This window comes from Protopterus annectens, chromosome 3.part0 (genome assembly GCF_019279795.1).
Source record: "Protopterus annectens isolate FY-2018-M chromosome 3.part0, PAN1.0, whole genome shotgun sequence".
NCBI lineage: Eukaryota > Metazoa > Chordata > Ceratodontiformes > Protopteridae > Protopterus > Protopterus annectens.
Window position 1 is genome coordinate 913,160,539 of NC_056731.1, and position 72,089 is coordinate 913,232,627.

The following is a 72,089-nucleotide window of genomic DNA, read 5'->3' on the forward strand; positions in this document are numbered from 1 at the left end:
TGCCAAAAACTGCAGTGTCATCCCCTTTGGCAAAAACTCTGTACCCATGAGCTACCACATAGGCAGCAATCTACTTAACACCGAATGCGTGATAAGAGACCTTGAGACCCAGGTGGACAGTAGCCTCTCCTTTGATAGTCACATTGCCACAGTAGTCAGGAAGTCCTTCTACGTGGCACACCTCATCATAAAAGGGTTCTCATCTAGGAAAAAAGAGGTCATCGTTCCTCTCTACTCGACACTCATTAGACCCATTATAGAGTACAACGCCCCTTTTGGAATGTACCTCACAAGACGTCTGTAGCAGCTGGAAAGGCCACAGAAGTACCAAACAAAGAGGATTACTAGACTCAAACAAATGCCCCACACTGACTGCCTCAAAAAACTCCAGCTTTACTCCGTAGCATATCGCCTACTCCGAGGTGATCTCTGCCTAACATATAAAGCTGTGTCAAACCCAGAGCTGTTGGACATGCTACATCTAAAGAAATCCCAATCCCTCCGAGCTACATGCTCTAGGGACCTAAACCTTGTTCCCACAATAAATAGGACATGCTGGACGGATAGATTCCTATCCCAGAGACTTCCCATACTCTGGAACAGACTACCGATCTATGTCAACCAAAGTTCTTCATTAGCACTCCAAGAAAAATCTTGATGAGTTGATGGAAAATAGGAACTACACCCTGGGGATCACTTCTGTGTCTCTGCTCAACAGTGGCACAGGAAAATAACTTTCTTGGGTGGCGTAAGCCAGGGAACCTTGTTGGCTAGGCTTACGTAGGCCCTTGGGCTGATAGCCTAGTATCTACCTATGAGCCTATGAACTCGAGGCACTCCTTAAAATGGAGAACATCGATATCTGTGCAGTGACTGAGACCTGGTTCAAGGCTCCAGAGAGCACCCCTGCACTACCAGGCTATAACTCATACCACACTTTTTTGCCATGTAACCTGGACCGAAACACCAAAGGCGGAGGTGTGTCCATATTCATTAAGGATATCCACGCCTCTAGGCTAGTTGCTCAGCATAATGCAGCCGAGGTTATCCAAGTGCAACTAACTCTGGGCAAAACTGCAATCCAAATTGTAGCTTGCTACAGATCCCCCACCATGCCCCAGGATTCCCACTCCTCTTTTCTTGATGTACTGGAAAATATTAGGGTTCAACCAAACATCCTAATAATGGGCAACTTCAACTACCCCACCATTAACTGGGAAAACTACTCGTGTACTAACTCCTTTGCTCAACGCTTTCTGGAATTCATAAACTCTAATGCCCTAGATCAACTTATCCACACCCCCACTAGGGGCAACAATATCCTAGACCTAGTCATTACCAACATGATTGACCGGTGTTCCACACCTGAAGTCAAATCCTCGTTGGTCCGATCCGACCATAAGCTTATCACCCTTGATATCCACATCTCACCCCCACCCCCCATTAAGGAAACCACAGTAAAAAATATCTCCAAAGCTAACTTCATGCTTCTTAAGACAGAAGTGGTGAACTTCATGACACCCATGCAGATGGATAATACAGTTACAACTGCTGAATCCTACACAAGTGCACTCTATAAGCACTTACATGAGTGCATGGATTGTGCTATCCCAAACAGAACCTAGATGCTATCCTCCAAAAAAAGGAAGCCAATCTGGTGGTCCCCTGCCATAAACAAACTGTACAATAGAAGGAAGAAACTGTTGCAAAAGAGAGTAAAATCCCATGAGTGGAGGAGCTCGCTGGTCAGCCTCAGTAAGAAGCTGAGATCCTTATAAAATCCTCCAAAGCTAGCTACAAAAACAAAATCGCTACTAAATCCAAGGACAACCACAAAGCATTCTATAGCTATGTCAAAAATCTAGAAGGCAACACCCAGATCTGCTCTGAGTTACAGCACAAAGGCACGAAAATTACAGAACCAACTGATATTGCCAACATCCTGGCAGATCGGTTCAGTGCTAACTTTATCCCCCTCTCACCCCCTAAAGGGCCCATATCTATACAGGAAGAGTGCAGAGTCCCTGTAATCACAACTGCGCGGGTAAAAGCTGCACTCTCTAAAGCCAAAAACACAGCATCCATGGGACCGGACAACATCCCAGGCTGCATTTTACAAGAACTTCAGAACAAACTGGCAACCCACTTAAGCACCATGTTCAATAATAGCCTTGCATCAGGCTTTGTGCCCACTGAATGGCGCACAGCAACAGTTATCTCACTCCACAAAGGGGGAGCCACCACTGATCTCGAGAACTATCGACCTATTAGCCTGACTAGCCTGGTCTGCAAGGCCATGTAACATATCATCATGGAACTCATAAACAAAGACAGTGGTAACCTCCAAACTCTGGATCCCATCCAGTTCGGGTTTGTGAAAGGCAGATCATGCCTCCTGAACCTGATCGACTTCTTTGAGGCAGTCACCAAAGCCGTGGATGAGGGTAAGGTGGTTCACACAGCCTATCTTGACCTCGCCAAGGCTTTCAACACCATCCCCCATTCTGGAATTGTAGCTAAACTCACTAAACTAGGTATAAATCCCTACATCACAAGATGGGTTGCCAACTGGCTCACTGACAGAACCCACACTGTAAAAGTTGCAGACTCCAAATCTGATCTCAAAGGAGTGACAAGTGGACTACCACAGGGTTCTGTCCTGGGACCTCTCCTGTTTGGTATCTACTTCTCTGAAGTACAGGCTAACAAAGAAGGCCTCTGGCTAACACAGTTCACAGATGGCTGCAAACTAAGAGCCATAGTCAAGTCCCCAAATGATGTGGACATCCTACAGAAGGGCCTCACTGAGACAGATGCCTGGTGTCAGAGCCATGGCCTCTAGCTCAATGCCAAAAAGTGCAGTGTCATCCCCTTTGGTAAAAACTCTGTACTCATGAACTACCACATAGGCAGCAATCTACTTAATACTGAATGCGTGATAAGAGACCTTGAGACCCAGGTGAACAATAGTCTCTCCTTTGATAGTCACATCGCCACAGTAGTCAGGAAGTCCTTCTGCGTGGCACACCTCATTATAAAAGGGTTCTCATCCAGGAAAAAAGAGATCATTGTTCCCCTCTACTTGACACTCATTAGACCCATTATAGAGTACAACGCCCCTTTTGGAATGTACCTCACAAGACATCTGCAGCAGCTGGAAAGGCCACAGAAGTACCTCACAAAGAGGATTACAGGCCTCAAAGAAATGTCCTACACAGACCGCCTCAAAAAACTCCAGTTTTACTCAATAGCATATCGCCTACTCCGAGGTGATCTCTGCCTAACATATAAAGCTATGTCAAACCAAGAGCTGTTGGGACATGCTACACCTAAAGAAATCCCAATCCCCCCAAGCTACATGCTCTAGGGACCTAAACCTTGTCACCACAATAAACAGGACACGCTGGAGGGATAGATTCCTGTCCCAGAGACTCCCTATACTCTGGAACAAGCTACCCATCTATGTCAAGCAAAGTTCTTCATTAGCACTCTTCAAGAAAAATCCTGATGAGTGGATGGGAAATAGGAAATACACCCTGGGGATCACTTCTGTGTCTCTGCTTGACAGTGACATAGGAAAATAACTTTCTTGGGTGGCATAAGCCATGGAACCTTGCTGGCTAGGCTTATGTAGGCCCTTGGGCCGATAGCCTAGTACCTACCTATGAACCTATGTATTCACCACAGGCATGCCCATCCTTTTTGAGTAATCCATTACCATCTGACTTCTGCATTCCTCTCCTTAACACCATACCTACCCATCACTTCCTCATCCCCTCTGTTCCCTTCACCAACATACCAAACATTAGAGACAATCAAGTGCCGCAACAGTCCAACCTTGTAAAAAGCACACCAGAGCACTTCCGAAGGCATCCAGCAACAATTTGAGCTATGAAATATTTATTTAAAACCAAAACAGAGATAAAAAATAAAAAATCCACACCTTAATCTGTTCACAGTGTTTTCATCTGCACTAGGACTTCAGATGTATGCATACCTCTTCAGTATCATCTCATTTAAATATTGTCATCAATTAAAAACAATCTATCAAAACCTTATACTAATATTTCAATAAAACATATTGACATCATGTAAGTGACGTAAAAGCTCATAAATATCACATCTATTCATAAAAATTAATGTAATTTATACAACAAATGTGCTTAAAATTCATACTCATCATTTAAACCTCAAAACATTTAAAAATATATGTATATATTAATAAATTAAAAATCTTTCATTATACAAGTTATATAATTTCTCATTTTATTCTTTAGTTCCATCTGGTGGCCACTAGCCTATTTCACAGTTTTGCTGCTCTAACTTTCAATACAGGGGCTAGGGAGACAGCATCATTAAGACCAGGCAGTTTTGTGGCTTATAATATTATTTGCCAGTATAACTCTCTGTATTCTAGCCTAGTCTCCCATAGCCTCCCACTCTCTGTTCTTTTGGTACTACTTCCAAAACAAAAAAACTGAAAACTAGTTATGTGGTGTGACATTAATGCTTGTACAGTGCATTATTTTCATTGTTGTTTTTGATGTCGTACCTGTGTTCATATATTCGTGTTTTTTAGTTTCTTTTCAGTTTTCCCTATGTAGAATGATGTACATTTTTCACACAGTGCTAAGTAGACCACCCCACATGTATTACAATTAACAAAACATTTACTATTTATTGTCTTGTTCCAACTGTCCAGATGTAAGCTGTCGCCGTTCTTCACAAAAGGGCATTGTGGACATCTCCCACATTTATAGGTCCCTACTTTTCTATCGTTTAAAATTGATTTTCTATTAATTCTTTCCAGAATGTTTTTACTGTTAGTATCTTTTCTGTAGGTAAATTTCAAAGGTTTATTGAAAATAACCTCTAAGTCAGAAATCTCTTTAAATATGCCCCATTCCTTTTCAATAATGCCTCTGATTATGCCTGCATCTCCATTATAATCATTATAAATGCTTCTTCATAATCATTTTGACATCATCTATACTACCTGTAACTCTATCTATTGGGGTACTCGGGTCCCCTAATATAGGTGCAAATCTTGTTTTTCTTCCTTCCTTAACTTGATTTTCTACTTCACGTATTAAAGTGTCAGGGTACCCTCTTTGAACATTCTGGTTAGGAAGGAAGGCACTTCCTTCTAAAAAGTCAATATCATTTGAAGTTATTCGGCTACCTCTTACGAACTGTCCTTTCACAAGACCTATCTTCTGGTAGAAAGGATGGGCACTTGTATAATGCAAATAGGAATTCGAATATGTCTCCTTCCTATAAACCTTTGATACAAAACTTCCTTTATCTTTTTTAATTGTAATGTCTAACTAGTTCATATAATCATATTCAATATTGTAAGTAAACTTTAAAAATGAGGTTGTCCCTGATATGTAATTCCAACTTCTAAAAATGTATCTTCCCTCTCATTCCAATACAAGCAGATGTCATCAAGTTATTGTTTGTAAAGAATCCAACAAATTGCAAATTCCGAATTAAGCACATATTTTTTCTCCCACCAAGATAGAATAATATTGGCAAACGTTGGGATGCATCTTGCCCCCATTGCCACGCCCTTTAACTGCTGATAAAACTCCCCCTCATAGAAAATGTAATTATTTCTTAATACTACATCCATCATAGGGAAAACTGAAAGGAAACTAAAAAGGCAAATATATGAACATGGGTTGTTCTTCTTTCAGCTTTTCCTGGTTAGGGGTCGCCACAGTGGAACTCTGGTCTGCTAATGATTGGCAGTAGATTTTTACAGTGCCAGCTCGATGCCCATCCTTCAGCAAAGGCACACCCATTCATGTCTTTCGAATGCCACTCGACCGAGGGGAGGACATGCGGACTCCACAAAGAAGGCACTCCAGCCAAGAATCGAACGGGCGAACCTCTTGCTGTGAGGCGACAATGCTACCGCTGCACCACCGTGGCTTATGAATATATGAACATGGGTACGACATCAAAAACAACAATGAAAATAATGCATTCTTCAAGCATTACATGTCATGCCACATAACTAGTTTTCAGTGTTTTTGTTTTGGAAGTAGTACCAAAAGAACAGAGAGTGGGAGGCTATGGGAGACTAGGCTAGAATACAGAGAGTTATACTGGCAAATAATATTATAAGCCACAAAACTGCCTGGTCTTAATGATGCTGTCTCCCTAGCCCCTGTAATCAAACTTAGAGCAGCAAAACTGTGAAATAGGCTAGTGGCCACCAGATGGAACCAAAGAATAAAATGAGAAATTATATAACTTGTATAATGAAAGATTTTTAATTTATTAATATATACATATATTTTTAAATGTTTTGACATTTAAATGATGATTATGAATTTTAAGTACATTTGCTATATAAATTACATTCATTTTTATGAACAGATGTGATACTTATGCGTTTTTATGTCACTTACACAATGTCAATATGTTTTATTGAAATATTAGTACAAGGTTTTGATAGGTTGTTTTTAATTGATGACAATATTTAAATGAGATATATTGAAGGGGTATGCATACATCTGAAGAAGTCCTAGTGCAGGCAAAAATGCAGCGAACACGCTAAGCGTTCATGTGTGAATTTTTTCTTTTTTATCGTTGTTTTAGTTTTAAATAAATATTTTCTAGCTCAAATTGTTGCTGGCTCCCTTCACCACCATGCCCTTTGAAATTCGCTCCAATCACCACTGTCTGACCTTTGGGGTACACTCACCACCACTTCATTATTCAGTGCCCGTTAAGACTGTCACCATGTCATGGCCTATGCAGCCCTATCCTTTTGTGTGGTAAGATCATCATGGCTCTTAACATTCTGAAAGGTACACATTTTCCTCTAAGGTTGAAGTAGAGAGAGTGCTAGATTGTGGTTTGTTTATGAACATTTATTGTTTGTAGGATCACAGTGGTGTAACGAAATATACAACCTTTTTTGTTGCACATTTTCTAAAGTATTAAGGATGCTTGATTTTCAATTGATTTATTAACTGGACAAAACCCATTTTTAGTGGAGGATTGGAAAGAAAAGCTCTACGATCAAAAATAAATTTAGACCTACACACTATTCTAAATCAAAATCCAAACAGACAGCACAGTAGCTGAGTAGTAAGATCTCTGCTTCATGAGTCTGGTGTTCACTCCTGACTTCCATTTATTGTCTGCATGGAGTATGCATGTTCTCATTGTACCTATATGAGTCTTCTTTAGTTACTCCGGTTTCTTCTCAATAACACGCTGCCTGTTTGCATACACAAACTTTTTTCATATACATTTCTGTTGTAATTTTCCTTGTCCTTTTGTCCTGAATCATGACTAAAAAAGGTAGTATGGTGGTTTATTGGAAAACCCTCGGCCTCATAGATCCATGGCCCAGAATTCAGTTATCATGCTCTCAGTGTGTGTAGTTTGCATGTTCATCCCTTGACTGCGTGGGTTTTCTGTGGGTACTCCTGTTTCCTCAAAAAGCATGCTGCTTGACTAGCCACACAAAATGGTCCATATATTTTTAAACACTGTAGTTACCTTTGTCCGTGTCATGGCTGTAAAGGTTTTATGAACCAGCCCAAATACCCAGTTAACAGATGTTAAATAAAGAACGGTCCACAGATCAGCCCATCTATCCAGTTAATCTGTAACAAAAATGAAATATATATAATATAGTTAAAGCAGCCAAACTAATAATGAGAAGTTCATGAATGTTAACATATGCACACATACATTTAACTAGGATAAAAATAAAGAGAACAATAGACAAAGTAAACAAAATGAAGACACTGAAATCAGGTAACAACCTGACTGCAGCTGTGGGACAGATGGAATGTAAAAAAAAATGGCAAACTGGCTTTCCTGAATTAAATCTTAAGAGGAATAAAGTGTAAGGTATAAGAAAGGCTGTTTCAGAGTTTAGAGATAGAGAACATAGTGTGTGGTATTCACAGACAGCTTGTGTAGTACACAAAGTCACACGAGTTACTTTGCATACTGGGCAAGGCTATCCTGATTCAGTCCCCCTCACTACTCAGTAATGCAGCTACTGCTACTGTAAGCAGGGAGTTTGGTGCTGCATGTAAATTTTGTAGTCCATGCTGGAGCCTATGTTTATTTGGTTTATTAGCATCTTGGTGGAGTGGACTGATCTGAAATATACATTGCATGGTACAACAATTCACAGATGTCTGTCTTAGGCAGCATCCATGAATAGCAGTGCACAAAATGTGCAAATGTGTGCAATTATTTTTTGCATACACCTAAATCAATGGCCAGTCCAGGTAAGCAGTACTGTAGTGTTGTGAAGTGAAGTGTATGCATGCATGTATTTGTGTCCGTGTATGTTTTTATATGTAGGGACAATGTGTAAATGGATTCTGTGAGTAAGGCAAGGCTTCCAAATCAGTGATATTCACTACACAGATTTAATACAGAATTCACTGTATTGTTAAGATGAAAAGCATACCTTTTGTTATAGTTAGAGAAAAATTGTGGATAGTTGTAATCAATTTTTATCATAGCCTGGAGTATTTAGTTCATCACTGAGAGGTGTAGTGAGGAAAAAGAGTCATCAGAATATTGGAATTATCTGGTATATCTGCAGTTTTCATCCATATCATCCATAAAAATAGTGAAGGTGATCCTGGGGAGTTGGAGAAATCCTGAAGAGGAGCGGGCCAAGACCTGACCCTTGGGTCACTGTTGCAAAGATGGAAGGACATGAAGTGGAATGAGCCCATCTCACACTCAGGTTCTTGTTACTCAAATTACTAGAAAACCATTGTGAGATAGAATCAAGAAGCAAAACGCAGCAAAGTATTCAAGAAGAGTTAAGTGACTGACCACATCAAATGCCTTGTATAAATCTAAAACTAAGGCGCATATGAGCTCTACTAAGTTGAGCTGATAGTATTACACTGGTTCTCTAGTAATTTGAATAATAAGAACCTGAGTACGAGATGGGTTCATTCCACTTTATGTCCTCCTTCCATCTCTGCTACTGTGTCTCGAGGGTCACGTCTTGGCCCTCTTCTCTTCATAAATTCCCCAACATCCCAGGATCACCTTCTTCAGTATTTTTATGTATGATATGGATGAAAATGAGGAAATAAAAAAGAGGCTGTTTCACTACTGATTTCTATACAGAAGCCAAACTGAGATTCAGAAGTTGTATGTATTTATTTATCTTTGTTTACTGGAAAAGTTTGACTGAGATAACAACCCTTTCAAGTAGTTGAGCAGAGGCCTGAGGAGAAAAGCTTCACAATTATCACAAGTTTTGACATATACATAAAATGTAGTTACATGATATCAGAAGAAATACAAAATATAAATAAGTGTACATACATGAAAGAAAGCTTTACAATAGCCTGTGTAAACATAATTTAGAAACAGAGCATGTACATAGCATGCTTAGATATATAGAATGTTGAACATTCATTAGAAATAGACACAGTCTTGTATATAGCAAAGAGAGAGATAAAGTTGTAAAATATGCTGTAATATTACCTTCAATTTCTAGCAATTAAAATAATGAAAAGAAGAGGCAGCTTAACTATAAAAATATTAGAAAGGGAGAAGGTGCTTGGTAATGAAATATAGTGTGTGTTAGTAGCAGTGCAACTGTGAAAGGATCGTTACATTTAGGACTGAGTAGTAAAGTAATTAGGAGAGTGAGAATGGTTGGGGCGACTTGGACTGTTGTGAGGAGTATTAGTTTTGGATAGATGAGAGAGAGTGGTGAAGCTATGGCAGTGGGGGATAGTGAGAGAGTGGGTGATCTGGTTAGAGAGAAGAAGAGATTGAAAGGATGCAGTAATCTGACAGGTGTTGGAAACATTTGTGCATGGCTACGTTTCTCAAGGACAAGATAGCACCTGGGTAAAAATTATTTAGTTCACAGAATGAGCCTCCTTTATGCAAAGGAAAAAATAATGGCTGTTTTCCAGAGAGAGATGAAATAATGTTCTTAAATTGAGTGATTTATGTTGAATGCAACAATATCTGCAGCCAGTCTGAGATATTTTTGCCGGCAACAAGTAAAACTCAGAAGAAGAGGGCTTTAACTGCTGAAGAAGTTTCCAAACAAGTTGTACATTGACAGTAGGTGTAGAGCACTATCCCCCCTTCAGTTCACTCAAGGTTGGACATTCCTAGCTTGACTGACATATGGAAATACATTATGGTTTGCATAAATTAACATTGATTTACATGTCATCTGCTTGAAAAAATGGATTAGCACATGTTGGGGAAGTAGTTACTTATGTATATTTATTAACTCCATTACCTAATATTTATATTCCTAAAACAAGACTCATGGTTGAAACACTGATTGCAGTATTATGATATTTACAAATTGTGCCTGATTCAGGGTCTTTGCTTTTCCTCATTATTTTTGGCTGCATCCAGAATTCTTGTGGGGAAAAAAGTTAAGTTGTATATTCAGAATGCATGCCTGGTGCAGACACAGTAGCTCACTATAGCCAAACAACATACAGCATTTCATAAAGGAACCTGATGTTAAATGAATGATTTATAGTAAAAAATCCAATACAGACAATGTCACAGCATGATGAAACAATGAGTCCCCAGATTAAGGAGAAACAGGCAGAGCGGGAGACATCTGAAGACTTACCACATGAAGATGCTCAGGAGATTCCTGTAGGAAACTGGTACAAAACTTCATTTGAAGTTGCACAGCATGAAAGACGCAGGAAACAGTGACAACTCTGACACAGGCAATGTTGTGGAGTGATGGGCCAATGAGTTCCCATATGAAGGAATGGCAGATGATGCAGAATGCATCTGAAGAGGATTTACCACAGGAAGATGTTCTGGAACTTTCAGTAGAATGCCAACAGGAAATATAGGGAAAAGAATGTGCTCCCAGGTTAAAAGAAAATTATATAATGGTAGAGCTGCTTGATTTAAGGGTGGCCACGGTGGTGCAGCAGGTAGCATTGCCACCTCACAGCAAGAGACTCTCTGGTTCAATCCTCAGCTGGTTTGCCTTCTGTGCGGAGTCTGTAAGTCTTCCCTGTGGTTGCGTTGGTTTCCTCTGGGTGCTCTGGTTTCCTCCCACATCCCAAAGACATGCCATAGGTGGAGTGGACACTCTAAATTGGCCCTAGGCGTGAGTGTGTGCGTGTGTGTGTGCCTTCTGTGGAAGGTTGGGCACCTGGCTGGCAACTTGACACCGTAAAAACTCTACTGCCAATTATGATCAGACAGGTGATCCACTGTGGTGATCCCTAACCAGGAAACAGCTGAAAGAGGAAGAAGAAGAGCTGCTTAGTTTAATAGAGATGAATAGCCATGTGACGATTGGGAAGAGATGGGCAAAGGCTGCCAGCCTAGTCAAATAGAATTTGATATATAATTCTGGCATTTGTAAATAAATATAAACTACAGGCATGTTTCTTTGAGTGTAAAAGAATACTGTGAAATGAGGAACTGCAAAATATGTGACAACATTGCGCTCTACTGGCCCAGTGAAGCATGTTGTGACCCTTTCATGTTAGAATTCGGCTCCAGTGAGTCTGGATGAAGGTTTCATGCCCATTGTTTTAAGGCTAAAGTTTATGACCAGAATTTACATGTGGATGGTGGTGTTTTACTGCTCTTGTTTCTGTTAGAGTATACATGTGAAATGTCTTTTATTGTAAGTTTCTGAGCAGGTGTTAGATTGCTAAATAATGCAGTTTGTTTGCCTGGGAAAACCTAAGTGTCAACATGATGTAATTTGGGAGGGACCCAGCAGACATGTTTGTTAGTAATGTTTAAATACTGTTTTCTCACAAGAGATGTGGAGCATTTTGATCTTGGATATCTAACTCAGCACTCAGCCTAAGCTCACATGTAAGTTTGTAGCACTGTTATTTCTTGTAGGAATAGTTAAAGCTAGTAAAGATTAATTAGGTATTTTTCTTTGAAATCAGACCTGTCCTATTGTATTATTTTAAGTTTCTGTGTGATCTCTGAACTCTTAGCTATGTCTGTGGTGTAGTAGTTTTGTCTTGTGTTTTAATTATTTATTATTAAATATTTTAAAGCCTTCTACCTGTGGCTGGTTTATGTAGAAATAATTATGCTTTGGAGTACATTATATATTTATAGAGTTTACTGTCTAAGCCCTTCCAATAAGCCTAGACTGAATAGTCACATTACCATTGGATAATAATATTGCACAGTAATAACTGGAAACCCTTTTAAGGGCCTTTTAGTAGCTGATATTATTAGCTGGGTGGTGGCAGGGATTACTACTGTATGGTCTGGGTAAATGGGCACAGCTGGAGAATCTGTGCCAGCCTTTCCCAGGAGTGTCTGTGAAGTTGTATAAATACTTATCTCAAAGTGTGTGTGTGTGTTGTGTCAGTTACTTGGGCTGGGACATGAAGCACTGGTTGGACAGAGAGGGTACTAGAGGTTTTAGCTTGCCCAGCTAGGCTGAGACCTGGAACCTATAGCTGTGCCATAGGGGAGTCTTATTGAGGACCTGGTGAGCAAAGGAGCAACCAGCCCCAGACTGACTGTAATCTTTGATTGCACTTAAGGGAAATTGTACTTTACTGTGTGCATTAGTTATCCTTTTCTCTAAAGTGAGATGACCTCCCTGGTGTTAGTGGTGAGGATTGAGGCTCTTTGATTGCTGGGCCAGGGCACGGTCATCACAAGCCATATTAAGACTGATGAAAGAAATAGATTACGGAAAGTAAATAAGATCCATAATGTCAGAAGTTTGATAAAACAGATGGATACAGTAATCAAGACTATTAAGAGAAATTCATGTGATATAAAAGAAGTAAATAGGGTACATTACTGTGCAGCTAAATTAATAACAGATAAAGTTTTACCACAAAAATATAGAGCAGTAAGGGAAAGGAAGGATAAAAAAAAAATGGCACCATGGACACAATGGGTAGAGAAAACCATGAAGCAATTAAGACAAAAAGTGTCATGGTAGAGGGATGAGATAAAAAAAATACTTAGAAAGATTGACATGGTAAAAGCAATGCACAGTGTCAAAATGACCAGGATCTATCATACACTATTGCAAATAATAAACTAAAGATATCAGTACAGACAGGAACACTCAGAATATATGCAGATAAATATAAAGGAAAAGTACAAAATAAGCAATTCATTGATGACCCAAAAACATTTTATAGAGAACTTGGAAATAAAGGAAAAACAATAGAAACACCACCAAAAAAGAAGAAATAGACACATTTTGGATAAATGTTTATGAAGACCCTGTTGAACATAACAAAGATGCTGAGTTGATAGAAACATTAAAAGATACAGTAAGGAGTTCAAATGTAGAAGATGTGAAATGGGATGAAGTAATGACCAGAGAATTTGAAACACTTTTTAAGAAAAGCTCCTAATAGGAAAACCTCAGGCCCAAATATAGTACTTAACTTCTAGCAAAAAGTATTAACATCTTTATACAAAAATTTAGCCATGAGTAACAGGCACCAGCCTGGTAACCAGGAAAACAAAACTCCTCCTTAAGAGTGAACCTGTAAGACATCCTATAAAATATAGACCTATAGCTTGCCTTTCAACAATGTACAAACAATATACTAGAATTGATGCAGACATAGTGTATACTCATTTGGGAAAAAAAAAACTCAGTCATAGCAACAGAACAAAAGAGTAACAAAAGAAAGTCATGTGGAACAAAAGATCAAGTGTTGCTAAATAAAGCCATAGTACAGAATTGTAAAAAGGGGAAAAAATTTATTTTGGCATAGCTAGATTACAAAACAGCATTTGACAACCTCCCACATTCATTGATAATGGAATGCTTGCAGATGTACAGGATATATTCTGCACTGATCAGTTACAGTACAGTAACCATGAAAGACCGTCAAACCACTTTTCAGTTAATCCATGGCAAACTGCAAATTATTATCTCAGGGATAAAAATTCAGAGGGGATATTTCAGGGTGATTCTTTGTCATCAGTGCTGTTTTGTCTTGCCCTTAACCCATTAAGCTGTTTACTTAACATATTGCATCATGGTTACAATCTGGCTCCCAGAAAACAACCTTGCTTAAAGACTTATCTATTTTTGTAGGCGAGTTAAAACTGTATAGTTCATCAGATGTGGAGTTGAACGCACAACTGCAAGTGGTTAAAACTTTCTCAGATGATATAAGAATATCATTTCATCTTGATAAATATGCGGAAGCATTGTTAAAATCAGGAAAGTTGCAGTAATAAGAAAATATCAGTCTGGTACAGGAATGTGATATAAAGGAACTTGAGCAGAAAGGAGTGTATAAATATTTGGGAGTAGATGAAGGATCAGCAATAAAACATGAATAAATAAGAATAAAACTCAGTAAGGAATACACCAGAAGACTAAAACTTTGAAGCAAAATCAACCTGGAAAACCCAGCTAAACCAGTAATAAGAACTATTCTTAGGCAAACTATATCCTATTAAGTGAGAGTTTGTCAAAATGTAAGATTTCCCCAACCCAGAGAAGAGAATTACATATATAGAAGGGAACTAAGCCCAAAACAAACACTAAAAACAACCCCCACCTGTGGAATCTTCACTTAAACAGGATATATAATAAAAGAAGAAAACTCATGGCCCAAATCAGAAAGAGCAACTGCCTTAAAGACAAGTGTTTTTTTCTTATACAACTAAACAGGAAACTAAGAAGTCTAATTCCAACAAGGCTAAGTTCGGGGTCAGTTAGCCTTGCAGGCTAAGGACAATCACAAGAACTTTGGCTATGTATGGAACCTTAAAGATAACACACAGCAGTATGCTATACTGGAGGCGAACGGTACCACCTTCACCGATCAGGGTGACACAGCAAGTCTTCTGGCTGATAAATTCAGCTCAGAATTCACCCTTCCCCACTCCCTCTCAGTTCCACTAGGTAAAATTTCCTCCAATATACTTCTCCTAACAGACTGGCAGTACTCACTAAAGACAAGAGCACAGCCTCTATGGATCCTGACAACAGCCCAGTTGCCTTCTGAACAGTTTAAAACACAATCTGTCAGGCAAATCCAATCGCTAGGAACAGTACACAATATAAAACAATTCGCACGCCAGTTCCTAAGGGCAAAATGCGCCCAGCACAGCACAAAATCAGTACTCAGTCGTCAGGATAAAACTGAAGAAATTTATTGTAAAACACAATAAAAATGTTAAGCGCTTTCATCACTCTGTGACTTCATCAGAACAATTGTACTTACATTCACAACCCATTTATATACACTTCACATCACATGACACACAGTTGATGAACCACTTGACATAATTATTTGCAATTAAAAAATTAAAAGTGCTGAACGCTATTTTCAAAAACCATCATTCTCACTCCCCCAGAGATTTCCAACACATTTGTCTATGAACAACATGCTAAATATGCATTTAGATATGCAGTACATATTGAAACTCCTTGAATGTTACACGGATTAGTAGTGTACATGTCCTAAGTTCATGTCTTATTAATAAACATACACTTATCATAACAGACTCAAATACATTATGTGTTAATTACATAAAACCTTTAATTACCCAGAATTGTCCAATATGGGTTTGATGGAAATATGGTCGTTTATTCCCGGGTACACAGAGGCATTAAGTCTAATTTGCCACCTGACTTCCTTGTCACTAACCACCTTTTTAATATCACACCCTCTCACGTTGTCCTTGACCAGTTCCAATATACCAAATTTGAATGTCGAACAGTCCTTACTATTTTTCAGGTGCTTCCAAAGGGCATTATTCTCATCATTTTTCCTGATACTATAGTAATGGTCATAGATTCTGTTACGCAAACACCTTATTGTTTTGCCTACATAATAGCAGGGACAGTGTGTACATATAGCCAGATATACTAGATTTTTTGTCCTACAATTCCCCTTACAAAAAACAATTTTAGCTTTGTTGTAATTTTGTAAAGTAATAGTTGTACTATCAAAGATGTATTGACATTGTTGGCAAGTGCCACATTTTTTAGTTCCAACACAATCACTACCTTTGTTTATATCATACTTCCTTTCCAACAATAGTTTCATGTTAGAACCATTCTTGTAAACAAAGTTAGGCTCTTTCCCCACAACTCTCAATACATCACTGTCTGCCTTTAAAACTGTCCAGTTTCTCTGAACAATATCTTTAATGTCCCTACTATATGATGAGTGCTGTATAACACATGCCTTCTTAAATTTGGTAATATCAGCATCAGTGTTAGTTATGGCAATATCCGGTCCCTTGTCTAAGCCAAACCCTGATCCTAATAGGGGCTTGTACTTAATTCCCCCTTCCTTCCTCACATACTCACTAACATCAACTATCATATCCATGGAGTACCCCCTCTCAATGAAAAATGTTTTACCTTCCTCAATTCCAACTCCAGGTCATTGGCATTGGATGTCATCCGGGCCACCCGGATACATTGCCCTTTTATAATATTCCTTTTCTGGGCCCAAGGATGGTTACTGGAAAAATGCAAATAGGAATTACTAAAAGTATTTTTCCTATATATGTTTGACTTAAATTTCCCATCCTGTATAGTAATTCTCACATCCAGATAGGGAATAGTTACCTTGTCCTTATTGAAGGTGAATTTAAAATTCTCACTGCAAGAGTTTAGGTAGCCACAAAACTTATCTAACTCCTCACTATTATCCTTCCAAAGTAAAAAAATGTCGTCCAAAAAATGAAGGTAGCAGGTAACATGCTTGTACCATTCGGATTTAAAAATGTACTCCTTTTCCCAATCAAAAACCACCAAGTTAGCATATATGGGGGCACAAGCTGCCCCCATCGCTACTCCCTTTATCTGTTGGTGGTATTCTTCTTCATAATATATGTAATTGTGTGCCAAAACAGTCTCCATAAACTCCAAAATCAATATATTTTTGTCTCCGGGTATCATTCCAAGACTATAAATGCTCTCATGAAATCTAGCCAAACCTTCCTCTTTGGGTATGTTGGAAAATAAATCAATGACATCAATAGTCACCAGCCATTCAACCCCTTCGGCCAACCCTGGTTGCAAGCTACCAAGGAAGTCCCAAGAGTCGCATACCAAGTGGGGGATTTTTCTTAGTGTGGGTTTGAGCCATTTGTCAATAACCCTTCCGAAAGGAAAGGTCTTAGCCTGACTCCCCGAAATGATGGGCCTGAACGGTGGATCATTAATGTCCTTATGGACTTTTGGAATACCAACAATTGTTCCTATGATGGGGTTCTCAACTTTCAGAAACTTATATAAATCAATTCCGATTCTTTCTTCCAATAGTAGGTCCTCTAACAGCAAGTCCACCTTATGATACCCTATGTGGACTTCATTCCTAGAAGAAATCACATATTTTCCAGAGTTTAACAACAAACCCATAATTTTGTTTTTGTAATCACTAGCTGGGTATAGCACTACCCCGCCACCCTTGTCCGGTTTCATAATACGGATCTTTTGGTCCTCCTGTAATTCTTTCAGTATACCCTGTTCTTCCTTAGTTAAATTAAACCTCATACTGGTCTTACTCCATTTGCTGTACTTATATAAATCACTTATGACCAGTTTCTCGAAAGTATCCAACAAACTGTTGAGAGGTGGCGTGTATGTGCTGTTGGTCCCAAACTCTTTGTGTGCATTATATATACCATCATATTTCACACTAAGATTGAGTTTTCTTACATATTTCTTTATATCGACTATACTATCTACCAAATTGAATGTCCCATGGGGTATAAACTTCATCCCCTTAGACAAAAGTGTAAAATGTTCTTTTTTAAGTTCCACATCGGTGTAATTGTATATATAAAAGTTGTCATAAGAGCTAATGATTTCATTAACCTTAACAATCTCAGGAGAAGGGTCCATTAGGACAGGCTTGGGTATAATATTTACCCTCTCCCCGTTTTCCCCACATAGCCTTCCCTTCCTTGATGGTACCTCATTTGGTCCCCCTCCCGATCCTGTTCTCTCTCTAAAAAATCCTGATTGTATGGTTGATTTTCATAGTTGTTAAACTCATTGTAATTTCCCCTATATTGATTATACGACCTAAATCTCTGGTTGTTACTAGAATATCCCCTAAATTTCCCCTTCCCTTTAGATGTTTTGTACTTGTCATATTGATTATTGTTATGACTCTTCTCCCACCTATATACATCACCCTTTTTGTACTGCTCCAAATCACGGTTCAACTTATTGCATTTGCGTTCAAATTGCTTGTCTATAACTCCAGCTACCCAATTGAACTGTGATTCATAATACATTTCATATTCATCATATAATAAATCATGTACAATGTTATTGTTAAGTTCATCCAATTCAGTCAACAACATACATATGCGTTGGTCATTACACTCAATAATAAATTTCATAAAAGAAAAACCGAAACCATCAAATAATTTGCAACATTCTTTTTTACTATTTTCATCCAGTATAACACCCATAGGGATCTTGAAGAACCTGAGCCCCATGGGTACAACACCTTTGTCAAGACATTTCTTTAAATAATTATTATCCAATTGAAGGCTTTTTAGAATCTTAAGCTTTTTGCCAAACAGAAAAATAGTATCTTTCAAACTCTGTTCACCATATTCACCTTCGTTGCTATTATTTCTGACTGCACACCTCCCAGTATCCCCAAACTCGTGTTGACCCTCCAAAAAAGTGTTATAATTGAAACGCCTCTCCCTATGAGTGGGGTTAATAGGTGGCTGTTTGACAGTACCTTTATCTTTTCCATATGCTGCAAATGCATATGTTTTCTTCGGAACAGTTCTTTTTGGCCTCGCTCCAGATAGATTTAATTCCCCTTCCGATCCGTTCCTACTGGCACCCAAAGGATTTTTTGCCTGTCCAATATCCAATGAACGCGACCTATTAGAAGCTGGTTTATCTGTCGCATTACCATCCGAGCGAGCACCATGTTGCTCCTCACAGCCCTCTCGTCGACTCCCTCCACGTGTTGACGTCACAGGTTTGGCGTTCTCTACAGTCGAGTTTGGTTGAGACATCATCTCAAGCAGTCTCGTCAGCTCACCACGCATAATGGCCATTTCAGACTGCAATCCCCTTATCTCGTCTCGTCTAGGGGAGAAAATCGAAGGTAATTCATCAAGCGAGTCCATACTCGCTCCACCACTAGGTAAATCCAATCGGTAGGAACAGTCCACAATATAAAACAATTCGCACGCCAGTTCCTAAGGGAAAAATGCGCCCAGCACAGCACAAAATCAGTACTCAGTCGTCAGGATAAAACTGAAGAAATTTATTGTAAAACACAATAAAAATGTTAAGCGCTTTCATCACTCTGTGACTTCATCAGAACAATTGTACTTACATTCGCAACCCATTTATATACACTTCACATCACATGACACACAGTTGATGAACCACCTGACATAATTATTTGCAATTAAAAAATTAAAAGTGCTGAACGCTATTTTCAAAAACCATCATTCTCACTCCCCCAGAGATTTCCAACACATTTGTCTATGAACAACATGCTAAATATGCATTTAGATATGCAGTACATATTGAAACTCCTTGAATGTTACATGGATTAGTAGTGTACATGTCCTAAGTTCATGTCTTATTAATAAACATACACTTATCATAACAGACTCGAATACATTATGTGTTAATTACATAAAACCTTTAATTACCCAGAATTGTCCAATATGGGTTTGATGGAAATATGGTCGTTTATTCCCGGGTACACAGAGGCATTAAGTCTAATTTGCCACCTGACTTCCTTGTCACTAACCACCTTTTTAATATCACACCCTCTCACGTTGTCCTTGACCAGTTCCAATATACCAAATTTGAATGTCGAACAGTCCTTACTATTTTTCAGGTGCTTCCAAAGGGCATTATTCTCATCATTTTTCCTGATACTATAGTAATGGTCATAGATTCTGTTACGCAAACACCTTATTGTTTTGCCTACATAATAGCAGGGACAGTGTGTACATATAGCCAGATATACTAGATTTTTTTGTCCTACAATTCCCCTTACAAAAAACAATTTTAGCTTTGTTGTAATTTTGTAAAGTAATAGTTGTACCATCAAAGATGTATTGACATTGCTGGCAAGTGCCACATATTTTATAGTTCCAACACAATCACTACCTTTGTTTATATCATACTTCCTTTCCAACAATAGTTTCATGTTAGAACCATTCTTGTAAACAAAGTTAGGCTCTTTCCCCACAACTCTCAATATGTTACTGTCTCCCTTTAAAACTGTCCAGTTTCTCTGAACAATATCTTTAATGTCCCTACTATGTGATGAGTGCTGTATAACACATGCCTTCTTAAATTTGCTAATATCAGCATCAGTGTTAGTTATGGCAATATCCGGTCCTTTGTCTAAGCCAAACCCTGATCCTAATAGGGGCTTGTACTTAATTCCCCATTCCTTCCTCACATACTTACTAACATCAACTATCATATCCATGGGGTACCCCCTCTCAATGAAAAAATGTTTTACCTTCCTCAATTCCAACTCCAGGTCATTGGCATTGGATGTCATCCGGGCCACCCGGATACATTGCCCTTTTATAATATTCCTTTTCTGGGCCCAAGGATGGTTACTGGAAAAATGCAAATAGGAATTACTAAAAGTATTTTTCCTATATATGTTTGACTTAAATTTCCCATCCTGTATAGTAATTCTCACATCCAGATAGGGAATAGTTACCTTGTCCTTATTGAAGGTGAATAATTACAATCTGTCAGGCCTTAAAACAGGCTATATGCCAAGTGAATGGAAGAATGCAACAGTCATTCTTCTCCACAAGAGTGGACCATCAAAGGACACAGGAAGCTAATGACCCCAGGAAGCTAGAGAACCATCAGCCATGTTAGACTGATGGCTCTCTAGCTTCCTGGGACCATCAAAGGACCCTGGAAGCTAGAGACCCATCAGTCAAACAAGTCTGATATGCAAATCCATGGAATGAATTATCATGGAAATGATAAGGACATTGACAACCTGCAGACACTAGATCCATCCCAATTTGGCTTTCTTAAGGGTAGGTCATGCCTACTTAACCTGGTAGATTTCTTTGAGAGGGTCACCAAGGCAATGGATGCGGGTAAAATAGTGAATACTGCATATCTTGTCCTAGCTAAGGCATTTGATACAATACCCAACTCAGGCTCTGAGCTAGGCTTAAACCCTTACACAAATCACTAGATTGTTGGCTGGCTCTCAGACAGGACCCAAGAAGTCAGGATTGGTGAAACCTTCTCCACCAAGAGGCTGGTCACTAGTGGAGTTCCCCAGGGCTATGTGCTGGGCCCACTCCTGTTTGGCATCTACTTCTCAGAAGTCAAGGCTAACTTGAAAGGCCTCTGGCTCACCAAGTTCACAGAGGACTGTAAATTGGGAGCTATTATAGCTTTCCCCCTAGTCGCAAACATCTTGTAAGTTTGTTTAACACAGACAGGTAACTGGTGCCAAAGCCTTGGTCTAAAACCCAATACCAAAAAATGCATTATTATGCCCTTTGGGAAACTATCAACACAAGTTAATTACTCCATCGATAAAATGCCCCTAAACATTGACACAGTAATAAAGCATCTGGTAACATATGCAGACAGCAATCTGGCCTTTGACCAACATGTAGCTAAGATAATAAGAAAATGATTCAATGTTGCCCAACTTACAGATAGGGATATGGCATCCAGCTCCAAGGAAGTTGTAGTACCACTCTACTCAGCCCTTATATGACCTGTCATTGAATAAAATGCCCCCCTTTGGCATGTATCTAACCAGACACTTGTAACAGTCAGAACGCCCATAAAGGCTTCTCACCAGGAGAAGTCAGGATATAAATACCCTGTCCTACACTGATCGCATAAGGCTGTGTCTCTGTATTCAGTCTTCTACAGGCTGCTGAGAGGGGATCTTTGCCTAGGTTACAGGGCTTTGTCAGACACAGCCCTCATGGATTTGAAGCTCGTGGGCAAAACCAACAGCACCAGAAACACTAGATCCAATGATATGAACTTTGCTTGTGACATAAACAGAACGTTCTGGAGAAACAGCTATGTATCCCAAATGATCCTTTCACTATGGAATAGGTTCCACATCCATGTAAAACAGAGTTCATTCATGACCATATTCAAACAAAAGTGCTTTCATCCTCCCATTGGACTTCAGATCAACTTTTCCTGTTTTTAGTGTATGATTTATTTTATGTATGCTCAGTTTTAACAGTGATCTGATGAAGTCCTATGATTGAAAGTGCTTTTCTTTTTTGTTTGTTTTTAATGCACTTATGATTACAATTTTTATTTTGATTGTATTTTTATCTGTGATGTTTCTTTATATCACATCTTTTCCAAGGTTACTATACTGGGTGCTGTTTTATTGATTCTTGTGCCTGTTGTCTCACACACACACACACACACACACACACACACACACACACACACACACACACACACACACACACACAGGCTAGAAGTTAATAACTAGTTCTGCACTGCTCTTAAGTTTATTTGGACTTTGTTTTATTAGTACTCTTTCTGTTTGTTATTTAATTTTGATTGTAAAATGGTCTGTGCTACATCAGGCTAGCTTTTAGTTGTAGGCTTGGCTCATTATTATGTACGAAGTTGTCAACCATGATTTATGATACTTTAACCTTTTCATGTATATATTAGTTTCCCATGGATTAAAGCTGTTATTGAAAAGTTAACCTGATGAAATCCAGCTGATGGATAAATGTGCTTATCATAAATTTAAGCTAAATTATTCCGGTGACTAACTGTTTGAGTTTGTCTCTTAAATACCTTCATAGAAGAAGAATTTACATCTAAAGTTTTGGACCGTTTATTACTGTTGCTTAATATGGTAACATTTAAGTGTTTTTATTTTTCATTTTTTTACAAGTAACAAGGAAGTGAAGTCAGTCATGTACCTTAATGCTGGGGACAGCTATCCCCTCGCATCTCTGTTGTGGTTTTTGTGCTAATTCATAAGGTGGATATCAATAGTCAGAGTGAAGCTTTTCTTCAGTAGTTTCTCACCATTTCAAGAAGAAGCTTACATTGGAGTTCATAGGAGCAGCAATCAACTAAGCTTCATTACTGGCAGATCAGAAATTATTACCCTTTTATAAAAATAGCATCTTATCTATTTTTTTGACTAATGCAGTATTTTCCTTTAAGAAACCTTGCATTTTTTCTCAGTGTCGGAAGTTTCCAGTCAGGGATTTCTATTTTAACCTTAGAGTGTTTATTAAGGTATTTGGGGTTAATTTTGTGAAAAATTGTGTACTGATTTTGTAAACTTGGAATTTTGTGGAATAAGAAAGTTTATGGACCTGGGTATCAGTGTAATATTTATCCTCACTTTGTGATAACCTGTCTGCCATTTTCATCCTGTCAGTGAGCATGCCAGTGTTTGAAAAGTACTGAGAGTGGAATTTTGTTAAAAATTTGTACTTCTTGTGCAAACTTTCAATTTTGTGGAACAGGAAAGTTTATGGAGAAACAGGTTACTCAGTGTAATGCTTATGCTCACTTTGTGGCATCCTACCTGTCATTTTCATTCTGTCACTGTGTGTGTGCAGGTGTTTGAAAATTACTGACAGTGGAATTTACATTTTATAATCTAAGGGATTTGGGAAGGTATTATGAATGTAAGTATGCTGTTTGTGAACACTCAGAGACAGCTTGTCTTTTGACTGACTCATTTCAGCTACACTTAGCACTTTTGGTGCTTCTTCCCTGGTTACAGCATGGGTCTTTATTTTGGTCTGGCTGGCTTGCCTCCAGCAGTGCCTAGAAAGAAAAAAAATCAGTTACCAAGGAGTCCTTGCTGTTGCTGTGGACTCCGTCTGTGCCTCAGCTGATAGTGAGTGAACATGCAGTGGCCATTGGTTGTTTCTCAGATTGCTCACTTACTTCTCCAGCTTCCTCTTTTGTAGTTCTTTTGGTTAACATAAATAAGAGGTCAGATACCTCCTCTTCAGCTATTCCAGAACTTGATATGGGTATGGGAGAACAATTTTCTCTCGGTCTATGAGACACTTTGGGGTAACCAGGGCAAGAAACCATTAGACCAGGCAAACATCCCACCTTTCAGTCCATCCTCTTATGCTGGAACTCCTACTTAAAAAAAATAAACATTGTTCTTGTAATTAATTATTACTATTAAAAAAGATGAGTTCCTTACCTGGGCTTGACAAGCATTACAGGCAGTAAATCCTGGTATTCAGCATTTTTTACAGATGAGCATTCTCTGTAAAATTATTCCTGAGGAAACTGGGTCTGATGATTCTGTCTTTAACAGTTAGAGCTTCTTTTGCTGTAGATTCCCAAGCCCAACTCTTTGATTGGGAAGAAAACTTTAATTTATATCCTCATGTGCAAGATTTTATTTTAATTGACTTTCGCCAGGATAAATGAGCTATTTTTATGGGAACAAATAGATGTTCCCCCAGAACTAAAGAGATAGAATGATATGTTACAAATGGATGTACCTCATTCCTCTCCTATCCATCCTATATTGCCAGTCTTGGGGGATGTGTTGAATGTTGCCTGTACTTATCCTAATGCATAGCCATTAGTCCCCAAAAAAGAGGCAAGCTGTTGTGTCTTTTGGCTTTTCCCGGTTAGGGGTCGCCACAGCGGAACTCCGGTCTGCTAATGATTCACAGTTGATTGATTTTTACGTGCCGAGTTGCCAGCCCTGACGCACAACCTTCAACGAAGATACGCCCATTCACGCATGTTTCCACACAGAAGACGGTCTAGCTGAGAATCGAACCGGACAGCGTCTTACTGTGAGGTGACAACGTACTGCAGCACCACCACCACAGTAGTAGTGGCTCTAGACACAGTATGTGCACAATTATACACACTCTTCAAAGCATGTTTAGATACCTGAGAATGGGTAGAAACAGTTTGGTTAAAAAAGAGCTTTCTTCTGTAGAAAGAGTGGAAGCCAGTTCCCTCAGGCTGTCCATATGACAGAGCATATACTTCCACATATATGCTTACGGTATCTTATACAGCTTATACAGACCATTCCTTGTTGAACTGACTAGATTTGTGAATTATTTGAACAATACAACATCGTTTTTAGAGTTCGAGTTACATTGGTCCAACAGAGAGATAGATTTCTTGGATATGACCCTAATGATTAAATGTGAAGGTGACTTTATTACTAAGGTAAATAGGAAATATTGCTGGAAGAATAGTTATCTACATCGTTCCAGCATGCATCCTAAGCATATACATATTCACAAGTTATCAAAGGACAGTTACTGAGAACTTCTACACTTTGCACTGATGACAGAGTGGAAGAGGAGGATGAAGCTAGTGCTTTGTTGAACCATCTCCAAGCCCATGGTTACAGTGACAATGAGACACATAAAGGCTACTTGGAGACTAGGAATATGAGAGCTAAAGAAGGTAGACCACATTTTTCAGAGAGAAAAGAACATGAGACAACACATGGGAAAGAGAGAATGGATTTCGTGAACAACTAAGATGTACTTTAACTTTTAGAAATGATACATCACAGATTTGTGAGATAATAAAAAGGAACTGGAAAATATTAATGGTAGATGATAAGTTGAAGAACATTGTAGGTGAAAATCTGAAATTTGCTTTTAAGAACAAACAGAATTTGAAAAGACTGTTATGCTATAAGGATGTAAAAGTGCCTGATGATGCTCTCCCTAAGGAAGGAACATTTCCGTGTAGAAGATGTAAAGCATGCCCATACATTAATAAGAGTGTTTTAAACACCCATCTACCAGTAGAACCTATAAAATAAGGAAATATGCAGACTGCAACACTATGAATGTTGTTTATGTAGCAACTTGCATTCGCTGCTTAGGGTTCTATGTTGGTAAAACCAATAGACATTTTAAAGAAAGGTTTCTTTGTTATTTTGGAGACATACAAAATAAGAACATTGCAAATGCTTTATATCATGTGCAGAACAATGAGGGGCATAGCTTTTTATTTTCAGTCCTGGAAGTTGCTTCTGGTTCAGTGAGAGGTGATGATTCACACAGCAGGACTGAAATAGCTGAGCCGAAATGGATAGCTGATCTACACGCTGATAAACCACCAGTATTGAATGGGTTAATCCCTCTCAAATCTAAATTAAAGGGGCGGAGGCTCAGGAAATGATTCCTGACTGGATGTATGTGTTTTTAAAAAAGAATGACTGACTTGAGTATTTCAGGATCTGAGGAAGGTCTAGGGCCAAAAGCACGTATCCTGTTTGTTTTTAATAGTTTTCAACAGTTTTTATGGTGTGTCAGCATTTATTAAACCTTTGTCTATGCTAGCAGCATATTTCTTACTGTTTTACTTGGATATTTTTCTCTGATTGAGCTGTTTTTAGTGAACAGGGGACTGCTTTTTGCCTTGTTTTGATTTTAGCCTTCTACTCGCACATGGCCAAAGGTATCACAGGAGACATGATTGAAGAAAGTTATATGGGAGGTAACTTAAAAACTTTGCGAAACACAATAAAAGCAACTCTGTAAATGATGCAGGACACAGACACTTGTTTTAGGGCTTTCATCCACTTTAATTACGTGAACTTCCTCAGAAACTGTTCAGCTTACCCTACTACACCTTTATATAACATTAATTAATCACATGACATTCATAACATCATGATGTGAAAATTTTGAAATAAATGCAACAATTACATTAAATAATAAAATAATAAGTTGTATCCTGTTCTTATTTATACATTAGAAAACATTTTAGATTAATAATTTCATTCAAACCTGGTGCATGATCTATACCAAGGTAAATTTGCCAAAAAGCCTGTTTGCGTTCCAATGTGTTGTTGTTATCCCCACCAAAGCATACATTGTCTACCTTATCCAAAACAAAAATTTGACATTTCTTAACATTATTACAATTAACAGCATGTTGAGCTAAAGAATTTGATAACTCTTTCTTTTTAATTGCCAACTGATGTTCGTAAATCCTACGTTTCAAACATCTGATAGTCTTGCCTATGTAATAACTTGGGCAAGATAAACAAGTCATACCACATACTCACTAGTACATGTAAAATTATGGTTAGCCCAAAAAGTTCTATTAATGTGATTCAGTGTGACAAAGGATGAATTACTTATAAATCTACATTGTCTGCATCTCTTACAAGCATAAGTACCCATAACTTTCCATTATTCAAATCATTTTTATCACTTTTGTGCCCATATTCAAGCATACTTTTAATGTTTACTACTTTTTTGTATGTGAATTTAGGTTTAGTTCCTGTGTAAGTTACTAAATCTTTGTTTCCTAACAGAATTTTCCAGTTGTTTATAATGATGTTTTTAATGTGCCACATTTCATTGACTATCGGCAGTGGAAAAGCACTAACATATTGTTTCACATTATTTTCAATGTGTGATAGAGAAACTAAATGACCTACTGTTGAGACCTTATATTTTAAAATAGGGGAAGCAACTCCATTTCTAAGGCCCACAACTTGTTGTTCTATTTGCTTCAACCATTGTTCACTGTAACCTCTAAATATGAACAAGGACCTGAGGAAATTTAACTCATCATAAAAAGTATTGTCATCAGAAGTTAAATGACTTAACCTAATGATTTGTCCTTTGACTACCCCTTTCTTCATATGTGGCGGATGTAGACTATCTTTGTGTAAATACTGGTTTGCAAAAAACTGACTTCCTAAAAATACTACTGGTGAACTTTTTAGTGTCATATTCAAACAATAAATGTATGTCCAAAAAAATTAATGGACTCGCCAAAACCACTTATTTTAAATTCCAATTAGTTTGTTGTTTGATTTAAATGAGAAACAAAATCAGTGAACTCGTCATACTGTCCACCCCACAGAAGAAACTAGTCATCTATATAACGGTAATATAACTTGACTTTGTTTGAAAAGGGGTGATCACTCAAAAACTTTGTTTCCCAATTTGCCATTACCATATTTGCAAATGCTGGAGCAACCCTGGCTCCCATCGCTACTCCAGATGTTTGCTTGAACAACTGATCATTAAATCTAAAATAATTATTGTCCAATACTAAATCCATCAGAGCACATATGATATTTACCTTTGTGTTGTCAAAATTAGTATTGTTTGTTAGATATTCTCTCAGGTATTCTATTCCAACTGCCTGGTCTATGGATGTATATAATGATTTTACATCCAACGTAGCAAAATATATTCGTCGTTGTGGAACTATAAACTCTTGTAAAATTTCCAATAAATGCCAGGAATTCCTTAAATAATGCCTGGATTTTTGCACTATTGGGTTCAAAATGTAATCTAACCATATGGAAATGGTCTCTGTTTTTGAATTGCTTGCAGAAATAATGGGCCTGAATGGTGGATTCTGGCTGCTGTTCTGTACTTTAGGTATACTGAAGAATTAAGCCTTTTTTTGGATGTTCTATCTGTAAATAATTATAACATTCGTTGTCTAGTTCCCCTTGACAAAACATGTCAAATAGTGTAGTATCCAACCTTAAATAGCTTTTCTTGACATACTTCCTTGTATGTATGGTCTTGTTGTAACATAGACATTATTGAACTAATATAATCTTTGGTATTCATAACCACAGTTTTGCCACCCTTGTCAGCCCTCATTATCCTGACCTTTTGATTTTTACTCAAATGCATCAAAGCCTGATGTTCATCCTTAATCAAGTTTACTATCTCAGGCTTATACTTTATTTTCCTAAAATCTGATTCACACAAATCTTGAAATACTTGTAAGGTCGCTTGTAGTGGTGGGTTAAACATACTTGGCTTTTTGGGCTTATTAAATGTCATATTATATGTAATATTGCTATTTTCCATGATGCCATGCATAATATATTTCAAATTAAGCTTCCTAAGATAGAGCCTAAAATCTATAATAACATTGGCCATATTCATAGAACAACTAGGAATAGATGAAAAACCTTTCTTTAAAACAGATACCATATCTGAGGACAAAACAACATTAGACAAATTCAAAATTTCAAGTCCATAACTCTGTATCAAATTGTCCATTAGCATTTCTTTCTGCTTTTCCCCCTCCCTTTGCCTTTGTTTTGGGTCTTGTTTGACCATTTCAGTGTCCGTTCGTTCCCCATTTTGTCCACTATAAAAGGACCATTGTTGTGGTTAGAATTGTTCTTTTCAGATGATGAAACAACATGAGCATAGCTACCCGCACCAGTTGTGCTATTCTCATTTCTCTCCAACTCATTCACGGAACCAGTACTATTGAAAACAGGATTATTGTTTCCCCCACTTCATTGAGTGTATTGTCATTATTAGTACCAGTCCCTACTTTGTTGCTGTTGTTATATTGTTGCACTAACTCCGTTGTAACACCATTGTTTGAGTTATCAGTCACCACAATTCTCTCTTTTATACCATATGCCTTATGATTTGTATAGGATAAAATGTCCCTTTTTAACTTGGACTGTTTCCTCGAGATAATAGAGGCTTGCTGCATGTCGGCTTTGGCCCCAATACCACTGTATAACTGGTGAAAGTTTGGGAAGCAAACAAAACCTTTAATACATGAATCCAATTCATGCACGGCTTCTTTAACTTTAATAAGTTCTTCTCTGTAATGAGTTATTAAAATATGCATCATACTGATGCCAGTTTCGTTGTATAAGTTTAAAAGTTCATTAAACAAATTGTCACCTGGAACTGCACAGTTAGGGAATTCTGCAGTTCTTAAACCTTGTAGAAAACATTTTCTGTTTACACATTCTTCCAAATATTTAATTTCAATGTCAAGAGTCACAAACCTAACTGTTTGTTTTTCTAGTTCATAAATGGACTTTTTACAACTCATTGAATCTGTATTGTTAATGTCTTGTTGGTGGTTACTTACTTCATTTAAATCAGTCGCCTCACCAATACTGGAAAACAGGCTGTCAGTCTTTTGAAAAACATGCTCCAAAATGTTGTTGTTAACCAAAACGACATACTCACCAAGTTCGCCATGGTCACCCGAACTTCCGCCTCCTTCCGAATGTACACCATTGGCGGAATGATGTAATCCATCGTTTCCTTGTCAGTACCCTTTTGAATTCCTGACATTGACAGTCTGCAAACTTGAGTATTTCACCAAGCTTTCTTTAACCACGCTTGTAATGATGTGGATTAAATTTTTGGAACCGTTGGTTCCACTATCAGGAACCGGATAAGTTGATAAATTCAATAATGTATCCTGTAAAGCATCCTCTGCAGCCATTCGAACAGTGCTTTGAAGAGCCAACACAAGCGAAAAACTCTTGAAACTTTTAAAATCACTTAAAACTTTGAAAAACACAATAAAAGCAACCCTCTGAATGATGCAGGACACGGACACTTGTTTTAGCGCTTTCACAGTTTATCAAATTCTTTAGTCCATGGCTTTAGCACCAGTTGTTTGTTTGTGTCAGTCCTTTCTAGAGAACATTTGGGTCAGTGGGTGAATCAGTGAGAGCTCCTAATTTGCAATCATCTTCACATTTAGTCATCTAGAGGCCATTTACATTGTCCTTGACTTCAGAGAAGTAAATACCAAAAAGGAGCGGTCCCAGGACCGATCCCTGAAGGACTCTGCTTGTAACTGGCCTCTTTGTAGAGGTGCCCCAATTCTAACTTCCTGGGTCCTGTCTGTGAACCAGTTGGCTATCCACCGGATGACATAAGGGTTTGTACCTAAACTCTTAAATTTATTTATTTATTATTTATTTAACATTTATTTACCGGGAAAGTCCGACTTGGAACAAAGCCAATTTTCAGTGGAGCCCAGGAAGAAATGCTCCATATGCATGTCTTTGAATTCATCAACAACGCTGGAGTGGAGGATTGTGTCAAATGCCTTAGCCAGGGCAAGGTAGACAGTGTGAACGATTTTGCCCTCATCTTTTAATTTGGTGACCTTCTTAAAGAAGTCCACCAGGTTGAATAGGCGTGACCTGCCCTTGATGAAAACAAATTTGGTTGGACCCAGTACCTGGAGGTTTCATATGTCATTATTGATAATTTCTGTGATAATTCTTTCCATGGATTTGCATACGAGACTACTGAGACATATGGGTCTGTAGTTTCCAGGGTCTGTAGATGGCCCACCTTTGTGCAGAGGGATAACTGTTGCTGCTCTCCATTCATGACACACAACACCTGTTTGGAGGTTACAGTTTAATAGCAATTGCAGAGGGCCAGATAGGTCATGTTTCATGTTATTTAGATGGTTTCCTGGGATATTATCTAGGCCCATTGATGCAATGTTCTTGGCCTTAGAGAGAGCATTAAGGACCTGTTCCTTAGTGATAGCAGGGGGGAGTTATATTTTATAGTATTTCTTGAGGGAAGGTTGATGGGGAGAGAGGCATAAAGTTGGAGGTGAATTTATTGGCAGCAGGTTTGCTATATCTAATGGCTCAGTATAGGTGGCTCCATTTACAATGAGTTCTGTGTATTGCCTTTGAGGTTGTGGACATAGCTAAAGAATACCTTGTGGTTGTCCTTGGCCTGGGAGGCCAAATTTACCTCACATCTGGCTTTGGTAGACTATTTTTAGAGGCATATGGGTGTGGAATGTAAGATGCAGTCTCAATAAATGTGAGTTTCAATGGAAGAGAAGGTTGCTGTTATTCATGCTAAGTCTGTTGTCAGGATGAGACTTTTATTTTGTTTGTCAAAAGTCTGTCAAGCATTTTGCTCTGAAAGTTTTAAACAAAATCCATATTTCTGTGATCATTGTAAAAAGAAATAGTATGTGCATTGACAGGTTTAAGCAGTGTTTTATGGTAAGTGAGGGGAAAGAGACAGCCGTGAGACTTTGGTATGGCTGTAGGGGGAGGGCCCACTGTATTACTCAGCAAATGGCCCCCATTGGATCATGATTCGGCTCTGGGTATAGTAAATAGTTCTTCCTATAACTTTTTTCACAAAGATTTGTAAACTAATGCATTCTGAATATATTTGAAAAATAAAGTCTTTTTTTAACTAATTTGTTGACATAGATGAGAAGATTTACAGTTAAGCATACATCTGTATAGGTGCTGAGTAGCAAATGTGAGAAACAGAAGCAAGAATGTAGTACACTCCAAACATACTTTACAGTCTTTTTTTGAAACTTGCTAACTATTATGTGCTTTTTTATGAGTGCCTGCTTTACTTGACACACTGCTGCTGCTGTCAACAAAATGTTTTTTTTAAACAAGAAACATCTTTATTAAATTATCATTTAAGAAATAGGCAATCATACATTTATATAAATCAAAACAAACCATATTGACACATTATCAGTTGAAACATTATGTATCACATATAATGCTCTATACAGTCATTGTCAGTCAAACACATAACTCATTCAGTTCCTGCCTTCCCTTAAACCTGATTTCCTCCTCCAAAACATTATTCTGCATGTACTGGTCTTCCAATTCCCATTTTTTAAATGTAATTTGCTCCTATCTTTATTCTAAATAGCCCACTTCCATTTTTTTGTCTCTGTTACTATATTCACTACTTCTAGTACAGCTGGTTTAGACTTTCCATTTTCTAGTAACTGCTTTTTTGGCAGGCACCAGCATTAAACTCAGCAAGGTCTTACTATGTCTAGGCAATTTTGATTCTGTATCACGTCAAAAAATGATTTCCTTGGGTAGACCAATTTGCTCACATAGTATTTCTGAGAGAGGAGTCTGCAAGGAATTTTTAATGTCTGCCAACTCATCACGCTCACAGCTCTCAACAAAATGCTGATAAGAAGGGGCATATGTAGTCTCATACGTAATGTATAATACATATAGTTCCTACTTTGGGTCTGGGCTGGGTTTGAATTTGAATGCCTCTACTTTTTTTAGTTTACTTAAACTTTGAGGTTCTTTTCCGTTATCGGGGCAAGAGGTATAATGAGCAGTTGGAATCGTAGCACGTGGTTGCAATGATCGCACTGCTGCCGCTGATGTGGGTATAGCCTTCACTTTTTCTAACGACACATTTCAAATGAAAAATATGATAAAAGAAAGGAATAATGGCAGTTTTTCAGGCACTGTTTCCCGCTCGCATTATAAAACACAACTGGTTGATAGTCCAGTAACACTCTAGTAGTGTTAATTGTTTATGCAGATTGGTAGACCAAGGGACAAAAAGAATTATGATTTTTTCACCCTTGAAATACATCATGGAAGAGAATTCAGTTATCTTAACTTAAAGATAGTATTTAATAATGCCGTAGTATGCATAATACCCAAACTCACGGTAACCAGCGTACAGGGTTTTGTCTAAGAAGGAGAAAAAGACTTATTTGCAGATACTCATATGACTTATTACTACATACGCAAGTGAAACAAGGCTATTTTACTCAACTCATTTCTGCCTGTTACAACCCATTGTTCAGCAGGTTAAACTGAAATGGAAAGGTATACAATTCAGTGGCATATATGAATCCATTTCATGTTGACAACTTCTGGGAGAATTACAGCACTTGTGTGATAGTGCCACCATGTACAAGTGAAAGATTTCAATCCCTGTTTGAGTGCTTTTCCCATTTTAGCCACATATGTTACATGACTGCTTAATAGCTTTAAATAGCATGCTTAATGATGCACTGAGAGCAGCAGTGCTTAAAATCGAGAATAAGAAAAGGGACTAAGGTAAAACAATTTACACGAAAGTCAGATTTCTACAATTCGGCACAGTTAAAGAAGGGAAATCTTTCAAAACCACCACTTCAGAGGTAACCACTGTGCGATAATTGCATGTTGCCCTGATAATGGAAAAGTACCAACTTTGATTTATATTAGAAACTACCCTACGTCTTTACAATTAACTTTAGTATAAATCAGTCAAATTAAAATTGTGTAGCTTGTTAGTTAAGCTGTACAATTTTAAAGAAGTAAAGAAATACCAAACATACTGACAGTTTTTTTTTCATAGGCATAAGCTGCACAGTATATGGGCTAGATATATAACTGTATCTGACAGATGGCAGCTTACTGCAACAGGACTGCTACCACTTTTCTCTCCGGACTGTCCTAGTCTGTATTACAGCATGGCATATACCTGTGTGCCCATGCTTGGGACTAGGAGGATTAGCTGTACTGTATCTATGGTAGCATCACTGGTCTGGATTTTGCTGGCCTGTAACAAATAACTGTGCATACTCTATAGACCTCTACCCCCTCTTCCCGTCCAAGCTTCATATGGTGTCCTTATCTGCCATGGGTACGCTTGCTGTGGATATGCACACATGTCATCTCTGGCCTTGTATCGCTATCCAATGTGCCACTTAAGTGTCCCCTTGAGTTTCCCTGCCTACTGCCAGGAAAGCCCCCATCCCCTATAACTCTGAATGAACCTCAGTGTCTCCCTATCCTAGCTGTATCCCTGCATGGGTTCAGACCTAGCACTACACACCTTGCTATCCAGAATGATACCTTAATGTACATCACATCTATGGCCCCCTCTGTCTACCCACCTATGGCCAACTGTCATCTGTTGACTGGCTAGGTCAAAATATCTGTATCAGTGCTACCTACCTCATTGTGCCCATATATCACCTGCATACTAATATGGTCTACTCACTTCCTAGTTGCATGCATGTCCTCCAGAATTGATAAACAGCAGGGATAAAACAAGTTCAGCCTTGTCGAGAATTAAGCGTAGCTGCAGGAACTCAAGTTTTGTGTTTGGGAGAGCAGCACCCACCAGCCTGTACAGAACCATGTGTGGGACACAGCAGTCCATTATTTAAATACTGTGGGTAAGAGAAATTGCACTACATAGCAATGCTGGAAGTACATCAAATATATAATAAGATGGATCTCAGAGAAGGCATGGAACCTAATGGCAAGATATAATTGAGGGGCCACCTCCTACTGCAGCCTTCACTAATGAAAAGTCAGTATTGTCATCTCTGCATGGTGATGATGAAGGAAAATGTATCCCACCTGGAGGAGTGGATGTGGGATTTGGGAGTATCCAAATGCTGTATATCACACATGGAGACCAACCAGGCTAGTTGCCATACTGTATATGCTATGCAACGAGTCTTAACTGACATCAGAGAGCATACACACACTGACAACTACATATATGTTCCATGGGAACATAAAGTGGTCAGACTAAGAGAACCACCAGTACTTGTAAGAGTGTGAAAGCTGACAGCATAGTCTACCTATGACTGTGTGCACACCACAGGTAATCATGGGTTGTGGGGCAGAAACAACCACACTTATGTATTGTAAATTCACAGGACAGATGGTTGCAGCCATTATACCTGTAGAGGTTTGGCCAGGACAGTAGGCTGAGGTCACATTGACCCTGTCTGTCTCCCTCCTGAGTGGTCCTACACCCATTGTTGAGGGTGCCATTGTGGCCAGCCTACACCTGCTTTTCATAGGTTCATAGGCTGGTACCAGGCTATCAGCCCTAGGGCCTATACAAGCCTAGCCATAACAATTCCCTGGCTATTACTTCCCTGGTCCCCTGTCTAACAGGGCAATTGACGTGAACCCTGGGGTGAATTTCCTATCTCCCATCCAAATGTCAAGGTTCTTTTTGAAGAGGGCCAAAGAGGCACTCAGCTTGACATGTATGGGCAGTCTATTCCAGAGTATGGGGAGTCTCTGGGTCAAGAACCTATCCCTCCAGCATGTTTTGTTCATTATGATGATCAGGTTTAGATCGCTGGAGTGTGTGGCTCTGAGGAATTGGGGTTTCTTTAAGTGTAGCATGTCCAACAGCTCTGGGTTTGACATGGCCTTGTATGTTAAGCAGAGATTGCCTCTGAGCAGGTGATATGTGACAGAGTATAACTGGAGATTTTTTAGACGGTCAGCATAGGGCATCTGCTTTAGGCTTGTGATTCTTTTAGTGAGGTATTTCTGTGGCCTTTCCAGTTGTTGCAGATGTCTTGTGAGGTACATACCAAATGGGGCATTGTACTCTATAACGGGTCTAATGAGGGATGAGTACAGTGGGACAATGACCTCCTTTTTTCTGAATGAAAAGCCCTTAATGAGGAGGTGTGCCATATAGAAGGATTTCCTGACTGTTGTGATGATGTGGTTATCAAAGGGAAGGTTTGTAGAGAATGCACAGCACTGGTCTCACCATTACTATCAAGGGGGCTTCCCTGTGACTGGCAGCACTGTTACTGCTGCCTCTGGGACTGTGGCAGCAGACCAGTACATTCCATCTGATATGGTGATACCTGCTACACAGCAGGATATCAGTGTTTCAAGGTGCTGGTCACTGTCAGAGCTGGTCTGAAGTATTGTGGATAGTTCTAGTCATCAATCAAAAGATGTGCAGGGCTGTAGTAAGGATATAGTCTATAGCTACCCACATCAACATGGGAGGTGGTGCATAGGTTTCAGGATGATATCACACAGTACTGACAAAGCCTCTGGGAGACAATGAAGTCCAGGAACAAAAACATGATAGGACTCTTGCAGTCTGTGGTGGTACATGTTGTATCCATGGCCGCCTCTTTGAAGATCTTAGACTGTGCCGCCATCAGCGGCCTATACCTCAGTGTTGCCCGTGTGTGTGTGTGTGTGTGTGTGTGTGTGTGTGTGTGTGTGTGTGTGTGAGTGAGTGAGTGTGAGTGAGTGTGTGTGTGTGTGTGTGTGTGAGTGTGTGTGTGTGTGAGTGTGTGTGTGTGAGTGTGTGAGTGTGTGAGTGTGTGAGTGTGTGAGTGTGTGAGTGTGTGAGTGTGTGAGTGTGTGAGTGTGTGAGTGTGTGAGTGTGTGAGTGTGTGTGTATATGTGTATATGTATATGTATGTGTCCGCGCGCGTGCCTACAGTGGCTGCATATGATGATAATCACAGGGAACACATTGTGTACTTGCCATAGTTGGGATATTACTATACTTCACCCGATGCTGAGGGTGTCCATTATGTAGTACCACCAGGAGTGGAGCAACTTGTGCACACATCCTGTACTGGTCCTTGCCTAGATATGCTTTTCTATCATCTTTATTATCGAATTATCACTTAAGACACAGGCAAACATACATTTATATATAAAAAAAAAAACTGTTAACATGTTCACAGTTACAAACATTAAACATCACATACATGTTTCTATACAATTATCGTCAATCCAGCATTACATAAATTGCTCATTTCCTGCCTTCCCTTAAACATCATTCCTCCAAAACATTATTCTGTATGTAGTGTTCTCACAATTTCCATTTTTTTTCTATGTAGTTTTCTCCTACTCTTTTATAAAGATCCCAATTACTGTTCTTTTGTCTCTGTTAAATATTCACTACTTCAGGTACAGTTGGTTTAGACTTGATTTCCATTTTCTAGTAATTGTGTTTTGGCAGCCACCAAAATTAAACTTGACAAAGGCCTTACTATGTCTAGACAATTCAGATCCTGTATCCCAGCTCAAAAAAAATCATTTCCGTAGTTGTTTCCATTTGCTCATCCAATATTTCTGACAGAGTACTCTGTAGAAAATGTTTAAAGGCTGTCACCTCATTACACTCCCAAAACATATCTTCCTAGTTACCTCTTTCTTCTCCATCCCACCTCCAATACTTACCATCTTCCCGAGGAAAAAAATCTTTGGAGTCTGCTTGGAGTATAAAAATACCCATGCAAACGCTTCCAAGCAAAGATCCTAAATATTCTAGAATTTGTTGCATATTTGGGGACATACATATGCCCTCCTATTGTTTCCTTGTGAATTACTTATCCAGTCTCTCTTCCTAATCTTTTCTAAAGTCCTCTGATTGATTCCTATAGTTCCTGTGCAATATTTTATATGCCATACTAATTATCCCTTTTTTAACAGCAGCTCTACTCTAGATTCAACTAAAAACTCTACCAGAGCAGGTCTGCCACTTTGGATTTCCCTATCACACTCTCTTTGCCTATATTCTGATATCAGTCCCTGATAGGGAGGGCAGTCTCAAGCCTGCAGTCCAAATGTCCTCTTGGCCTTTTCCCATTCTATTACCTTTCCCTTATTAGTTATTTGTTCCCAAATGGTTTATTTGCCAGTTTTCTCCAGTAAATTTCAACCTCCCCCGGCTATCCTCTGTATCTCTTATTGTAGTCACCCCTATTGGCAAAATCTCCTTTCGTGTGTTGGCTTAGTTTTCAGAATAGTTTCTGCTTCATTATGAATATAATATCCTGCATGGCTGTTGTTATTCTCGTTAAGGAGCTTCATCCAAAATCCCACTCTCTCTTTGTTTCATGAATTTCCCTCCTGTTTCATCATCACCTCTTTCCACTTTGAATTGTAGCTTTCTGCTTGTGCTATGTATATGAGCCTTAATTGTATAGCTCTAAAATGTCCCCTCAAACCAAATAATCCTAAACCACCTTGTTCTATTGGAAAGATCACCTTATCCATCTTGACCCTTGCCTCTTTTCCTCCCAGATAAAATTCTTCAACTCTTTATTAGTTATGGTCCACAACTTCTCCTCTGGTTTATAAAAAATTGCCTGGCCTGTATATAAAACTAAAGGAACTAAAATCTTTTTCACTGCTTGTATCTTGCTATCCATATCCATAAACAAGAGCTTCCCATTTCTCAGTTTTTGTATTATCTTTTGTTTAGTCTCTTCCCACATATCCTTAGCTGCCATAACAGAATCCTTTTTAACCTAAACTCCTAAATGCTTCATTTTGTCATGTACCGATAAATATACTGAAATTGCTGACCCAATTTATGTGTAGGTATATAGCTTTCGGCTTGTGTTATGTATTGCCTTTGTTTTGTCTTCATTCATTTTACATTCTGAAAAGTCTTGAAACTCTCTAAGAATGTTCTACAACTTTGAGATATACTTTTCTGGTTTTATCAGGTACAAAATAGTATCATCTGCAAATAAATACAACTTTTCTTGATTACCACGCCAACTATATCCCTGAATTTCTGAGTCCCTTATTTTCTTTGCAAATGGCTCTAACTATAGCACAAATAACAAAGGGGAAAGGAGACACCCCTGCCTGGTTCCTCTATTGAGACACAACTTATGAGATAGAAAGCCTCCCACTTTAATTTTTGTCTTTGATCTCTCTTATATCCTCCTAATTAACCTTATTATTGTACCAAGGAATACAAATGCTTCAATTGCCCTACTCATAAAATCCCAGATTGCTCCTTATAATGCTTTCCCTGCATCAGGAACCACCAACAAAAGCGGAATTTTCTTACATTCTGCTTCCCTCTGGATCATCATTGTTCTATTAATGTTGTTAAATGTTTGCCTTCCATCCACAAAACCACATTGATCCATATGTATCAGTTTTGGCAACACCTTTGCCATTCTTATTATAGATTATAGATATAAACACTTTATAATCATTGTTTAAAATTGAAATGGGCCTATAAGAAGTAGGGTCTGATGGGTCTTTACCATCTTTAGGCATTACAGCCACCGTAGCTTTCTTCCAGGATGTTGGTGCAACCCTCCTTTTAAAATACTATTAAAGAAAACCTTCCAGATCTTTATCTCTTTCTTCCCTCCTAGTTTCCAAACTTCCACAGGAATGGCATCTAATTCTGGAGACTTTCCAAAAGATTGATTATGCATCACCATTTTTATCTCATCTCCTCATTTCTTAACTGTTAATTGTTGAGCTTCATCTACCTCTCACCTTGGCATACTTAAGTCTTCCATAAATATTTCCATTTGTGCTTTTTCTTGATTTCCACATTCCTTTGCTTTATAACGTTTTTATAAAATTTCCAAAATATCTCTAATACCTCTACAGGATCCCTGGTTAGTTTTCTTATTATAGGCTCCCTTAGTTTGGCAACAAGCTTTTCTAATATTTTGCCTAAGTTGTGCTAAGAGTTTTTGTGCTCTATAGTTCTTATCAAAAACTGTTAATTAACAGCAATCTTTTTAAACTCATGCAATTTATCCAAATGTTCCCTTATTTTCTCTTAAGCACTCTGCAGTTACTCCTATTATTGTTCTATGGGATCCCTCTTATTCTACAATACTTCAACCTTTGTCAGCCCCTCTAAATAATTCTTGCTACTTCTTAACCATATCTATTTTTCTTTTATTTCTACCATATTTTAAATTCCACTTTCATTTTATCCCACTCACTAGCTATAATTTCTGAAGAAATTTCTGTCTTCCGTAATAATTCTTGAATATTTCTACTATCCATTCCATAAATTCATCTCTTTTTAACAGGTAGGCGGAGAGCATCACTATCCTGCATTTATATATATATATATATATATATATATATATATATATATATATATATCAAATATTCTCTGAAAGCTGATTATTTCTCTCATAATTTTGATAAGCTCCATAATAGCAGTTTTATATGGAATAGAAATGCATGCCAGCTTAATCTTCACCCCTAGCCAGTAGCCTCTTACTGCCACAGATCTACCATTACTGTCTTTTTCCCTCCTCTATCACTATTGGAGCTCCTCTAGCAATTCGTGTAAGTATTCCCTTTTTCCCTTGTCCCTGATATTCTACTGAATATCCATCCTGAAGTCCTTTCTTTATCAAATACACATGCTCACTTATTTCCATATGTGTGTTTCCTTTAGCATTGCTATTTGCACTATGCTTTTCTCTTACCTTTTTGTCTATAACTGTGAGGCCATTCACATTCCAAAATAATATGTTTAGTGTAGCCATGATGATAAGAAGTTACTATTCCCACCTGTTATGTAAGACAACATTGTTAAATGTCTATTTCCAGCTTTTGTGTTAAATGCACCCACTAATGTTTGGCATGTTGCTCTCTTATACATTTGTTTCTTGTTATCTCCATTTAAATCTATATTACATTTTACAAGACTTTTTGTTTTTATGAAAACCCTCAAAAAACAAAACAAACACATCACCAGAACACCCCAGAACTTATTAACTTAAAACAAACACACAAAACTGTCATAACTATATACATCTTCAAATAATGAACTTTAACCCTCCTGATGGGAACAATTATATCAAATCAACAGCTGCACACACAGGCATAACTTTACATAACATTAAGGTTATTCATACTAAGATGCATGTTTCAGCCTGTGCTCCTACTTGCACTAATTGCTGTCTGTTCTTGTCTTTTCTTTATTCACCTCCCAGATGCGAAGAACATATTGTATGCTTTCAGAAAATATTAACCTTTACCCTTAGAAAAGTGTTCTGGATTTTATTGCTCCCCCTATAGTCAGCCTGTCTCCTTGGAAACACTAGTACCATCTTTGCAACCTCTCGACTTACACTGAGCATTTATTTGCTGATGAAAATTTTTCATTACATTCAGTTTCCTCTTATTTACTTTCTTACCCAAATAACTTATTATTAAATTAAACCAAAGGCCTTAATCCAGACATTCACCTATGCAAAAGTAAGAGATAACATATCAGCTTTACATATATTATAGTGGCTGTAGTTTTACACCCCATCATCCATCTTAACAATTCAAGATTACAGCATATTAAATTAACATGCTTTTGCCCAGCCTTTTTTTTCTCTTTTAATTATATTGTAATGCCCACATTTCTTAAAACAATAAAAAATAAGAAGAAAACAACAGGGTATTTTTTATTTTAGTATCTTTATCACATACAACAGTAACTGAAGATACATTACTTTATAACATGCAATTTGTATTCTGTACTGTTACATACAAATACTGTTAACAGCAAGATGGTTTTACGTAGCAGTTACTTTTCTTTTTTTTTTCTCTCATCCTTCCCTTCAGTGTCCTTCTAAACATTTATGACATGAAGTGGGGCATATGTGTTTCAGTCCCCCACAAGTTTAACAGAGTCAACAAGTCCAGTCTTTCCACTTTTTTTCATATAGCCATATTTTACAAATGTGATTGATGCTTTTTAGTCTCAGATATTTAGTCACTAATTTTAATGTTGCTGGTCTTCTGCCTTTTCCTCTCTGTCTTCCAACTCAATACTCTGGTTCAAGTCCAAGGTATTCCCGATTCTTCTAGCCAGCTCCTATGTTTTGTTTTTCTCTCTCTTAAGCATTTCCTATGGAACATTGGAAAATGTTTCACTGGTAAAGTCTCTCTATAAGCTTTAGTATCAGAAGAATGAGAAGTAGAGTCCCCTTCTGCTTGACCACTCACTTTTTTTGGACAAACTTTTGTATTTCCTCCTTAACCTCTTCTACATCAAAAATGACTTTAATCCTCCAGGACAGAATATTCTGAAGACAGCTTGGTACAGCAGCTTGAATTTCATACCAGCTTCTTGATATTCCCATTCCCAGATTTCTGGGATAAATTTACTTGTCTTCTGCATAGTGTAGAGTGAATAATCTTTTTCCACAAACACTCTACCATCTTCAACTTCTATTACTTTGCCTTTTGCCAAAGTCAGGATCAAATCTTTCTGCTGGTATGATTACATCTTTACTAATACAGGTCTTAGCTGCTTTCTCATGAACTTGAAGCCTTTGTCTTGGAAAACGTCAGCAAGAAAGGTTTCAGAGTTGCAAGGGTTTGATTCTTCACCCACTTATTTGGTGTTCCACAAAGACAGGGTTTCTCTTCATACCAACCCGTTTCTACCCAAGGTAGCTTCTGAGAATAGCTTTAACAGCTCCACTCATCTCCCCTTTTTTTCCCAATTTTTTGAATAAAGGTGGATTGCATTTATGTACATAGGCAATTGAAATTCTGTCTTGACCATCTGAAGTCTTTCAGGAAATCAAGTCAGCTATTTGTCTCCTTTTCAAAATCTAGGCTGGGCTGTCCTGTGTCTAAATTGACTATATCCAAGTGTCTATATGACTGCATTTTGTTTGCATATTCCTTGAAAGGTAAGACCCTTCTACACAAGCCTAAAGGTCATTCAACAAGAGCTGTAGCAAGGACTTCCAAGATGGATGCACATTGAGTAATAACTTGTTTCTAGATCTCCTAGTGTTAAAACAGTAACTCAGCAGAGATGGCCAGTAGACTTGTGTGTATGGGTAAACTTCAGGAACTAGCTAGTAAGTGCACTGCCTGGATGCCAGGAATAAAGAAATACAGAAGACCTGGAAAAAATCAGCTACAAAAAGTGAGGAAGAAACACTAACTTGGGGAAGTTCTGCAGCTGTTCAGCAAAACCCAATGCAACCATCAGACATGACTTCTAGTAACCTACAGGAAAATATAAGACAACTGCATACAGACTTTGTTAAAGTAAACAAAACACTGATGGAGTATATCAACACAAACTATGAAAGGCTGGAAAAAATGGAAGAAGCTTTAAACTGATATTCAGATGAGATGATAAAGCTGCAAAAATCAGTGGTCAAAATAAAGAAAAGGCTGGCTGAATATGAGACTGTTAAGGAGGAGATGTTTCAAAAAAATAATAGAATTAGAAGACAGGACACATAGGGAAAAACCTAAGATTTTCAGCTATACCAGAGAAGCTGGAAGGAACAGACAACATTAATTTTATGAAAGCACAAATAAACAACTGGACTAGTATTCCACAGCAGAAGTTGTTAGTTGAAAGAGCACATCATGCGTATGCTCCAAACCTGGCTATAAGAAAGTAATCTAGACCTTTAATAGTAAAGATGCAATCATACCAGCAGAAGGAGTTGATTCTGCAAAATTGTGGTAGAAGGACAAAGTACTAAAAGTGGGAGACAGCAGAGTGTTTGTGGAGAATCATTACACATTGTACATGGGGCAGAAAGAGGAGCACATTTATTCCACTATTCAGGGAATGTTGAGATGCAGGTGTGATATTCAAACTGCTGACCCAACTGTCTTCAATGTATTCTTCCCTGGAAGGTCAAAATCATTTTTGATAAAGTACATGCTAAACAGGAAATACAAAAGTTTGTCCAGCAAAAAATAAACTGTGAAAAGAAGTACATTCTGATTCTTGTTCTTCTGGTAATAAAGACCACAGAGGGACTGTACCTGTGAAACCTCTTCAAGATTTTCAATGGAAAATGTTGGAGAGAAAGAAGGAAGCAGGAGAGTTGACTAGAAGAATCAAGACTGCATTGGAAATGAAGCAGAGACAGAATTTCAGAGATGAACAGTAATAAAGCCAGTAACTTCATATGGGGTTACAATGCAAAAATTATATTTGTGAAATATGACAGGACAAGAAAATCTGGAAATATTGGACTTTTTCAGCATTTGTTGGACTTGTTCGGGACTCTAAAGCATATGCCCTACTTCATGTCATCAATGGTCTGAAAACTGCTTTGGGGAGGGGAAGAGGAGGGAGAAATTTAACTGTAAGTCAAGATTTTTTCTTAACTAGTACCAGTTTTGTGCATGTGGTTTTCTTTACATGCTATAAAGTACATTTTTTTCAGTTATTTTTAAGTGTAATAGATTGTTGAGGTACTACTGTTCTTTTTTTTCTCCCTTCTCTCTCTCTCTTCTTGTTCAGTTTTAAGAAATGTAGGCACTGAAATGTATAAAAAACTGGTTAAAAAGCATGATAAAAGAAAAATGAATGTTTTTTTTCTCATTCTTGTATGGGGAAATGACTGGATTAAAGACCTTAGATTGATTTAGTAACATGTTTTAAGAGAGAGCAAGTAAATGAAAAAGAACATTGCCTATTATGAGGCTTTTTTCTATCAAATACATGTATGCTCAGTAACAGCTTTACAGCTGGTCTTCATGTTTCCATGGAAATAATCTGATAAAGAGAAACTGGTTGCCTGGTTCTCATGTCACCATGGAGACAATCTGATAAAGAGAAACTGGTTACATTCTGGTGGTGAGTAATTGGCTGAGGAAAAAGAAAAGAGAAATTGGCTAGATAGTTAATGTTCTCTGAAAACATTCAGGGGTTTTCCCAGCTGGTAGAGCTATAAATATAAGACAAAACCAATCAGCAGTTAGTAGAAGCACAGGCTACAACATGCCTCTTAGTATGGATGATCTTTCTTTTAAGTTAACTCATTAGTGTGGCTGTCAGTTTAGGACTTTTGTTCCTATTAGGAGAGTAAAACTTCAATATTTGAAAGTGTACATAGTTTTGTATGTTAGTATTAAGTTAATAGGTTTTAGGGGGTATTGGCAGTGTGTTTGTTTTTTGTTTGAGGAATTTCAATAAAACAAAAAGTTTTATAAGATGTGACATAGGCTCAAATATATGTGACAAGAAACAACTGTATAAAAGTTCAACCTGCCAAACAGTGTATGCATGTGACACAAAAGCTGGAACTAGACATTTAACAAAAAAGGTGTTATACATAAAATGTGGAAATAATAACTTTTTAATACAATGATGCTTTATTTAATGTCTTTAAATGTAAATGGCCTCACAAATAAATACAAACAAGAAAGAGTAATGAACTATATTAAAAACTGTATAGTGTAAATAGCTATGTTACAGGAGATACACTTAGAAAGAACCGATCATGTGAAGTTAATAAAGAAAGAATTTCAGGATGGTTATTCAGCAGAATACCAGGGACAAAGGAAAAGAGGAGTACTTATATTAATTGCAAGAGGAGCTCCAATAGTGATAGAAGAAGATAAAAAGATAATAATGGCAGATTTGTAAGTGGCTACTGGCAAGGGAAGAGGATTACACTGGCATGTATTTACATTCCACCTAAAACTGCAATAATGGAGCTTAAAAAATTCTGGGAGAAATAATCAGTTTTCAGCAAGGAATACTACTTATAGGTAGGAACTAGAATTTGAGTCGCAGCAGTGAAGATGTGTTCGGGGTGGGGGGGCGAAGGGAAAATAATAACAAGGAGGGTAGATTTTTGAATAAATTTATGAAAATATTTGGCATGTAAGATGTGAATTCAGTAATAGGAGTTTGGAGTGAATTTGCATATTATTCTCCAAGGTATAAAAACTGGGTTAGGCTAGACAGAATTTACATTGCACAGGAATATGTGCATTTAATTGAAGGTCTTGATACCCACCCAATAACTATTTCAGATCATGCTCCAATAATAGCTAAAATAAAAATACAGGGTAATGAAATAAAAATGAGACATTGGTGCTTTCCCACTTATCTGATGGAAAGAGAGGAATTTAAGGAATGGGTAGTAGAGATTATTTAGGAGCTGTTACAGAGGATAGAGATTTCTTCTGAAAATATAGCTAGGAAGTGGGATAAAATTAAGGCAGAGTTTAAAAATAGGGTGGAAATAAAAGAAAGGGAGCTATGGTTAAGAAGTAACAATAATTATTTAGAGGGACTGACAAATGTTAATATATTGCAGAATAGGGGGAATCTCACAAAATAAGAAGTGGATCATCTGCAGAATGCTAGGCAGGAAATAAGGAATTACCTTGATAATATGTATGAGCTTAGAAAGATTGATGTTAAGCAACTGTTTTTTGATAATAACACTAGAGCATAAAAACATTTAACACAATGAATCTGGGAACAGAAAGTAGAAAGGGCTGTTGCCAAACTTAGGGAGCCTATAACAAGGAAGGTAACGAGATCATGTAGAGGTATTAGAAATATTTCAGAATGTCTACGGGAGTCTCTATAAAGCAGAGAAATATGAAAATCAAGAAAAGATACACATATAAATGTTTATGGAAGCATTAAATATGCCAAGGTTAGAGATAAATGAGGCTCAGTCACTAACTGTTAGGGCAGGAGGAGATGAGATAAAAATTGTGATGTATAACCAATCTACAGGAAAGTTCCCAGGAATAGATGGTATTCCCGAGGAAGCTTGGAAGCTAGGAGGAAAAAACAATGAAAAAGATCTGGAAAGTTTTCTTTAACACTATCTTAAGAGGAGGAGAAGTTCCACCATCCTGGAAGAAAGCAGTGGTAGCTGTAATACCTAAAGAGGGTAAGGATCTTTCAGATCCAGCTTCATACAGACCCATTTCAATACCAAACACTTAGTATAAAGTGTTTATATCTATAATGGCTAAAGGAATGCAAAAGTAATGCCAAAACCGATAGATATGGATCAGTGTGGTTTTGTGGAGGGGAGGCAAACATTTGACAACATTAACAGAGCAGTGATGATCCAGAGGGAAGCAGGATGTAAGAAAATACCATTGTTGTTGGTCAGTCTTGATGCAGAGAAAGCGTTTGACAGAGTAAGCTGGGACTTTATGAGCAGGGCAATGAAAGTATTTGTATTTCCTGAGAATATATGAGGGATCAGAGGCAAAAATTAAAGTGAGTGGGGTCCTCTGTGATAATTTCTGCTTGAACAGAGTAACCAGACAGGGGTGCCCTCTTTCCCCTTTGTTATTTGCATTATATTTAGAACCACTGACAAAGAAAATAAGGGACTCGGAAATTCAAGGATATAATTGGTACGGTAATCAAGAAAAGCTGGCTATATATACAGATGATATTATTTTGTACCTGACAAAACCGGAAAGAGTCATTACAGTGCTGTGGAACATTTTGAGACATTTTCAGATCTTTTTGGGATACAAAATTAAAAAGTGGTAAATTATGTATCCTCACATGAACTGGTTCAGGAATATCCATATTTATGGGGTCATGATAAAATGAAATATTTAGGAGTATGGATTAAAAATGATTCTAGTGTAGCAGCTAAGGATATGGATAGTAAGATACAAGCAGTTAAAATGTTTTTAGTCCCTTTAGTCTTATACATACATCAGGCATATTTTTATCAACCAGAGGAGAAGCTGTGGGTAGCAATTAATAAAGAGCTGAATGACTTTATCTGGAAGGGGAAGATGGCAATAATCAAGTGGGATAAACTGATTATTCCAGTTAACAGGACAGATTGGGATTACCCAATTTGAAGAGGTATTTCAGAGATACACAGTTAAGACCCCTATACATAGCACAAGTAGAAAATTATAATTCAGAGTGGAAAGGGATGATGATGAAACACTGGGGAAGCTCAAGACACAAGGAGAGCCTGGGATTTTGGATGCAGGCCTTTGAGGAGAATAAAAATGATCATGCAGAATATTATATCCATAAATAGCAGACAGTATTCTAAGAACTATACCAACATGGGAATGGAGAAAATAGATTCTATCAACAGAGATGACTACAATTAGGGATACAGACAACAGGCACGAGTGGGCTGGAGGCTGGAATTTATTGAAGAAAACTGGCCAAGGTATTTGGCGTAAATAACTAGAGAGGGAAAGATGATAGAATGGGAAGACGCCAAGAATTTATTTGGACCGCAGGTTAGAGATTGCTTTCCCTATCAGAGATTGATATCGGAATATAAGCAAAGAGAAAGAAATAGGGAGAGGGTACTAAATGAAAGACCAGCACTTGCAGAGTTTTTAATAGAATCTAGAACAGAAGCTGCCATTAAAAAGAAATAATTAATATAGCATATAAAATATTGCATGATGACTATAAGAATCAATCAGAAGAGATTAGAAAGGATTGGGAAGAGAGACTGGATAAGCAATTCACAAAGAAACAATGGGAGGATATACATATGTCTCTCAAATATGCAACAAAATCTAGGAGATTTAGAATTTTTGCCTGGATGCCTGGAAATGCTTGCATAGATATTTTTATAACCCAAGTAGACTCCAGAGAATTTTTCCTCAGGCAAACAGTAAATGTTGGAGGTGTGAAGGTGAAGAAAGAGGTAATTGGGAACATATTTTCTGGGAGTACGGTGAGTTGTCAGACTTTAAGGATTCCCTGCGGGGTGCACTGTTGGAAATGCTGGGTCGACAGATTGGTCTGACAAGGGAGATGATTTTTCTGAGCTATGATACAGAATCAGAACTGTATGGACATGGTAAGGCCTTGCTGTGTCTAATAATGGTGGCTGCCAAAAAAGCAATTACTAGAAAATGGAAATCAAAATCTAAACCAACTATATTGGAAGTAGTAAATATAGTAACAGAGGTAAAACAACTAGAATCGAGATTTTTAGAAAAGGGCAGAAGCAAACTACATAGGAAAAATGGTAATTGTGTGAACAATACATACAAGGGAGGAATGATGTGTAAAATGTAGCAGACTTAAATGAGTTATATAAGGTCTGAGTGAGAAAGACTGGGTTGATTATAAGTTATGTATAATGTTTGCAACTGGGAGTGTGTCAGTATGGTTTGTGATGTAAAATGCTTGCAACTAGGATTGTTGGTGTGGTTTGTTTTCATTTACATAAATGTATGATTGCCTATGTAGTAAGTGATGGTTTAATAAAAATGTTTGTTGTTTAAAAAGGCATTAATTGAATAATTTATGTAATATTGCTTAGGTTTTATGATATATAGCAATATATGTGAAGTATAATATTTATGTTAATATAGTTTGATTACTTTTATATGAATGTAAATTTGCCTATGCCACAAGTGATAATTCAATAAAGGTGTTTGAATAAAAAAACAAGAGCTGTAGCTACTTCTATATCTTTCCTTTCTAGAGTTCCTATGTTCAATATGGTTTACTATCACTTATTCGAAGTGAAGTCGGTCCACGCCACTTCGTCTGAAAATCGGTAGGCAATGTCGAACACTGATATTGCCGAAATACACATCTGCCCCTATCTCGACCCATGTTAAAACCCGTCCCTAGGTAGCAGTCGACATGTATTTCGGCAATTCTGGTGTACGACATTGTGAATTTCACACAATCTCGGTCGACCATGTGAACAGTCGACAGAGTACATTTCGGGTATATGATAGTAAACCGAACAATATATGTGCTACTGGCACTTGGCTGGGTCAATGCACCTTTCTGTCGCATTATAGGCTGGACATCCTATCTAGATCCAGGGCTTTCTTTGTCTCCACTATGTTGTAGAATATCCTTCCTTTGTTCCTCCAAAGGAATATTCATGGATGGGGACTCTGTTGCACAGGTTGAAGCCAGATGGTGCAGATAACATAGGATACAAAAGTTAACATACTTACCATAATGATAGATCAGTGTTGTCTTTCTCCATCTGGTTCAACCTCCCCACCCTCCTGCCCCTGCCTTAATGCTGACATGGTGAGTCTTTCCTCCTCTGATGACCGGACATTGGCGGTCATTTATTTCACTTTTTGGAGTCTTGCTTTCCCCTTGGTTGTCTTATTCCAAGTGGTGGGAGATATATTTTCAGTTGTATATGTTATATCATCATGTTTATCTCATAGCGCAAAGTCAGTCCGGGGAGATTATGGAGGAATGTGGAATTATGGGTAAGGGAGGTAGAACCAAGTGGGCTAAAGACGTTTGAATTGGCTGGTGTCCCACAGGTTGAATCAGACAGAGTCAGACAGCATGGATTTGTTGTTATAGTAAGTACACAATTTTTGTTTTTCCCTGCATGCTCTGTCCTCTAACTCTCCCATTTTTTTAAACCACTCTTCTTGAGCAGTCTCATACTCAGCCAGCCTTTGCTTCATTTTGACCTTTGATTTTTGCAGTTTTATTAGTTTATCTGAATAGTTGTTTAAAGCTTCTTCCATTTGTTCTAGCCTTTTGTTATTTGAGTTGATATGCTCCTTCAGTGTTTTATTTATTTTAATCAGCTCTGAGAACATTTGATTTATCTTTTCCTCTTAACTACTGGAAGCCAGCCATGTCTTGCACCAAAGCTGGAGCTTGAACGGCTTTTTGCTGAACAACTGCAGGATTCTTTCCAGTCAGTGTTTTCTCTTCACCTTTTCTAATTTATTTTCTTTCAGACTCTCTAAGTTTCTTCTTTGCTAGCATCTAGGCAGTGTACTTACTAGCCAGTGACTGAATTTACTAAGACTTTCAGAGTTTCTAGTCCTTATCTCTCAGTTTCTTTTTTCATACTTGGTGAGCTGAAAATAAGCTATTCATCAGTGTGCAGCCATCTTGAAAGTCCCAAGCTAGATATGGTGTTATACTCAGACATCATGAGAGCCACAGTGCACTGACAATTAGTGCCTTTTCACAACTCCATCATAGTGGCAACACAAAACAGGCTCACAGTGACTTCTGCATCCTGTTAACAGAGGATCATGTATGACACTGATAACCACCTCCTCGTGACATTTGTCTCTCCTCCTATTGACCGGTCACAGCCATGTGTCCATAGGCACCTGAGGAAATTACAATAGCCGTGACCACAACATCCTCCTTCCTGCATTGTGTAAGTAGATATCTCTGTTACACAGTGTGACTTGACCAAGCACTGCCCCATATAACCTGAACAGAACACTGCATACATCATATTGCTTTCTGTAAGACTGCACTACCACTGTGTATATGTCATGGCCCATGGAGGTTGACTAGGTATTTTCACTTTGACTGCACTGTCATATACTGTACGCAATACCATCAGAAAGATGTGGGGCAGGATTCACGATGGCTTGCACAGAGTCTAAGAGCCGTGTAAGACTCCATGCAGCCATCGCGATCCAGGAACAGCCCGAAATCCAGTGTAAGAGAAAGCTAAAACAACTCTTACATGGGCAGGGCGTGGATATGCTAATCACCCCATTTGCAGCCGAAAGGCATGAAAATGAGGTAGATTAGCGATCCACAAAGCTGAAACCAGCCCGTGTAAGAGTTGTGTTAGTTGCAGAAATGTACTCAGTTGACAACTGAGTACGTTACTGCAAATAACACAATGGAGCCATGACAGCTCCAAATAAAGTGTGCAAATGGTACAGACAGCATGCCAGTGGCCAAATATGTGGCCATTGGCATGGTAAACTGATGCAAACATGAAAAATTTTTTTTTTTCGGAGATCGGCGATGTTTAAACGCAGCGCAGCCCCGCGCAAACGGGCTGTGCTATATAAAACTGAAAAATGTGGGTTATATGTAATGCATGGATTTGCAATGCAGGGACTAGCAGACCAAAAACAACATGGCCACTGTCTAGTGGTTGCTAAGGGGGGAAGCCAAGTGTAAGACATGTAACTAAGCATTAGTAGGCAATCCTATGTAAATAGGTTCATAGGTTGGTACTAGGCTATCAGCCCTAGGGCCTATACAAGCCTAGCCATAACAATTCCCTGGCTATTTCTTCCCACATTATTTACTTTCCTGGACCCCTGTCTAGCAGGGCGACTGACGTGATCCCTGAGGTGAATTTTCTTTCTCCCATCCAATCGTCAAGGTTCCTCTTGAAGAGGTCCAAAGAGGCACTCTGCTTGACATGTATGGGCAATCTATTCCAGAGTCTGAGGAGTCTCTGGGTCAGGAACCTATCCCTCCAGCATGTTTTGTTTATTGTGATGACAAGGTTTAGATCCCTGGAGCATGTAGCTCTGAGAGCTTGGGATTTATTTAAGTGTAGCATGTCCAACAGCTCTGGGTTTGACATGGCCTTGTATGCTAAGCAGAGATCGCCTCTGAGCAGACGATATGCGACAGAGTACAGGATAGTGAATCACACTGTCACATAGCAAATGAGCACAGTCCGTGTAGTGTAAGAGTTAGATAAGGGGGAGTAACAGAGTAGGAGATAGGTGACATCACAGGGGGGAATGTTAGGAAGAAAGCAAGCTCATTGGAGCAAAGTGGTATGTGAAATATATCAATCACACAGCAGAAAAAGAGGAGTGTCAACAGATAAGCATGGGAAAGTCAAGAAATGGAAGGTGTACACTGTGGCCAACACCAAAGTTTCTTGCTGTACGTGCATGTGCGCGTGTGCATGCTGGGAGGCGCGAGTAAGACAGAGTGCGCGCGTGTAAGGCAGAGTAAGCATGTAAGAGCCTGTTTAAAGATCTGTAAACCTGTTTCCGCTGGTGTGCGTGTGTTTTAACTCAAATAAGCAGATTCTAGTCTGTGTAAGCATGTGTGCATGCGTGGTAGCCACTGTGAACGTGTTTTCGCTGGTATGCGCGCTGCTCCCCCCTGAGGAAACAGAGAGGAAAAGGAAGCAGGAGAAATAGTAGGAAACTAGTAGGGAATACCTGTAGAGGTAGCAGGTGAAAACAATTAGAAGCAGGCAACTACACAGGCAGAATACAAGCCCAGCCCAGCACTTAAAACACTGCAAACAGCATTGCAGTATGTTTCTCTCAAGAGATACTGCAAGACAGGAGTAAGCTAGTAGAAGTGAAAACTGAAAAAGCTGCTCTCAGACCAACATGCTAGGGGCTGCCATAGCTGTCATAAGGAGACATAGGAGACTTGCTGAGGGTGTGACAATGGAAATGCTGCCAGACAACCCACAGTGAGGAGACGGAGAAGAGTGTACAGGCCCAGGGTCACCTACCAGGGGTTACATGAGCTGGAGATAGTGGAGCGCTATAGAGTGGACAGAGACCTCCTGCAGCAAATTGTCGAGCTGTGCAGGCCACGCCTCACACACAGAACCAACAGAGGGGAACCCATCCCAGTGGAAACCAAGGTATGTGTTGGCCTAAGAATACTAGCAACAGGTACCTTCCAGAGACCAACTGGTGATATGATGGGGATATCACAGGCATCAGCCTCCAGGGTACTGCACCAGTTCCTGGATGCCATGTCAGCACATGTCGGTGATCATGTATATTTCCCCAATGCCCGTGAGGTATTGGCCAGCAATATGCGTCTCTTCCAGCAAATAGCGGAATACCCTGAGGTAGTGGGTGCAATAGACTGCATGCACATATGCATCAAAGCACCAGCCGGTGAGTGGGGTAGGGCCTACATTAACCGCAAGGGCTTCCCCTCCATCAACTGCCAGGTTGTGTGTGATGCCCAGGGCATAATAATGAATGTGTGTGCTGGCTGCCCTGGGAGCTACCATGATTCCCATATCTGGCATTTGACGCAGCTGTACCAGATATTTGCCAATGGGGACATCCCATATGGACACCTAGTGGGGGATACAGGTTATGCACTGGAGCCATGGCTGATGACACCCTTCAGAAATGCACACACACCTGAACAGGAACGCCATAATGAGGCACACGCACAAACACGTAATGTAATAGAGCGTGTGTTTGGGCTGCTCAAGTCATGGTTCCGGTTTCTGGACACATCTGGTGGAGGCTTGCAGTACTCACCAACTACATGTACCCAAATTGTCATGGTATGTGCTATGCTACATAATATCATCCTGCAAAAACAGCTGCAGCAGGACTAGCATAGGGCCGGGCCAAACAGCCCCCCACCATTGCCAAGCAATGCACAGGCAGAACATGACTCGGAGGAGAAACAACCTGAGCCTGCCCCAGTAGGCAGAAGGAGGCATGCCCAGTATGCCCTGGCCTTGGCAAAGAGGCAACGCATAGCACATACACTGGCTCAGTAGGAACCCTGGGAATGATACCCCTCTCTGACTCACTCATATAGTAACAGGGATGCCTAAAATGACATAACCTGCTCTCAAACATGTACATGGAGTGTAGTATGTGCATCCGACAGAGGCAGCCCTGCAGAACCACCTGAGGCATGATTGCCATGTGTTAAGCAATGTAACACCATCTAGTATATGCAAACATGAAGACCCAACCTAACATCTCACCCTCACCAAGCATGATGCCACACTATGAAAACAACAAGACCAAGTACAATAATTGGCTGAGGTATTGCCGTTAGCAAGGGGGGACACATGGCTGACAGCCTGGGCTGACATGCCGAGGAAGACATGATGCCCCACCTGCTAGGGATGGCATGCACCCAGCACACCTGGCTGTGTAGATACTGGCAAAGGCTGCTGTCACCCCCACTGTGCCTGGAATAGGTAAGTCTGGAAACACAAACCCACCAACATAGGTAGCACAAGGGATAATAACCTGGACGTAATGCTACCCAATGCCAGAAGTCTAACCTGCAAGGTACATGCAGACCAAACCCACCACAGCATGGAGAATGGTAATATGTGTTCTGTAACAGAAACCTGGGCAAGGCCCAGAAGAGCACCCTAATACTACCAGGTTATGCCTCATACCATGCTCTACAGCTCCAAAACATGGCTAGCTATCAGTAATTATCAAGAATAACCACACCCCCAGGTTGGTACCACAGCAAGAAGCAGCATGGACTATCCACGGGCGAGTAACACTGTCTCAATCTGTGTACCTGTTTGAAGCCTGCTACAGACCCCACACACAAACCCAGGTACCCCAGCCAGCCTTCCTGAAGACACGTCAGAGTATGAATGTCCCAACAAATACCAAACAAGGCACACACAAAGTATGACATAGGTGGCAATCCATAATGTATGGAAGAAGTAGTCATGGACCTAGGGACACAAGTGGACGGTAACCTGTCAAGTGACACACACATTGCCAAGGCGGCCAGGAAGACCTGCTATATTGCCAACCTTAATATGAAAGGATGCACATGTAGAGCTACAGAGGTCACTGTGCCCCCATACCCTTCCCTTATCAGGCCCATACGTGACAACTATGCCCCAGTCCGCATGTACCTTACCTTACACATGCAGCAGTCAGAAAGACCCCAAATGTACCCCACCAACAGGCTAAAGGGTCCAAACATTGGACATCTGCAGCCTGGCTAAAGAAACCACAGCCCAATTCAGAAGCATACTGCACAGTCATAGGTGATGTATGCCTGATGTACAAGGCCATGCCCAATCCAGAATGAATGGACATGCTCCACTGCAGAAACCCCAAATCCAGCAGACACACCACAGTGAGATATCTGAACCTCTACACATAGATTACTAAGATGTGCTGGTGGGACAGATCCATAACCCAGAGGCTCAGGACACTCTGGAACAGAATCCCAGTCCATGATAGGCTGAGCTCCACACACAAACTCAACAAGAGAAATCCGTTGAAGTGCATGGGAGATAGCAGGTGTACACTGGGGGCCATCCCTGTGTCACATCTAGGAAAGTAAACCCTACATGGGCATGATATGCACATTGCAAGGGGTGTTGAGACCCACACACAGTCTGTCCGTGCTCAAACAAGGCCAGGGCAGATAGCCTAGTATGAACCTATGAACCTATGATGATACAAATTGTGCAGGACACAAAGGATTATTACACAGCTGTCCTACATGATGGTAGGAACCATGGTGGTAATCCACAGATATGCTCTGCAGCACTCTAATATCACAAACAATACACCAAACCCACACACATTGCCAACATCCTACCTAACAGATTCTTTGCAAACTCCCCACCAGCACCTAACTGCCAAATATCTATCCCAGGAGAGTGCTAGCCCCCCGACATTGCAGATGCTGAGGTAACAGCCAGCATCCACAAAGCACAGCACACAGCATCAATGGTACCAGATGGTGTCCTGGGTTGTGTCCAACAAGTACTGTAAGAAGAATGCAACAGCAAATAGCATTAGTGTGCACTATCAGTCCTACCACAGGATATGTACCCAAAGTGCGGTGCACAGCAACAGTGGTCCCACACCTCAAAGGGGGGGGGTGCCTTAGTGGATACTGCAAACTATCACCCCTCAACCCCGAATATCTAGGTTGGCAAAGTAATGTAGAGGATGATCATGGATCCCATGAATAACGAGATTGGGTACCTACAGACATTGAACCCTACCCAGTCTGGCTGTCATAGGGCAGATCCTGACCTGTACACATGTCTGACTCATGTGAAACATGCACCAAGCCCAGTGATGTGGGGAATGTCGATCACACAGCCTATCTGGACCTTGCTAAACCCTTCCATACAATACCCTAGTTGGCGGTACAGATAAGCTCACCAGCCTAACTATAAACCCCTATGCAAGTAGATGGGTTGCAAACCAGCTCAAGGACAGAACTGACCTGGCAGACATGCTGTAGCCATGGCAAACTGCAAACCAGGTGCAACTGGCATCCCACAAGGCATGGTCCTGGGAACCCTCTTTTATGCTATATATGTCACATAGGTACAGGCCAACATGGAAGGACTCTGTCTGAACAGGTTTGCAGAGGACGACAAACTGGCCACCATATTGGACCCTCCAGCTGACACAAGCAACCTACAAAAGGCACACATAGAAACACACAAGTGGTGCCACAGCCATGTCAACAAGCTAAATGCAGAATAGGTTATAGTCAACCCCTGTGGAAACACAGTACATAGCCAGAAATTACCACATAGGTGTTAACCCAGTAAGTACATCAGGAGCAATAAGAGACCTGGGGACACAAGGTGACACATATCCTGCATGTGACAACCACGTGTCTGTAGTGGTTACAGAAACATACCATATACCCACCTAATCATGAAGGCAAGCACAGCTTGGTTAGGGTAGGTCAATTTGCATCTCCAGTCATCCATCAGCAGCCTCACAATTGTGTACAATGGCCCTTCAGGGATGTACCGTAGCAGACACCTGCAGCAACTTGAATGACCACACAAATACCCCACCAGGAGGATTGCAGAGCTGTAACAGATGCCATGTGTCGCCTGAGTAAAGTAACTGCAGCTCCACACAGTGCCATACTGCCTGGCTGGAGGTGAACTGTGCCTGATGTATAGAGCCATGACCAACCTGGTATCAATGGACATGTGGCACCATGTAAACACTGAATGCTGGTGACCTATGCAGCTGACAGGCCTGAACCCCAGCACAGACATAAACAGGACATGCTGTACTGATTGGTCCACAACCCAGAAGCTCACTCCACTCACGACTAAACTCCCACTACAGGATATCCAGGGAGTCCCTCAGTGACTGTCATCCAGAGGAATCATGATGACTGGATGGATGATGGCAGGTATACCCTGGATATCACCTGTATGTCATGGGTAGACAGAGGCACAGCACACTAACCGTGACATATGTCATGGCAAACACCAGTAAATGTTTGTTGAAGGACAAACACTCTCTGACTAGCATTACAAATGGACTAGGGCACATGGCCATTGTTTGTCACTGTCCACACAAGTTGTGTAATACATTAACAATGTCGGACAATCATGTACTAAGCTGTCCATATCTGAACAAAATGCAACATGGTCATATCTGCACAACTGGCCCTCAACCAGTCTGGTGTGCTCACTATAAACATTACAAGCAGTGATAGGACTGAAACCGATTATACTGTCCACCACAGTGAAAGTTTTGCACCAGTACACTATACAACAATACAACTGTTTGGTCAGCAGGAAAGGATGATGACAACTGTATGCAAACTATCCCATGGCGACCCTGCCGGCACAGCATAATGCCTGTTAGGTTCAGACACACAGCAGCTGGGCAGTAAGAACACAACCTGATATCCAACACTCAACTGTACATGTGATATATAGATGGCGTCCACACACAAACAGAAATGTGGTGGTCCACAGATCCAAACATAAGCAAAGGGCACACTGGGCATGCTCGCACACTTAGATAAATGAGATGTGGCAGTCAAGAAGCCATACAAACTGTGAACTGGGCATGCTCACACACTTAGGCCTTGTCACAGTTCAGCAGGTGCACACACATATCTGGCATTTCTATGTGTTAACACAGGAACCTCCCACAATACAGACATCTGCCCAGTGCACACAGTGAAGTTACAACAGAGACATAAGTAAAGTACTGGATCCCACTCATATGCAAACATCTCCCACAGTACACACGTTGTTTATAGAGATAGAGAAGGCTATGGCAATAAAGACCCACAAACAGTGTATGAGCAACAGATACGTGCATCTGACAGGTAAACATATGGCTGTAGAGTGCAATACCTGACTGTTGTCCCTAGGGAATACAGAAGGCTATCCACAGTGTATTTGGCATCTGCCTCCACAGTACAGTAGGCAACTGTGCCTGTGCAAAGTTAATGCATAGATATGCTCTCCCCCTTACTGATGAATAGTAACAGATGTACATACCTCTTCATCCATAATGATGTCAGCACACTATACATATGTCATGAGCAGAAATTATACCCAGTAATGTGAATAGCGCGCTCCGCTACTGCGTCTCTAACAAGTGTCATACCATAGTTAGGTCGGGGTTTGAATCCTGCAAGTGCCCAGTGTGTGTGTGTGTGACTGTGTATGGGGGAGTAGTGTGTGCAATTCCATGTGCATGAGAAATGTCTCTTTTGGCAACTTTAACTACACAAAACATGCTGCATATTCCACTGTCGAAACACTGATGATGTCAGCACCCTATAAGTACAGCAGCAGAAACCAATCCCCCACAGTAATGCAAATAGCGCGCTCTGCTATTGCGTCTCTCACTAGTGTCATAACATAGTTAGGTAGGGGTTTGAGTCCTGCAAGTGCCCAGTGTGTGTGTGACTGTGTATGGGGGAGTAGTGTGTGCAATTCCATGTGTATGAGAAATGTCCCTTTTGGCAACTATTACTACACAACACATGCTGCATATTCCACTGTCTAAACACTGATGATGTCAGCACCCTATAAGTACAGCAGGAGAAAGCAATCCCCCCCCCCAGTAATGCAAATAGCGTGCTCTGCTAATGTGTCTCTCACTAGTGTCATAACATAGGTAGGGGTTTGAATCCTGCAAGTTCCCAGTGTGTGTGTGTGACTGTGTATGGGGGAGTAGTGTGTGCAATTCCATGTGCATGAGAAATGTCCCTTTTGGCAACTTTTACTACACAACACATGCTGCATATTCCACTGTCTAAACACTGATGATGTCAGCACCCTATAAGTACAGCAGGAGAAAGCAATCCCCCCAGTAATGCAAATAGCATGCTCTGCTAATGCGACTATCACAAGTGATCTAACATAGTTAGGTAGGGTTTTGTATCCTACAAATGCCAAGTGTAATTTTGTCACACAGTTTGTCCATGTGTGTGGGGTGTTGTTTCCAATATTGCACGACATACGTTATATCAGTAATGTCAATGCACACATGATGTATGTGTGTGCCACCTACACATATGTACCTGTGAAATGCAAGAGCTCCCATGTCCGAAGCCTGCCTTATGTGAATACATGGAATATGCATCAGACAACTGTATGACTGGGGTGTTCTGTGCAGGGGCTGCATGTGGTATGTGACTATACAGTGTGGGTTGTAGATGGTGTCATCCCACCAGCGAGGGATACATGATTGGTATGAAGCATATAGTCCACATGTTGGTGATGAACAGGTGCAGCATGTTGTCACCACTTGTGGGAGTGGTAACAAGTTGTTCCATAGCAATGCAGGGAATGAATGATAAGACACCTTCAGATAGGGTCTTGCAGCTATAATAATGCTCACACTGTATGTTTGGGTACTTGCAGTACAACCATATAATGGTGTGTGTAGAGACCGTCATATTCCCAGTGTTGTCAGGAAGGCCAAGTGGGTTTCCTGGGTATGGGAGTGTGGTGTGTGCCAGGCTATGAACCTGAAGGCAGTCTAACCCACTGTATGTTGCACATGGAGAGGCTCTGATGCTTTGTGCAGTGCCACCAACCTGGGGGTGTGTGTATCTGAGGTGCCTTTGGATACATCCCCCCTGTTCTGTTTTGGTGCATGTGTAGGGGATGACAAGCATGGTATCAGGAATGACCAGGCACTGATGGTGTGCACCTGGGAGCCTTGTACCAGGAGTCTGTTACTGCATGGATATTGCTGTACCCCATGCTAAGGACAGTTTCCACTGCATGCATCTTGAGGTTTACACTGCTGCTGTTGAGTAGCATTGCTATTAGTGTCCCATCCCGTATGCTACCTGTGTAGGTGGCTATGTAATGTCAGCCTTGCATACAAAGGCAGTATGTGTGTAGCAACAGCCTCTGCCAATATACAATGGCCCATGGGTGACAGGTGCAAGCTGTCCCAAGCAAAGCAATGTGGCATGTCCAGCATGTAATCCCACACTGACAGGCATTGGATCCCCTTTGGATGTCACTGAAAGATACGTTAAGTGCAGAAACCGATGAACCTGTCTACATATTGTGGCAGCATTCATTGTGAGGGTGAGATGCTTCCCAAAGCCAGGGTCATACCAGCCTGTGCCACAACCTCAGAGAGCCCCTGCATGTCCCCTAACATGTAGTCCAGGGAGGTGCGTCAGAGGTCATACACACTGGCACAGACAATGACTGAGTCATACTGCTACATGCCTTGGAGTGACTGCTTTGCTTGTGTTATGTGGTGGATCATAGTGCCCGACGGGCAGCTCAGCATGACCGTCACCTTGTTCAGCCTGGGAGCAGGACCACCATGTATGTGTCAATAGAGGTACCTCATACAACCGTAGCAGGTGTGTTGTCTAGCCATATGGCCTGACACTGTTTGGCAGACAGGCTTTGTGAGCTATGTGTCACATGTGCTCTGCTCTGACGTAATGTTTGCTTGTGTGTCTGCTTTGCAGGTGTCAGCTGCTTAGGCAGGATGCTATTCTGAGAGCCCAATAATGTACCTGTGTGTGTCTGTGTTTGGATTGTGGTCGTGGCAGGTCTATAGGAGACTGGTACTGTATTCACTGTAGTATCCCACTCCACCTGACAGGGAATTCCAGTGCTGTGTAAACAGAGCTTAGCCCCCAGTTTGGCTATGTGGTTGCATCTCTCACATGTGTTGTACATGTATGGGAATGGTAGAGGGTTGTCTGTGTACATGAGGCAGCTGTAACATTGCCACATGACTCACAGATTCACCAACTGGACCTGTGAGTAGATCGACAGGTGACCTTTGCACATGCTACCATAGCATTGTGACTCCCACACTAAGTAACGACACATAGGGCCAATGGGGAACAAGGTACTCAAGGTGACTATGTGAGGGTGTAGTGCTCCTGAATTGTTAGTGCTGGCATATATGAATGCTGTCTTGAGCAAATGTGAGGTACATCATATGCAACGTGTTACAGGCAAGCTACATGCAAACAGGACAAACAGTGACGTTCTGTCAAGTGACACATGGACATCAGTACAGTAAGCAGCACAGATGTCACTAGGGATCCACAGAGGCACTGTATATCTGCACCACAGGTGGAATCAGTGTTTCAGGAACATAACAGGCAAACATGCATACAAACAAAGCTACAGTCAGCAGGCCTGTATGTAGACTATGCTACAACAAACAAGGTGTACGACTTCCAGTATGTAACATTGCATATATGCAGGCACTCTAAGCCAGTACCCAGACATTCCCAGGTCAGACGGGCTGGGTCCAGCCACAACCCCCACAAGTGTATAGACCACGTACCTTCGTAATGTTGAATAACTGGCCTGATACCCAAGTGCTCATACCTGTAATAATACACATGTCAAATAACAGACACTGAGCCCTCACTCAGCAGTTCCAGACGTAGTAGGATGTATGCTACCTGTCCTGGCACCACAGTATCCTTGACATCTATGGACACTCTCCCTCCTGTCATAGTTAGTTCTGTGTTTTGGTGCTGTTATGCATGGTATGAGGTGTGACCTTGTAGTGCTAGTGTGCTCTTGTGAGCCCTGAACCTGCTGTGTAGTACTGCACAGATATCAACATCCTGAAACATCTGCATTGCAGAGTCATGTGTGGACAGCATGCAACTCGCAGTTGACATGGCCATCATTGAGTATCAATATGTACATTGTTGTATCCCCTGTGCTACCTATGTGGGTGGCCATTCCTTCACAGCCTCACCACCAGTATGCAAAGATGTGCAGACAGAACACTGTGGTAATTAGTATGGGTGTACAAAACAATACAATGAGATTCATACTGTAACTGCATCAGGCATACTGGTATATACCCGCAATGCTATAATTACACTGTACTGTTGTTAACATCATACTATTACAATACGTCTATGTAGTCACCCTGTGCATCAGCACCATGTTAACCTGTTCCTGCACCGATCTTACAGATTGCAGGAGGTGGCACAGTTTCATCATATGCACAGGGTGTGTACCTGGTATGCCTGAGTCTGCCACTGATACAACCAATTGACATGTCTGTGTGTGTGTGTTGGTGAGGGACAGCAGTACAAGATGGGGCAATGTTGATGCAGTGTGTGCGTGTATGCAGTAGCCCTAGGTGTTATCACTTTGCATGTGTGTATGAATGCACACAGTCCCACCTCATGGCTGCCATATACAGATGTTTATGGACAACCGCAGACTGTACCTGCCAGGACATACAGATCACTGTCTGTGGCCATGGACATGGTACCTGTGCCTGGCAGGGGTGCTACGGACCGTATCAGGTACCAATCCAGACTGGGTACTGTCATCAGAAGCAGGTGTTCGTTGACTGGAGACAGGTCCCTGTTGGGACTGTCCAGCACCATGTGCACGTGGTCTCCTGGGGCGGTCCGATGACAGCACAGACCCAGCATTGCTGGGGCTGCTGCTGGCACTATGTGAGTGGCCGCAGCCCTGTTGTCGTCCGCGACGGCTGCCAGCTGCTGCTGTTGCTGGCATACGGCCACGTCGACGCCTCAACCATCCACCATTGCCCTGGCTCATGGACATATAGTTGTGGAACAGATCTAATGTGTCCCCCCAACATCTGTCAATGACCTCGGTGAAGTTGCGGATGGCAGCCGCAACATCACGCATACTGTCACTCATGGCTGTGCGACATGCTCTCAGCTCCCTCAGACAATGTCTGGTGTACCGTTCCATACGTGATTGTGCCTGCATTACAGCCCGGAACATAGCTGGGGTTTAAAGACCTCTGTGGGCATGTCTGACAGGGGCGGTACGCCCACCGATGCTCCCATGAGAACCCATGGACGTCTGCCTGTGCAGTACCATGTCAGGGCCCTGGCCATGGCTGCAGTGTGAGGATGCATGTGCCACTGGTACCACATTACCCTGGTCAATGCCCACTGTATCCTGTCCATCACCTAGGGACATTGGTGACAAAGGATGTATTGGCAGGATGACTGTGCGCATAGATGGGGTCGACAGCTGTGTAGTGTCAATTGGCTGACCATTGATGGACCCTGGCACACCTACCTGTGCCATTACACAGGTATCATCATCACTATCCACAGCAACTGATTCAGGTTCCCTGCTGCATGACACCAGAGCAGCACCAGAACCTGTGGGAGTAAGACAGGAAAAACAGTTTACAATGTGTACACAATGCCACCACTGATGCACACATGCACACATGGGCACATGCACACATTCACACATGGGCACATGCACACATGCACACATGGGCACATGCACACACCTCAGTATATGAGATATCAACCCACAGACACAAACACACCTGCAATCAAACACATTGCACTATTGCTTCAGCCTCTTAGTACTATTAGTATACAGAGTAGTGAAGGTAATGGTATTACACACTCACCAGCATGGATAGGCTGCCTTGCTGTTACACCAGAGGGACCTGCGGAAAAGAGACATTCATCGTCAGTGGGCACAACTGTGCCATTGATACTGTGGGCATGTTACAGTTCAGTAGTGCAACAGTCAGCTTCCACAGGTGTACTGTGGATAATGAGGTTATCACTAATGCACAATAATTACCAAGATAACAGCTACAAATCGAGGACACACCCCACACATGCATAACCTAACAGTGTACAGAATGGTCACTATACACATGGCATGTTACCTGCACACTCTGTGTCCTGCTGCTGTGTGGCTCCAGCCTCCATCATTACACATGTATGCTGTTGTTGTTGCTGCTGTGCTGGAGCCACAACACTCAGGAGTAGTCCCTCCAGTCTGGTGAGGGGGGGATGTCTAGCCACCCCACCACCTGTGGCAAGCTGCTGCCTGTGGATATCTGACGCACGCTGATGGACATTTCTAATTAAATCACTGCAGTGATGGCGTACCTGCTCATATGTCTGGTTATGTGTGCCTATGTCATTTACCCGACAGACCAGGTCTTGCCACAGTGCAGCCCTCTCCTGCTGGTTCTGGCTGGTGCGGGAAAAGAGTACAGCAAAATCCCGCACTAGGCTCTGGTGTATCTCCTCCTCTTCTGCAGCGGAGTAGACTGGGTTCTGCTGGTGAACCATGTCCCTGAAAAGGAGAAGGGAAATATGTCAGCAATATCTGTCAGCAGACTATAGCACACATAATACACATTATACTTGACTGCAGTGATATAACTTAGGCACCATATATAGCATCTGTCTGTCTATTGGGGGATACACATGTACATGACCAGATATCAGTGCTCATCCGACAACTGTGCAACAGTACCTGGCACACTCCATAAAACAGACTAGTATACTGCAGCAGTCAACGCACTGTTTCAGGTACAATACACAACCTCACAGTGGGGGTTTGAATCAAGGTACTGTATGGGGAACATTATCAGCCCATGCACTGCACACAATGCACGTTACATATTTCACTGGTACTGCACACTACTCTTACTTGCCATAACCCTACCTACACCACAGTGACATACAGGGTAACACAGCACAACATATGGCAATGTAGTATGTGTTGATCGCAATACCCCACACACCTGTCTCTGGCCTCACACCAAGGACACACTACCATGACAGATAGACAGTCATGGTGAGCAATCACACCAGTACACAACATGCACCCAGTCACTAGCACACTCATTCCACCTCACATATTCCGTTTGCAATGTGTTAATGGGTGTGCATTGCGTCCTAGGTAGGTAGTGTGCTTTTGGCCCTGGGCCTACAGCAGCATACTGTTATGCTACCCTGCCCCTTGTGACACATGTGTTATGATCGTACCTGCTCCTTACAAACAGTTACACAGGGTGACTCATATGGCATATTGCCTATCAGCATAACATTCAGCAGGGGTATGTCTGACATCTACTCATGGGGAGGCTTGCTTCTTAATTCTGTGTGGTCTACTACAGGGTATGTCATATCTGTGGGTAGGGTCCCGTACCTCCACCATGTGCTCTATACTGCAATGACAAGGACGACAGATGTAGGTAATTTGTGTTGTGGATGTTGGAGGTGTTACCATGGTTGGGAGACAACTGTCATGGGTGTGACCAAACTATGTATATCCAGCAGTGGTAACCTCAATGTAGGTAGTCTGTGTGCGCTCTGTGGTGTTTGAGTGCATTGACACAGTTACTTGCATATGTCTGTGTCCTTCACCATATCTGTAGCTGTCATGGGAGGAACATACTGTGTAGGACATTGTGGAGTGTGGAGGGGTACAGTGACCTACATGTCCATAGCTGACAGACCATGTCCGCTGACACATTCCATGTACAGGTATTACAGGACTAGTGTGCCACTGTGTGTATCGATGTGGAGCCTATTGTACACTTGTTGACCCTGTTCCCCCCTGACACATGCAGTGGTGGGCAGGCATGTACATATGTGGTGGTTACTGGTGTCAGTGTTTTTGTATGGGGTATGGTACTCCAGTATCCACACTGGTGTTCACTCCATGCCTGTGACACCAGGCACCTGTAGCAAGACATCTGCACACATGTGCCTCACACAGTCTATAATATATATATATATATATATATATATATATATATATATATATATATATATATGTATTGATATATTTATATCTGTATATGGATATATATCTGTTTGTATATATGTATATATCATATGTATATCTAGATGTAGATATATACATATAGATGTGGGGAGAGAGGGGGAGAGAGTGAGAGAGAGACACAGGGTGAGTGTGAGTGTGAGGGGGTGAGACAGAGAGTGAGAGATAGTCATATACAGACATATCTGTTGTCAGTCAGATCTATCTGTATATGTGTAAGTCTCTACAGATATCTATATATGTATGTGTGTATTACATATATCTGTACATACATATTCTACCAATCTCTATGTCTGTGCAGTACGTGAGAACCTGATTCAAGGCTCCTGGGAGCACACCAGCGGTACCAGGCTATACCCCATATCATGCATTTTGGCCCCAGGACTCGGGACAAAGCGAAAAGGGAGGGGGTGTGTCCATATTCATGGAGGACACACACACCTCCAGGTTAGTGGCAACACATGAAGCATCACAGACCATCCAGGTGCAGATAACCATAGGCAAACCTGCTGTACAACTGGTAGCATGTTACAGACCATCCTCCCGATCTCAGGGACCACAGTCGGCCTTCCTGTAGACATTGGAGGATATGAATGTCCCACCACACACCATCATATTGGCATAGTGCATCTACCCTAACATACACTGGGTGCATTATTCTACCCCAAACACCCTAGCCCAAAGGTTCCCGGTATTCACTATGTCAAATGCAATGGAACAGCTAGTCACCTCTCCCACAACAGGAGATAATATACTAGACCTGATCATCACAAACATGGGGACAATGTGCTACACACTGGAAGTATACCCCTCACTAGTCACATCTGACCACAGACTAATCACCCTGGATATACATATCCCACCTCCCCCACAACACAACAGACTACAGTGGGAAACCTCTCACATGCCGACTTTACACGTCTTATAACTGAGTTGGTATCCTTAATGCCCACTGGGACAGTGTAATCCACTTCCCACAATGCAGACACCCTCACATATGCTTCTACAGACATCTCCAAGAATGCATGGATCATGCAATCACAAATGGAACCATGACCCTCTCCACCAAGGGCAGGCGTCCTGTCTGGTGGACCCCAGCATTGAACAACTTGTATAACAACAGATGGTAGCTACTGCACGGCAGAGCATACTTCCATAAAGCTACGGCATCTCTCATCAGCAGTAGTAGACAGATAGGTTTTGTCATACAAACATGCAAGGCCAACTATGAGTGGGACATCACTATGGTCACTACAGATAATCACAAGGCCTTCCTCTGCTATGTTACACACCTGGGTGGGAACCCTCAGTTGTGTTCACAGTTAGTTCACAGTGACATACGCTACACTGAACACACAGGTAATGCCAACAGTCTGGCAGACAGGTTCAGTGCAGGATTCTACAATCCCTCACCCACACATGTGGAATTACTTATCCCAGCTGACTGTAACCTCCCTGTCATCTCAGATGTCCAGCTGGGAACCACCCTCAGCGGAGCTGTAAACACAGCAGCAATGGGACCCAACGATATTGCAGGTTGCATGCTACGTGAACTGCAAGAGGAGCTACACATGCACATTACATGCTATTCAGCCATAGCCTTACTACAGCATATGTACCTGGACACTGGCATACAGCAACAGTAGTCCCACTCCACACAGGAGGCACCTCTACAGACCCTGGTAACTGCCGCCCCATACGCTTAACCAGCCTGGTCTGCAACACTATGGAAAGGATCATTATGGTACCCATACACAGAGACATTGGGGACTTAGACACTTGATCCCACCTGGTTTGGCTTTGTGGAGGGCAGATCCTGCCTTATGAACCTGGTTGACCTTTTCAAATCAGTCACTATAGCCATTGCTGAGGGCATAGGGGTCCATACAGCCTACCTGGACTTGCCTACAGCATTCAACACAATACCGCACTCTGCCATCATAGACATGATCAACAGCTAACATGGAAATCCATATGTCACATGATGGGTTGCAAACCAGCTAATGGATAGAAACCCTATAGTCAACCTCACTGGTGCCATGTCAGACTCAGAGCCAGTCACATGTGGTGTCCCACAGGGCTCTGTCCTGGGACTACTCATGTTCGGCATATCATTCTCAGATGTGGAAGCTGACATGGGAGGGTAGTGGCTGACAATGTTCAAAGATGACTGCATACTAGGCGCCATAGGCAATACACCTGCTGACACATACATCCTACTGACAGGCCTCACGGACACCAACAACTGGTGGCGGAGTCATGGCCTGACACTGCATGCCACGTAATGTATACTCATACCCTTTTGGACGGACAAGGTACCTACATATTATCACATAGACAATAACCCACTGAGTACAGACAAAGTAATAGGAGACCTGGTGACACTGTGCAATGCTGACCTCTCATTTGACACCCACGTTGCCAAAGTGGTTGGATGGACTTCCTACCTTGCCCACCTTATCATGAAGGGATTCACATCCACATCAAAAGGGGTCATTGTACCGTTATACTCCTCCCTTATCAGGCCCATGACTGTGTACTATGCCCCATTTGGTATGTACCTCACCTGGCACTTGCAACAGCTAGGGGGACCCCATGAGTACATCATCAGGTCGATCAAGGGTCTGCAACAACTGTCATATGCTGCCAGACTAACATAACTCATGCTCTATTCCATAGCATACTGCCTACGTCGGGGTGATCTTTGCCTGATGTAGTAGGCCATGTCCAATCTGGTAGTGATGGACATGTTCCACCTCATACAATCCAAATCCATCAGTAGCATGACAGCTACAGATTTAAACCTCAGCACACATATGAATAGGACATACTGTAGGGACAGATCCATCACTAAGAGGCTTCCCATACTGTGGAACAGGATCCCAGTTCATGTTAGGCAGAGACCCTCACTGACACTCTTCATGTGCATTCTTGACAAGTGGATGGGAGATCATAGGTATACAGCAGGGGTCTTCTCTGTGTCACTACTAGACAGAGGCACAGTACACTAATGCTATTATGTAGGGGGGTCTTCACTCTGTCACTACTATACAGAGGCGCAGGTTTCTAAATCTGTTCTATACACTGTCTGCAGATAGCCTAGTACTAAACTATGCCACTGTGAAACTATATCTGTCTATGTATTTCTACATCCCTCTCTATCTATGTATACACATATGCATATTATATATATATATATATATATATATATATATATACATACATATCTCGATATACATACATATACACATGTTGTGTGTGTATATATATATATATATATATATATATATATATATATATATATATATATATATATATATATACTCCTTTTTAGGTCCACATATGTATACACACAGTAGCGTACTGCTGAACACCCATTACTGTACCACCTACTTGTACATTGCACTACAACCTACATTGCTATGTGCACATAGCTACCATCACATGCATATGTATGTGGAGCCTTCAGTGACAGTTTCATTATGTCCCCGTCCCTATGTACATCCTCATATACATAGATGCAGACCAATAACACATCTGGAGGGTTCACAGTATGTAGAGTATTATAGTAGTACTTTACATTACCTGTGTTTGTTGCAGCTGTTTGTGTATGCTTGCAGTTGCTTGGCCTGCTGTCTGCCTCTTTGCCTTGATGTTTCCGGTTTGTTATTTCTTTCTCTTTCTTTCTTTCTTTTTTTTTTTTTTTGGTTTTCTCTCTCTCTACCTCCAGCAGGTGCAATGACAGTATTGCATGTGTGGACTGGGAGTACAGGATGCTTTTGTAGGTATCTGCACATGTCCATGTGATGGCCTCTGCACCAGTTGTTAGCCAGCATTTACTAATTGCATGCAGCCTGTTGTGTAGTGATTGCAGTTCTCACTGTGATTACAGGCCTGTGCTATAAAAAGGTCTGTTAGGTAGGCGTAGCCCTTTCAGATTATCAGGGTGGGGACCATGCTGGTTTGCTGTGGACACTGTTCTGTGAGTGTAAGGGTTGGTATATCTCTCATATTTCAGGCTGTGTTGTACACACTGCAATGCATGTTGTTCTGTAAGCTACTGTTAGTACATTTGGCAGGGTGTCAGTGGGGCACAGTTGACATTTGTTTTCGCATCAGGGACATCCCTGTAACTCAGTCACAGTTGCTATGTCTGAACTCTTAACTATTCAACTATGGCTGTGTTTATCCTGCTCTGAGTATGTGTGTGGCTTGCCAGATGCTACTGTGACATTATTACCTAGTAGCTACCAACTAGCATGACTGTTTCTCAGCACACAGTACCATTTTACAAATCCACCAGATTTTACAGTAAATATTCATGACATGCTTTGTGTACTAGACTTGTATATTCCCTTTAAATTAATTCCTACTATTTTATGATATATTTCTTTCAGCACACTGTTCTTGTATAGCACTCATGGCTTAGTGGTAAGTCATGTAGACTAGTGTTTCCAAGGTCCTGGGCTCGATACTGAGTGGGGTATTTTATTTTGCTGCTGAGAAAACTACAGGCCTTGTCATTCAGAGTGACTAAGGCACTTTTAAGCGGTTGTAAGCGGGTTAGCGCTGGTTTGCGCGGAGGTCACGCATGCGCACTGCCGCTTTGCTTCGCGCACACACGCTTAGCTAAGTGCACAGAAGCGCACACCTGCTTACTACTGCTTAAAAGTGCTTACTCAAGACACACCGCTATTTTCTTTGAAAGAAAAGAAAATAGGGAGATAGGAAAGTGGTGAAAAAGGGGTCACAAAGAGGGTAGGACAGTAGGGAAAAAAAGCTTGGGTTTTGCAGGAGGGATGTAGGTAAGGCCCATAGTTGCCCATTTCTTCATCAGCAACAGCTGTGCATATGTTTGTAATTTGGTGTGACATTTGAAACCTTCCACCCCTGAGAGAGGTGTAAGGACAACAATAATACTTGTTGTACAGCCAATTGTAATTGACAGTTTACATGTCTAGCAGACATGTGTGCAAAATGGGCAGCTATGTATGGGGCGTAATTTTTTTGTGGGTACAGAGTGCCCCTTTTTTTTTTTTCAGGTGAGAGTGGTATGCCAGGTACAGGAAGTCAGTATAGCTGGGGAGGTAGATTGGGTAGGTTAACAGACAAGACAAACAAGACGCATACAGGGGCGGTGTATGACACATGTGGGGGGGTTACACAATTGACGGGGATGGATGTTTGGATATCTCGAGCCCATGAGCCCACAGATGGCAGTAGTCGAACTGAGATCCCCACCCATGGGCAGTTGCCACTGTGCCTTCACTGCCCAGGACGGGGCTGTGCTGGGGACTGTGTAGGCTGGGCAGCAGGCACACCCATGAGTTGTGCCACCCGTGCCTCAAGCTGGCGTAGGGGCCCAAGCACAGCGTGCCAGATCTCCCTACGCACCACAATCCGGGCACTACCGAGGGTGAGTGGACATTCTTCTCCGGCCACGCTTGCAGATGGGGGACGAGCCCCATCCCCTGCAGCGCTTCCACCCACAGGTGGAACAGGACCACTGGAGGAGGGTCCAGCCTGGGCACTACTGCCAGGTGCACTCACCAGCTGAGGTGGGAGAGGTGGGTCCACTGGAACCCGCCTTCTCTGTCGTCCTATGTTTTGCATTATGTTATGACAGTTTGGGTTAGTAACGTACAATACCATTCACAATTAGTTGTAACAGCATGCATTAGTATTCCCATTAACCAAACACCCATATATTCAAGCCATTGAACAGCAAGCATAACACATGCATAATTTGAACAGCAATACACAATCCAACAGCATGCAGGGTTGATTGATGGCAACAGGCCATCAGGTTTGGATGTATGAACAGGGCAGATGCATCAACATACATGCAAATATGTATGAACCAACAGGACAAATGTCCAGGGGTGTTAATTGTGATTGCACATACCAATTTCACGTGGAATAGATTATATGTGGTTATAGG